General features: G+C 40.7%; 3 protein-coding genes across 5 annotated transcripts; 2 read left to right on the top strand and 1 right to left on the bottom strand.

Annotated features, from left to right (window-relative positions):
* Positions 1–5,120: 5,120 nt before the first annotated feature.
* LOC120063830 (glutamate decarboxylase 1-like) lies at positions 5,121–18,690 on the top strand. Its single transcript, XM_039014143.1, has 16 exons — positions 5,121–5,196; positions 7,024–7,086; positions 9,225–9,365; positions 10,118–10,360; positions 10,530–10,620; positions 13,145–13,257; positions 13,405–13,520; positions 13,820–13,899; positions 13,984–14,038; positions 14,515–14,631; positions 14,785–14,849; positions 14,940–15,018; positions 16,682–16,831; positions 17,000–17,107; positions 18,322–18,411; positions 18,517–18,690. The coding sequence occupies exons 1-16, from the start codon at positions 5,121–5,123 to the stop codon at positions 18,688–18,690; spliced, it is 1,761 nt and encodes a 586-aa protein (XP_038870071.1).
* An 11,390-nt stretch (positions 18,691–30,080) lies between these two features.
* LOC120063829 (Golgi reassembly-stacking protein 2-like) lies at positions 30,081–34,264 on the top strand. Of its 2 annotated transcripts, none has more exons than XM_039014142.1 (10): positions 30,081–30,266; positions 30,708–30,788; positions 31,149–31,352; positions 31,615–31,701; positions 31,812–31,942; positions 32,033–32,165; positions 32,292–32,415; positions 32,884–32,967; positions 33,069–33,185; positions 33,296–34,264. In XM_039014142.1, exons 1-10 carry the CDS (start codon positions 30,204–30,206, stop codon positions 33,559–33,561), a joined length of 1,290 nt encoding a protein of 429 aa, XP_038870070.1. In that variant the 5' UTR covers positions 30,081–30,203; the 3' UTR covers positions 33,562–34,264. The 2 variants fall into 2 exon arrangements, with proteins under 2 accessions (XP_038870070.1, XP_038870069.1); XM_039014141.1 differs by having other exon boundaries at positions 32,881–32,967.
* Positions 34,265–34,769: 505 nt separating this feature from the next.
* LOC120064394 (serine/threonine-protein kinase tousled-like 1-B) lies at positions 34,770–58,668 on the bottom strand. Of its 2 annotated transcripts, XM_039014949.1 has the most exons (22): positions 58,360–58,668; positions 43,753–43,874; positions 42,483–42,554; positions 40,969–41,007; positions 40,642–40,717; positions 40,510–40,553; positions 40,123–40,218; positions 39,826–39,912; positions 39,639–39,731; positions 39,231–39,341; positions 38,979–39,115; positions 38,555–38,743; positions 38,390–38,456; positions 37,905–38,002; positions 37,529–37,610; positions 37,345–37,436; positions 36,997–37,086; positions 36,738–36,907; positions 36,503–36,638; positions 36,282–36,393; positions 36,087–36,194; positions 34,770–35,790 (listed from the first exon to the last, which is right to left on the bottom strand). In XM_039014949.1, the coding sequence occupies exons 2-22, from the start codon at positions 43,867–43,869 to the stop codon at positions 35,620–35,622; spliced, it is 2,187 nt and encodes a 728-aa protein (XP_038870877.1). In that variant the 5' UTR covers positions 43,870–43,874; positions 58,360–58,668; the 3' UTR covers positions 34,770–35,619. The 2 variants fall into 2 exon arrangements, with proteins under 2 accessions (XP_038870877.1, XP_038870876.1); XM_039014948.1 differs by having other exon boundaries at positions 36,503–36,907.
* Positions 58,669–59,277: the final 609 nt, after the last annotated feature.

Raw genomic sequence — 59,277 nt, 5'->3', positions numbered from 1 at the left:
GGGTGTCATGATAATGCCTTATTTAGTCCCCTAAGGATCTTCTTTCAATATTTACTCCATTATCCAATTGCTTTGAACTCAATAAAGAAATGAAGATGTCTTTTTCATTGTTTGATCATAATTCCTCAGATTTTAACTAGCTTTTTGGAGTCATTTACATTTTAAAATGAAAGGATTGTGTTTTTGCATATTTTAATTGGCTTTTACAAAAAAAGGGTGCAGGGTATTTAACCGTGCAAAATTCTTAAATTGGATTTTAACATTCTAGTAGGATATAAAAAAAAAAATTATGACAGAGAGAATTTTATGCTATTTTGAGAAAAGAGATCTACTGAAAAAAAGTTGTGAATATAGAAAACTGGTCAGTACGTGACATTGTCTCATATTAATTAATTTCATGGTACATATATCGATAAAAGTATATCCTTTTTATCAAACTGACAAACTGGCAGTTGGGTTATCCTCTAGTTGGATTCAGTTGTTTTGTTCTTCACAAATACCTGCTCATTCAGAGTCCTATGAATAAAATATAACCTTGAGAATCACAAAACAACACATTTTGTGACAACGGTTTGAAAAGTTGTGTGAATGCTTGGACGTACCATTATGTCAACATCGGAGTATACGTCCAAGTTGTTTATGGCTCCTTCTCTTGTCAAAGGATGCACATTAGCAGGGAGAAGATATGAATGATTGCTGTGGCGATGATGATCCAGAATACTGTTGGGACACCAGTGACACACCCTCTGACAGCTGCTCCTTCAGAGGAAGAAGAAAGGGAGGGTGGGAGGGATGGAGGGAAGGAGGGAGGGATCCTACTTCCACATTCCGAAATAGTGAAGAACTCAAGAGGGCAGAGGTGGCATGGTGCAAAGTGTTTCAACCCACTAGACCCACATATCCAACCGTCTCTGTGACTGCGCTAGAGGTGAAAAGTGCATCATATTAATTATAAACCAGGGGATAGATGGCCATGATGGTATGAGGTTCAAGTAGGGAAAACAATTCCATTCTGTTTATTGTGGCCCTTTCGGGTAAATGTGTCTTGCATCTCATCACAAACAGGCACAGCATCACATTAGCCTTGGCCAGAGCGGGGTTAACACATCCCTGCTAGATTTAGCTATGAGGTCTTGAGTGACCATACTGAGTCAGTGTGTCTCAACTCAACCGAAAAACAGCACACTTGACAGGGAAGTGTCCCTATCCCTTGCAAAGGGCACTGTTGTAAGAGTGCCCGCTAGGCCTTCCACCAACACTTCTAGTAGCTACTATTTGGTCTTTCATCCAGGTAATGGTAGTCCTATTAACCCAGACCAGCATGATTCTGCTTTGCTTCAGATGAACGACGCATGGAAAAGGTGCAAGGTTGTGGTCTTTTGACTGTATGACTAAGATTGTCTCAGGTGATCCAACACATGACATCCGAACTCTTGAATTCTTCAACTGCACTCTAACTGGAATGGAGCATAACATTTTTGTTGTCAACATTGAGCCTCCTCTCTGATTAGTCAAGCTTTTTGAAAGTAATGACATTATCAAGAACAGAACCTCATTTATGAACAGTACTCCCTGGGTGTATTTTTCAAGTCTCACATTCTCCTTAAATGGTTTACAATAGTGTTTCCCTCTGCATTCGGGGGTAATCTCTCCGTGCTCGTGATGTAGTTTCAAAGTGTTTCACGGTTGATCTGGTTTGAATGGTAGGATGAAGCGCCATCTCCTGGAGACTGATGTTCCTCAACTCTATGCAACGCGATGAAGAGGACTTTCATCCTTCACTTTCCTATGGATGGCAATGACGATCTGACGTCTGATTTTTAACGGCTGCCACGTGGTAATTAAAAAAAATACAACTATAAAAACAGATTAATCACAAACATCATAGCCTACATTGGGCTATTCAGGATCACATTGGCAGTATCCTGTGTTGCCTATTACAATCTGAATAAGAGACACTCAAAACCTGTCAATGAAGTGAAAAAGAATGTCTTCACTGCTCTGAAAACAGGTATATGTCATTTATTTGTGAATTCGTAGTGCTGCACGTAACCGTTTGACTGTTGACTGACAGCAGTCCTATGCCATTAACAGGTCTGGCAGCGTCCACTCAACTGGAACGCGCTGGAGCTGTCCGGGTGCTGAAAATGTCAAAGACAGTCAGCATCCCTACCAAGGTCCGCTGAGGTCACGTGCGCTGAAGTAAGAGCTATGTTACATGCTAGTTACACAGTCTCACTCAGATATGTTGAATGGTCAGACGTTAAATGCTTTTGTATTATTTATTTATTGATCTTAGATCTTAATAATGCTTAGAATGGAATGCTCATTGAGTATGCAATATATTAGCCTTTGCTAAATAAATATTATCTTCAATGTGCTTAATATTCAAATGGATGGTAATTTAGGATGATGACCATGGGCCTATATTTTAATTGATTGAAAGAGTAAACCTGTAGTCTATAGCATAGTCCAGTGTTTCCCAAAATCGGCCTTCGGGACTCCAAGGGGTGCACGTTTTGGTTTTTGCCCTAGCACAACACAACTGATTCATATTATCAACTAATGATCCATCTTTGATCATTTGAATCAGCTGTGTAGTGTTAGGGCAAAAATAATTAAACGTGCACCCCTTGCGGTCCCGAGGACCGGGTTTAGGAAACGCTGGCCTAGTCTATGAATAGCTTGTTCCCTTGAATCTTATTCTTTGGCACTGGGCCTATTCTTGTTCCATTGAACCCATGTAGCTTTGGTATGGTATGATGTAGCAAATCTGATTAATGTATCGGTTTATTATTAGCTTCGTGAAGTATTTACGGAATTGCACACTTCACTTGTGTGGAGTTCTGGATTGTATGATTCCTTACTGCCACCTTGTGGATTTCATTACAACCCTTACACACTGACTTTTAATTTCTCCATTTTACTGCTAAAAGAGGAAAGATAAATATTGCGCAGTCATCTTGAAAATCCATGAATTGTGTGTAAATGTTATTATTGATAACATATTGTTTGTAGCCTATAGAGCAGGGGTATTCAACTCTTATCCTACGAGGTCCGGAGCCTGCTGGCTTTCTCTTCTACTTGATAATTAATTGCACACACCTGGTGTCCCAGGTCTAAGTCAGGCCCTGACTAGAGAGGAACAATGAAAAAACGCAGTGGAACTGGCTTTTAAGTAGAGTTGAGTTTGAGGGCTATAGAGGAACAGATGAACCCTTGCATACTGAGATTTCAACAAAACATCCTAATCCTAACGTTTCATTCATTTAGAAGACAATTAGGGTTAAATTCCTTGCTCAAGGGCATATCAACAGATTTTTCACTTAGTCGGCTCGGGTTTCGAACCAGCGACCTTTCAGTTACTGGCCCAACGCTCTTAACCGCTAGGCTCCCTGACCTGTTACAGAAGAAAATCAACAATAACCTAGAAGGAGATGGGTCTTTTGAGTATGGTTACCTACTATTCGGATTTCTCAAGAACAAGGCAACGACACCCCCCCATCCCTTATGGGCGTAATGTGTTGCTCTGCTCGTAGGATCAAACTTCCCAAGTCCATGTTCGTGACCAGGATTCCAAATCGAGATATATAGCTTCGAAGCCAATCAAGCACTTCCCAAAAGTCACGTTATAGCTGAAAGCGACACGATTCAGTGTACATTTGCAGACAAAGCAGATCTGTTCGATATTGGGTGGAAATATGCAGCACCAGAGGAGGTATTGGTGTGACTCATGCGTGCGTAGTAACGAATAAATAGGCAATGCACGCTCGAAATATCAGCAAATCAAACGTACCTCACCAAAAAGGTCACCGTGGATGGGATTTTGTAGACAATAGATATTCAAAACCCTGTGTTTCTTAGTGTCAAAAGCGCACCAGACGTTGCGTTGCCAAAGGACTTTATTTGATCTTCCTCGCATAGTTTTTATTTTGGACTCTACTTGGGTCACCTGTACCCATCCTCGGCACGGTAATATGCTTTTTAACCGGGGATTATCATTTTACAACAGCAGGCGAAATCTTATTTGTTAATTGAAGCTTTATGATAAATTGACGTTTGAGATGCTCTAACAGGTGTTTTCAATTCTTTCACATGGTTTTGTAAAGTACATACAGAGTACAATACATGCTTTTCATGTTAATGTCTGTTTGCTGATTCTAAAGTTATTCATGGTTTGAATTAAATCTGTTGTGTCTGTATTCAACTACATTAAACTACAATCGAGCTATAACGGACGGTTTATTGTATGGGCATGGATTTTTCTTGAATTGACTTTGACCTGGATTAGGGTCATCATTATTTACAAATCATCTTCTTAATTAAGGAGTCACTATCCTGTTTGTCAATCAATTCTGTTGACATAGACTATTTTTGGTCATTGTTTATCAAATGAATACTTCATTTATTGGAGGTTTGACGGTTCACCTAACTTGCCTATATGATAAATCACCAGATGAGCTGTTATGGCATTTAGTTGATCATGAATTATCAAGGCTAATTCCATTTTGAATTATTTTTAGCATAAACTTTTCATCAAGTCCTATTCATCAAAGGCAGATAAATATCAACCTCTCTGAAATCAAAGACACTTGCTGTGAGACCTCATTATCCACATTGACAGTAGACCAGGTTCTGAAATGGAATCGATTGGTGAGGATTCATTAGCATCTTTGTCGATGGCTATGGTTGATTTGATAAAGCCTAATGAAATGCATTGTGTTTATAGCCAACAAGTTATTTTGCCATAGGTTTTGACTTTCAAATCTGTATTGATTCAGGAAAAAAAATATGTGCAGCCTCAACCAACCTGTTAATTGATGCTTGAGAATAATTCTACCCTGGCTGCCAGACGACACGTGTCCTGACCCTTGCTTATTCACAGTTGTGGATTTCTGTCAGCGTTTGTATGACGGATCGATCTTAAAATATCCTATTGATACATTTCAAATATTTAAGCATGTCATTATCTATAGCCTATATTGTATGTCTCCGACATCTATTCTTTCTCATCTCCTTACAGTTCATGTGACTTTTCATCTTGGATAAAATAGGAGCGGTTTCACAGAAATTGACAGTGCGCTTTGGAGTGAGGACTTTTGTACTGTATTTTAGGAGTGATGGCGGCGTCTGCACCTTCCTCCTCTGGCGGGGAACCGGATCCCAACTCGACAAATTTACGACCACCAGGCACAAGTAGGTCCATCACAAATAAAACGCTATTTCAATTGTGCTATTTACTTTGTGAGCAATGCCATTAATCATTTCCATGGAGGAAAATAACTGTACACTACCAATCTAAATGCCACCCAACAAATCACCGCAGCATTGCATGCGCAGCGGACCTCCCGGCTTCATGCTTGATAGACGAATCTTGCTGTCAAAACTAAAAAGACGAATCTTGCTGTCAAAACTAAAAACACGAATCTTGCTGTCAAAACTTAAAACACGAACTGTCGGTATTGATAAAGACGAAAATCCCCAAAAGAATTTAGCTTTATCTTTCAAAATAATATTACAGCCTACTTTAATTATTATTATTATTATGTTATTTGCCTATTACTATTGTTATTTATTAGGTTTTTATTAGATTACTATTGCATTTCAGAAAGAAGTAGGTTCTATTTTTTTCTGTGGATTTCTTCCGCCCTGTTTGAAAAGTGAGAATGAGTGATGTTTAGGGGGTAATTATGCGCAAAGTAGGGTTAATTGTAGCCACACTAAAGCCCCGTTTATACCTGGTTCTAACTTGCTTCCTTTGCCTTGATCTTTTCCCATTCTGATTGTTGTGCCCACATTTTAAGACAGGTGTAGACAATGAAAAGACACATTGGGATCTGATCGTGATCAGATAATCCTGCCCACCTCCGGTGGTAGTCATGCACGCATTGTGTCTGAATATCTTACACGTGTAGACAGATCTGGCCATAGAAACCATTTAAATCATTATTTTGCATAATTTGCATAAAGGAAGGGACCAGGAAATCTCGTTACAATGTAGACACAGTGGGCAGATAACGGACACATTTTAATACCATGTGTAGACACATTTCTGGAAATGTGGGCACAATCAGAATGTATACAAGATCAGGACAAAGGACTCACCAGGTATAAACTGGGCTTAAATTGGCCCTAATAGCGTGTGTTCAAGCGCCTTATTGTAACCTCCATCAGCTGAGGGGGGGTGTAGCCCAGGATGTAGAGATGTACAGCAGGCAACATCTCTACCTCAACACTCTTCATTATCCAAGCGCTATTGATGAAAAACACATAATATATAGCCGACATCCCAATTAGTCATCCAAGCACATTCCAATTTTGTTGCAAAGTTTGCCATAAATGGCATATTTTCCTTAGGCCTACACACAATCATAAAGCTCTGATTTGATATTGACCACACCCCAGTGTAAATTATGCATTTGCAAAGGTAAACGATTAAGCTACGCAATTTAAAATGAAGTCAGATCAGATGTATTCAAATAGAAAAACTGCCCCTCCGTTTTTCTCAGGGGATTTAGTCAATGCTGGATTTGCTTGCCAAACTGTGCTTGCTTTGTCGCTTGTTGGTTTTCCAAAACCATTAGACTGGTATCATGCCAGTATTACATGCAGACATGTGGAACTTGCTTTTTGTCTGTGTCTCAATTGACATCGATGCATGATTTACGCGAAACCCCGAATCACGTACGTGGATCTCAAGCCTATTCCGCTCATAATTGGCCCAGTTAGGCTATTTGTCAATATACACGTCATATTTCAGATCTTTCTGTTGCCTTTGTATTTTCTTTCATGAGTGAAACCTTGACCTAGATTCTGGTCCAGAATTCTGTGAATCTGTGTGGAGCTGTCTGCCCCTTGTCCCTTTCACTGGCCTCTAACAAAATTCTTCAATTCCTAGACCTAGACTGCTGTTTCATCAACATTTCCCCATCCATCGCTTTGAGTTTGTAATTATTTTAGCAGAAATAATGCCCTTGAGGCCTAATGAAGGGCACTCTCAATAGTTTTCCAAAACTATTTTAGGCTATGACGCTTGGTGTGGAGTTGCTCATGGATGTACTAGAAAATTGGGAATGAAGATATGTGGTAAGTTTGCTATTTTCATGTCATGTATTTAATGTTCATGTTTAGGCTATATTGTTCCAAAGTTTTTCTCGAGAAAAAAACATCATAGTTTGCCTATGTTGCATATTTTAAGTGTTGTTCAACGCTGAGCAAGCAGACCTTTCTCATATCTGAGGAATATGGGCTATGTTGGTCTGAAACACAAAGACTGCAGACTGGGTGGCTGTGGTTACGGGCTTCCGCCCCTTTCTGTTTTCTCTTGTTGCATGAGTGGGTTTTCATGATGAAAGGATGATTATGTCCATAATGATTATTACCACGGAATCTGTGGTAGTGACAAACCTATTTTTTAATGAATATGAAAAGCAGTTTGAAAAACTGCAGAGACCACAGGCCTAGCTATTGGTCCAGAAATAAATATAAATGTCTACATTGGCGTCTAAAAATGGAAGATGAGCTTTCTTTAGTCTTGCATATCTTTTCAATATGAGTGTCTGTTTTCTTACCCAGCTATTACATTTTTGAATTCGTAGGTCCTAAAAAATTCGTACTCTTGCGCCCTCCCATGGCGTACTTGAAAAATACAGTCCTCCCTTTGCCGATGTGTAATGACCTTGGAATACACAATTAGCCAACTAACTAACTGTAGGTTATTCAACCCCCTTCAATTTTGGGGGTTAATTTAGAATAAACATGAACATATACAGTGGAGTTTACTACATTAATTGTAGTAGGCCTAATCAACTAGTATGGTAGGCTACTTACTGTCTTTATTTTTGCTTGGCCATACCTTTGTCTTTGTCTTAATATATCTCGGTAGCCTATAGTTTTATAAAAGGTATAGCCTATTTGGAGGAATGGTTGGTATCGGTCCTTATCATGAGAGCTCATCTGAAGAGAAAAGATGAACGAGACGCGCCTGAAATCGTAATTCGTCAAGGTTCTGTTTAACAGAGATAGCGCTGTCAGTCTGTCTTCTGCTCCACAATACGAACCGATTAAGTGGAAGCAAAATGCCTTAGCCCTATCTGATATGGCCAAGCGTTGGGTCAGTTGTTGTTCCATCAGGGCCAATCAATGCCCAAGAGTATGGGCCTAATGCAAATACATATCAAGTTTAATGTTTTAATGCGATGTTGATGCAATTGTTACGTTTTGGTTTTATCTGATTCACTCCGGTTATAGGCCTATTGGCACTTTTCATCTCTGTTTTTTAAGTGCAATGATATTGGTCTAAAAACATCATAAACTTTCCATTTTGCTTGACCAAGTGAAATGTTGGTTTTATGTTGGTTATATATGACTTCACGTGAGACAGAAGCAAGCTTGTTCAGACTATAGTCTAACATCTCCTTTTTTGAAAGTGAAATAATAAAAAAAACATTATTACATGATATAAACGAAATAAAATGATTTAAAATGAAATAAAACCAACTTTGATCTTTTGATATACTTTTATGTACTTTTATTTATTACTTCAAAGGGTGTGGGCTATGGCATATAATTGGGTTTCACATCATATAGGGCTAGATATATTATCTGAAATATTGCGTTATTTATAGTAAAATAAGATCACATTGCAGGATTTTTTATGATTAATAATCTCAGCAGGAGATTTGGAAAATGTGTTATTTTTAGAAGGGCCAATCTAGAAATCAGATTAGGTTTGGGAGAAATTGGTAGGGCTAAATAAGATTTGGGTTAATGTGGTGTTCTCCACGGGCCTATGAGCAGATAGGCTATAAAATGTCCCATATATCATCACAGCCCAGTCCAACTATTAGATCTGCCTTCGGGCTTTAATGACATCGGTTCATTGTGTGCTCTTCCCTGCTTACTGAAGTGGAATCTCTCGGAGGGACTTAATACGAATGTACATACACTAAATTACTGATATTTGTTTTTGCTTGGCTGGATTTTCCTGCTGATGTCACGGGGCTCAAGCTCCCACTGACTGTTCCTCCCATAAATAGGCTTCCATGGACAGGATGGGAATTAGGCTACCTCAAAACTAGCCTACATCACAGCATTGTCAGTTCAACCAGTGAGAGTAGTTTAGGCATGTGTTTTGTGTAAAAAGGGTGTCATCAAAATGTTTGGGATTGGGAGTGATGATAGTAATCCCTCATTTGAATCCTCTGCCCCTTGCAACAATTTAGGATTTTTGCAGAAGAACAATAACCTCGAGGAGAAGATTAGTTCCTTCAAGGAAAGATCGTCTAAGGACCTGCTTGATAACAGCGACAGGGATTCCCGTTTCAGACGCACGGAGACGGACTTTTCCAATCTGTTTGCTAGAGGTAATTGGCCGAGTTATTTCCATTATGGGAAATATAGGCCTATCAATCAAAATTATCAAAATTGTGTAGGGATCTTGTTAATGTTCGTTTGTGCAGTTGTTTTACAATAAATGGAAAATGAGTCAACTTGAAAACGTTAATTATCTTCCTGATGCGAAGATAAGCCTGATTTCATCTGATTTGAAAATACTGATTTACCAAATCTTTATCATCTGTCTAAATCTCAGTTATTTCTTTCGGTTTATTGATATTTCACGATATTAAGGACAATACACATATCACAGTTCAGGGGAAGTGTTTAAAACACATATTGAGAAAAATAATACAAAAAACTGAAATCATTAGGCTGTTGGTCATTGAAATTGAATTGATTGCTATGTCTATTTAAAAGTAATATTCACAATTTGTTTGACCATAATAACCTTCTAGATCAATTTGTAAGTGGCTGAAAAATAGCCTAGGTTACTCAGGGACACTCACTGGAGAAATAGCAAAAATAGTAATTCATTTGTCGCTAAAAAATGACTTTCTAATTGATACAATTTATACCAGCTTTAGAGAAGAAACTAAAATACATAGTTTTCTAGGAGTTGGGAAGTAGAATGAAGTCATGACAAATTCTACAGAAGATTGTGAAAGTGACCTCTTCAAACACACTTAAGTGATGACGGATGCCAACAAAAGGGATTGATTTATTTTTTCGAAAACGAGAAAAACCGAAAATATCAACATGCTTCAATTTCTCACGCTAGATTTATTACCAGCCAAAAACGGAGAGGAGCCAACCATGCAGTTCTTGTTGGAGGTGGTGGATATTCTCACAAACTACGTCCGGAAGACCTTCGACAGATCCACCAAGGTCCTGGATTTCCACCACCCCCACCAGCTACTGGAGGGCATGGAGGGCTTCAACCTGGAGCTGTCCGACCAGCCTGAGTCTCTGGAGCAGATCCTGGTGGACTGCAGGGATACCCTGAAATATGGAGTGAGAACAGGTGAGGACAGAGAAGACAGGGGAGGCATGAAGCAGAGCTAACCCTCAGCATAATTAATATCTCCCATTTGTCTACAATGTGGTTCAGTGATAACAGATAATCCCATAGTTAAATGATGAAACTTTCATGAGAAATGTATTAACGACAAATGGTGTTGTCTTCCTCCTAGGTCACCCCAGGTTTTTCAATCAGTTATCCACTGGTTTAGACATCATTGGGTTAGCAGGAGAATGGCTCACCTCCACTGCAAACACTAACATGTGAGTGGTTTTTATGTCCCCACAGTTATTACACACTTATGATACATTTAAATATGTTTATTATCAAAAGTCACAGGATCCTCAAATATTGTAAATATATGTACAGTATATCAGTTATTAAAGTCCTCTTGATTTTGTGCAAAATGTCATGTGAACAATGTGCCTAAACCAATGATCTTAGTTAGAGTGACATAACATAGCTCTCGGTTTAGGCTGGGATTGTGATAAGGGGTTGATAGATCTAATTTAGCAGTGAGTGGATTTCCTTTGGGTGAATGTAATTCTGGCACTCAAGAAAAATGACATTTCCTACCATTTTTCAAATGGCCTTGGAAGATTCTGGTCGAAGATGAAGATCAGTAGAAGTGACATAATTGGGGCCCTTGATGAGCTTCTAAATGAAGGATCCTGAGGGTGCTCTCCGAGCCGCCACTTAAGCGAGTCAAATGTGACATGGCAAGCATGAAGAGGGGAGATGGGAAGCAGTCATCTGTTGTTTGCTGTATTATTGTTGTTGACAAACAATGTGGCTGTAGTCATATAATACAGCCCTGCAGGAAAATGTAATTGCATATTGATTAGCAATTGAATGTTACATGGAGCGGTTGTTTTATGCAACACTCTTTGGATCAGAGATAATGGTAGCACAACAGAATGAGATTCTCCCTTGAGATCTGCTGCAGAAATGTGAACAACAGACATAATGATATTGCTTTTTCAGTGGGAAAGGCAATCTGGAAGAGACAGCATTATGATACACCAGGTGTCCAGGGACTTGTCCAAGATAAAAGTTGATGCTTCACTGACCATTGGCTATTGTTGACTGGTACACAGAGATTATCAGCTGAGGCTGCCGAGCCATTTTAGGCCCTGGCCAGAGTGTATCACCTGCTGTAACATGTTGATCTTGTCTGTGATGTCAGCCTAAAACCCGTCAGGGCATTGTAAAACCATCATAACAAAACAACAACAAAAAACACTGTACGGAAAATGCTGCAGCCTAAGCACTGATGAAACATAGCATTTCTGCGTGGTAAGAGCCAGAGTCTTCTGTGGTCATGGTGTTGTCATTCCTATTTAAAAACAGCACATAAATACAAGCTGACCACCAAGGCTGAGGCTCTTCATGTCAAGGATTCATTCGTTTTGCCTGGCCCCTGGCTTAATAAAAGGTTTCAACCCTCTCCTGATTTAGCTTTCTATTTATTGTAATCTCCAAAGGATTTCCCCCACTGTTTTGAAGAGTCTTTAGTTTGTCAAGCTCATTGATGTGATGCTGAAGAATGTTCTGGGGAGAGTGTTAGCCCGCGTGCTGCATGGCAACACTACTGTAGACAAATTGAATCAGAGGGCTCTGACTGCATACATATTTGTTATTTGCATGAGCTAATTACTGCATCATCATTAATTACACTTATTGATTGACACTAATTGGTTGACAATCATGTCACAGGGCTATCATCAGGATTAGTCTACACGAGTGAGCGAGCGAAAAATTAATTTGGGACATAACTCATAACTTTTTTTTTTTTTTTTTCACGTTGTTACTGGATGTGCCAGCAAGAGAAGTAAAACATATGTGCTGTGTGTATGGCACAGTGCGAATCACTGTATTGTCCCTCTGATGCATTGACTTTCATTGCATGAATAGACAGGCAGTGCAATTAGGAGAGCATTGGTCAGTACATAGTGAAGATAGATAAGCTACTGTGGTCGGGCATCCATTTTAGTTCTACATTGATATCGCACTACCCCGGAGGGAATTCTGTAACATGTTCTAATTATGTGGAAACAACCCTTTATTTTGCAATCGTGATTGCGTTGTATTAACATGACTGTAATCCTATCCTTCCTATTGTAAAGGTGAAACGACCATTCTTCCATCATTACTCTCAGAGAGATGGGCCTCGAGTGTAATATACTGTAATGTATTAAAAACACATTCAAAACAAGCTCAGTGGAAGCTGGCCTCCAGACAACCCTCAGACACGAAGACAACGGCATTCTCATTGTGCTACATCCCATTTCTAGCCTCTTCTTCTTGCTAACTCAGAGGCAAGAGCTCCCTCTTAGTGGCATATTCTTAATGGACTTCCGCCGATGTGACATGCATGTTCTTTCTCATTCCACTGCAACAAATGGTATCCCTAACACAATGTGACAGAGCTATCATTGAACCGTGGCTGCGTTAAAAGTAGTATGCGCGTTCCGTGCTTTCTCTGGCTTCAAAGTGCCACTGCTCAATATACACTATGATAAACATATGTCATGACAATTCAAGAACACAACAAACTAAAAACCAATTATGTAAAAAATAAAATAAAAAATGAGCTACAATTATTGGCTGTTATTACTATGGTGATTCATTATCTTGGGATTTTTTCCACCTGCCTTCATTGATTCTGCTTATGTCAATATAGACAATGTAAATATGAGAAACAAATGGCAATAGGAGAGTTCTAGACCAATGATAGAATGGGTTTCTATTAGTAGGGGGTAACTGGAGACAGGTGCTCTGTTTCAGGTTCACCTATGAGATCGCTCCAGTCTTTGTGCTCATGGAACAGCTGACGCTGAAGAAGATGAGGGAGATCATTGGCTGGCCTGATGGAGAGGGCGATGGGATATTCTCACCAGGTGAAGCCGATGTTGATCAACAGTTGTCAATTCATCCATGCCTTGAGAATCTGAGATGGGAATAAACCCACTGTTACAGATGAATATTCCAAAACTTCCGATAATAGAATGCAGTTTAGTGAAGGATTGTGTGCAACGTCTGTGCAGGTGGAGCGATATCCAACATGTACAGTGTGATGACCGCCCGCTACAAGTTCTTCCCTGAAGTCAAGACCAAAGGCATGACTGCTGCCCCCAGACTGGTGCTCTTCACCTCAGAGCATGTAAGCCTCCTACAGTCTCCTCATAACATCTGATTATAACATGCATTTTCACATCACAATATAGCTCCAGTCTCAGAAACAGTATTATGTGACCAAAACAAAGTCTTAGTGTTTCTTATTGTGTCACTCCTCGATTGACCCTGTCTATTCTGTGTGAAGAGTTCATGGCATGCCTGATTCAAAGCTACAAAATGGCCCTCATTGAAACAGATTAAAACAATTGGACGGTACAGCTGACTGTATCTCTGCCCTCAGCTGATAGGCTAGTAGTCTAATGCCATGGTCATGTGTTTTGACAGAGTCACTACTCTATAAAGAAAGCCAGTGCTGCTCTGGGCTTTGGAACAGAAAACCTGATCCTGTTGAGCACAGATGAGAGGTTTGTGGATGCATGTCCAATACACTGCACTGTATGAAACAACCCAATGAAAACCTGCCTTTGACTGTCTGTTTGCTTCTCTAGAGGGAGAGTCATTCCTGCTGATTTGGAAGCCAAGGTCATCGATGCCAAGGCGCGGGTGAGTTTCAAACTGTCAGACAATCAACTTCAAATTGTGGATTCGTTCTCCCTGAAGACATTAATTCACTTCTGTTTGTTTCTGCACTGAAACGGAATTCTTATGAGAACAGCTGCCTAATATGAATCCGGAATAGTCAGGTCGTTATTTGTTTACAAAACTTAAACATGTCTACTTTCATTTTAGGGTTAGTGCTTATGCCTCCTCAAATATTATCTTACCCACTGCTACTAGTTCCAAAGTACAGTCTCCTGAAGCTAATTCCGTTAGAGGAGGGAGGTGATAGCAGGCTCTCCGAATGGGTGTGCAGTTCTGCTGTGACAAAGGCTTGCCAAGAGAAATAGTCAAATGTCTGTGAATTCTGCTCTAACCAATATATGTTCAGTCAAATATGACAGAAACTGAAGAATGCAAGCATTTCAATTCACTGCAATAATGGAAGAACCCATATTCATTCTGATGGGTTATGCTTGCAGGGTTGTGTCCCAATGTTCGTGAATGCTACAGCTGGTTCCACAGTGTATGGAGCGTTCGACCCCATCCATGAGATTGCCGACATCTGCGAGAAATACAACATGTGGCTTCATGTTGATGTAAGTGCATCTTCCTACTATGAGTACAGGAAGGTTATTGTGATATTGATAATTTCAGGGTTGATTGCAATACATTTTCAGGTTTAGCTTAAACATATCAGCCATTTTCAGGTCTAATCCTTATCCTCAAAACAAACCGTTGTTTTTGTTCAGGGTGCATGGGGAGGAGGCCTACTGATGTCCAGGAAGCACAGGCACAAGCTGCGTGGCGTGGAGAGGTAGGCTACAGCCCTGACAACCTACAATGGTCTCACACACACACATTGGCGACTGTGGCCTGTCTTACAGCCTGTGTTCCATGTTTACAGGGCCAACTCAGTCACCTGGAACCCTCACAAGATGATGGGTGTGCCACTGCAGTGCTCTGCCATTCTGGTCAGAGAGAGGGTACGAGCAATTACTGACTGATGAGTTTTCACTTATGGTGTATGATTAGCAACGGTCATCGAAATTGTAGTCAATGCAACAATTGGACAATGGATAAAGATACTTCAAACCTTTTGAATTTCTATAATCCATCAGATATTAACTGAATTATAGCACATAAAACATTTTAATAGCACAGACAAATAATGGATGGAGTTCAGGGATTTTGGTGGGAATTCAAGCTATTCAATTTATTGTGAAATTATATATTTTTTCTTCTTAGAATGCACGCATACATACATTTTCTTATTGCATCAGTTATTTTTATTTTGTTTTCAAATAAAGAAAATGTTATGTGCCTCATTTGCATAAATACAGCAGGTGTTTTTGCATATATGAACACATTAACATAAAGGGGTGGAACAGGGCTGAAACCACCAAACACTTGCTCTGTCTACCCTATACCGCCACTCACCTACACTGTCTAGACTGCCTCATTTAATTACTGTTGTTGTCACGTTCTCTTGCACAATTCACTGTTTTAATAGCAAGATACCCTCTGATAAAACATCTACAGGCTTGGCTCTAGATTACACCTATCTATACATACTTCACATTGTTTGCGAGATCAGACATAATATCACTATAATCCGAGTGCTCATTTTTGGAAGTTGCGTTCATTTCAGCGCATCTCATTTCTATCAAACTGTATTAAATTATTACTTTTCTCAAATCCACAAAAATGAACACTCATCAAAATAAAGTTAGCTTTCTTCTCTTTCTAGTGATGTAAATGTCGAGATGGTGGGTTAAATCCCCGACGAAGCTTCAGCGTTCTTATAGATTCAAAGGAAAGCCAATGTACAGTGCCTTCGGAAAGTATTCAGACCCCTTGACTTTTTCCACATTTTGTTAGGCTAAAATAAAGACTCATTCTAAAATTGATTCAATCGTTTTTTCCCCTCGTCAATCTACACATAATACCCCATAATGACCAAGCAAAAACAGGTTTGTAGACATTTTTGCTAATTTATAAAAATACAAAAATAGAAATATCACATTACTCAGTACTTTGTTGAAGCACCTTTGGCAGCAATTAAATCCTAGAGTCTTTTTGGGTATGATGCTACAAGCTTGGCACATCTGTATTTGGGGAGTTTCTCCCATTCTTCTCTGCAGATTCTCTCAAGCTCTGTCAGGTTGGATGGGGAGCGTTGCTGCACAGCTATTTTCAGGTCTCTCCAGAGATGTTCGTCGGGTTCAAGTCCAGGCTCTGGCAGGGCCACTCAAGGATATTTAGAGACTTGTCCCAAAGCGACTCCTGCGTTGTCTTGGCTGTGTGCTTAGGGTCATTGTCCTGTTGGAAGGTGAACCTTCACCCTAGTCTGAGGTCCTGAGCGCTCTGGAGCAGGTTTTCATCAAGGATCTCTCTGTACTTTGCTCCGTTCAGCTTTTGGAACAAGTGGATTTTTCAACCCTCAAACACAGGAAATAGATGTCTGAAAAAGACAGATCCTTAGGTGGGCGGGGCATGCGCCCTATTAGTGTATGCCGTGAAATACTCAAGTTATGTCACAAGTCAGAGATCTGGCATACTATACATATGAAAACAGCCCAGTTTGAAGGCACCATTGAACTCTAAGTATCTGCCTCTCGCCTTTAACCACACCATTGATCTTTACAGGGAGTTTTATCAGGCTGCAACTCAATGTGTGCTGGCTACCTCTTCCAACCTGACAAACAGTACGATGTATCGTACGACACGGGGGATAAGGCCATCCAGTGTGGACGACACGTAGATATCTTCAAATTCTGGCTCATGTGGAAAGCAAAGGTATGTGCACATATCTCCCCAAGCTTTTGTTCTAATACTAAATCTGTCTATATTATGTTAAGCATGTGATAGGGATTGATCTTGGATGCTGATCTTGTACCAGGTAACAAAAAAAAAGACAAATGTTTGATATTCATTCTCTGTCTATGTATATTTCCGCTCCAACAGGGAACAATAGGGTTTGAACACCACATCGACAAGTGCTTGGACCTCTCGCATTATCTCTATACTAAAATCAGGGACCGTGAGGGCTATCAGATGGTGTTCGAGGGAGAGGTGAGATTGATCACACTGCGTTTTCTACTCTGTTTCCAAAGATAGTAATATCTTCCAATGGATTACCCTAAACACCAGAGATATCGGGAATATCTGATATCCGATGAGTCAGAAGTCATTAACTGAGGTGCCCAAAAGGGCTCTGAGCAACACAATGTAGTGAGGCAGGCCTGCCTGAGGTGGCGCTATGCTTTAGAATCCTCAGTTGAACTCCTTGTGGATTTATGAATTTACAGATGTGGGATCTTAAATTTGACTGGCTTTGTCGCGGGAGTAAAATAATCATGCAGCAGGTTATTCTCAGAAAAGTGATAATTTCTTACAGGAAATTAGTTTTGATAGGCTACAGTAGGCTGTAGTTAAGGTGTAGCCTATGGCTCCATTTTGGATACACTTGTATGTCGTTATGGAGACCAATATTGATGTTGTGTAATTTTATTATAGTTTCTTGGCTACTTCTTACCCCTTTCCCTCCACAATTTCATGATATCCAATTGGTAGTTAGAGTCTTGTCCCATCGCTGCAACTCCCGTTCATACTCGAGAGAGGCGAAGGTCGAGAGCCATGCATCTTCCGAAACACGACCCTGCCAAGCCGCACTGCTTCTTGACACACTGCTCGCTTAACCCGGAAGCCAGCCGCACCAATGTGTCGGAAGAAACACCATACAACTGGCGACCGAAGTCAGCGTGCATGCACCCGGCCCGCCACAAGGAGTCGCTAGACCGCAATGGGACATGGACATCTCGGCCGGCCAAACCCTCCCCTAACCCAGATGACGCTGGGCCAATTGTGCGCTGCCTCATGGGTCTCCCAGTCGTGGCTGGCTGCGAAACAGCCTGGGATCAAACCTGGGTCTATAGTGACGCCTCAAACACTGTGATGCAGTGCCTTAGACCGCTGTGCCACTCGGGAGGCCCCCGATCTTGTGTTATTAAGATATATAAAATGGCTGTTGTTGATGTCGGAGTAGTAGGACATTTATTCTGTCTGGTACTTTAAAGAGAACTGTGGGTTTTCAGTGAATTTATGTAAATTACGAGGCTAATTTGAATATCAGCGACAACAGACTAATCAAATTAAGAAACAACATCTGTACCTTACATAGCCTCAGGTCTTTATTTGGCCTCTTACTGAGGTTGGTACTTCTTCTTCAGACCATCCATTGAGTTAAGACACTGACAAACAATGTGGTCTCCGTTTTCTTTCCACAGCCCCAGCACACGAATGTCTGCTTCTGGTACCTTCCGCCAGGCATTCGTGACATGCCCGATGGTCAAGAGAGGCGGGACAGGTTGCATAAGGTAAGGACTCGTCAGCTTTGGTCTATAAAGACTATATTTTGTATTCACATGAGACAGCACTGACCTACTGTATATTTCTCTGATTTGTTCTTGTCTCTAAACCAGGTGGCGCCCAAGATCAAGGCGTTGATGATGGAGTCTGGAACCACCATGGTGGGCTACCAGCCTCAGGGAGACAAGGTCAACTTCTTCCGCATGGTCATCTCCAATCCTGCCGCCACCAGGTCAGATATCGACTTCTTGACCGATGAGATTGAGAGACTGGGGCATGACTTGTAAGGGCCACGCTCAGTAGGAGGATGTTGCCCTTTGACCTTTCCGTCTCAGCTTTGTCATGTCCAGCTCGAAAAGACCCTGAACTACAGCAAGCTTCATATTCCTGTTGTCTCTTGACCAATCATGTAGGACTTTGAAACTTCAGCTGCTTGTAGGACTTTTTTTAGGTAAGCTGTGATCCGTCTCATGTGTTTCCTGTCTGTTCTGTCTTTTAGCAGTGACTATGCCATTGTTAGATTTAACTATAACTATTGTACAGTATAGCCTACATAAGAGAATACATATTCACATCCTGAGTGACCTTGAGAGATCTTTTTCAGTAGGAGACAGAGCACAATGCAAAGGACCTCATGGCATGGATGTATACAGTAATGTAATATACTGTATATATATATACAGTATACCTAGATATATACAGTATATAATAATGTACTGACTATTGGTGCTGTGTGTTGTCCATGTAATTATTAGGCCAGATGCACCATATGAAACATTACATTATATCCTGGCTGCTCTTCCCCTTTCATATTAAGTAGAGGGAATATAACACAGTCATTGTAACAGGTACTGTATTCTGTTGCTGCATTTTTAGAGATAATGAATTTTGTGAAGATTGTGTATAGTATTGTTACATTGCTTTTGTGGCAAATACATATGTCCTAGTTTTTCAGTAACACATGTTCCAATGATTATAAAAACACTAAATATACATATTTAATAGACAAATCACTTTATTTATATCAAGAAAGTATATGTGTGAAATAGTTATCTATTCCATTTGTAATGTGTCCTTACTTATATTTTGAAACAGTACTGTATATTACCCGAATGTTTTGAATAATGATACTAAAGGTATTTTAGTGTATTTGTGAACCAAAGAAGGGTATACTTACAAATATATATATATAAATACAGCCCTTAATATAACTAATAGATGGATTAAGATATTTCTATAGTAATATGTAACTCAGTCACCACCCTTAACCTTAGTGCATTCTATGTTGGCATTCTATGTTGGCATTCTATGTTGTGTAAATGTAATATGTCTTTGTGAATCACACTGACTGAATGTTATAACGTCACACGACTAGCTGTGGGAGGGAAGCTGAGCTCCGTCAGCAGATTTGCTGGTGCTTTGTTTAGTGAGAAGCACAATGCTAAACTATCTGGGGAAATATTTGACCCTAGGGACAAAGGATTGTTTCTATTTTAACAGTTGCACACTGTAGAGCGTATACTCTGTTTTGAAGTATTTAACTTCACGAAGGGGGCCATTTAATGAAATATATCTTACCTTTCAAATCTATAAACTATGTCATGGATTATTTTTTATTTTTTTTTATTTTTTTTTTAACATGATCCACATGTGCACAGTTTTATCCTGTGAGAATCGACGTGTTGTAAAAGACCAATTGTTTGTCATTGAGATGTTGATTTAAACAAAACAAATGCACAGTTATGATGATGATTCTGTTGTTTCCGTGATAAGATACGTTGAATATGTTCCTCAGTGTGATGGATGTCCCCTGTCGAGGTAGACACTTTTACCTCATAACATGTGCAGCGCATTGCTGTCCTATTTACAGCAGAAACAAAAATCTCAGCTTTAAAAATGTGGGGGCATGTTTTTGCCTGTTCTTTGTTAATGAGGTCCGATGATCATCTGCTACGCATCCGCACTGTTGAAATAAATCTGTGGCTGTGAGTCTGCTCGACTTGAGTGAAATGGCTTGCTGTTTTTCATACCCTACTGTGGTCTTCCTATAGTTCCCTCTGAGGTCCTGTTTTTTGGTGGCTGAAATAAGAAAAGCCTTTAGGTGACAGACCTGCCTTTATGGACTCAGGTCAGCCATGGGGAACAGCAATGATGTGAGAGCAACTTGGAGCTGATTGACCTCAGAAGACACTCGGCCTTTGCTACCCACCATCCATCCGTCATCAGAGGCCAACTGAATGCAGTTATCTCAATGGTGCAGATGCATGTTCAAATACTCCGCATTTACAAAGTATGAATATTTCTGATTGTCCAAAAAATGGAAGTTACAATTCCACAGTACCAAAATCCAGTATGGGCAGTAAAAATGAACAATTCATGTATCGATTTTTTTCAACCATGGCCAGTGAAATGATCACCCCCCCCCCCCCACTCCCCCAGGCCAAAGATCTGTTATGAGCAAATGTGTGTGTATTTCCAGTGCCTTGTCCAAATTCTCCAAAGAGTCTATGTGATTGCCATTCTCCATTCCTCAAATGAATCACCCTGGAGGGGAGTTTTATTGGCTGATCATCTCACAGCTGAGCTTTGACGAGGCCTTGCCGTGTATTCCCCTCTCATTAATCACACACTGAAGATATTTATCATAAAAAGCATCACACTGTGCTCCCTTTACATGTTTTTTTAATCTCTCAGAGAAGCCCATTTCAAGGCTCTGCCTGGGTGCATTTTATTTGAATCCAGTCATACAGGAGCCGAGTGTTTCAGTGGTGCAAGGTGAGCTACAACCACCCCTCCCCTGCGAGACACTCCTCTCGGTTTCACCGGTCACTGCCGTGATCATTATGGACGTGATGCCATTGAATGTTTCGTAAAGCAACACAAAATACAAGATTGGAAAAAAATCACATTCATAAGTGGGTAATTGAAATCATAAACCGTTCTTATTTTCTTTGAATCAAAGTGGGATAAATAAAGTGGTTAGGTTGGTTTGCATCAGTAATGGTGATAATATTGTCTGGGCTTAATTGAACTGATGCATAATTACAGAGCTAATTTGGAAGCAGGTGTCTGAGGCTCTAGAAATAATTGAAGGTTAATGAAAACAAAGGAGCTGTATTAACTGAACCAGCATTTGTATCACCCAATAATTGTCTCCTTTAGTCGTCACAGTCCAGCGACTCAGCAGAGACGAATAGCTTCCCACAGGAAGTTACATTCTCAACCTACTCTGGAACATAAATATTAGTCCTTGGACTTCCACACAATGCAAAATGTATCATCTCCAGAGCTATATTAGCATCACCAAGATTGTTTGAACAAAATGTCAATTTTGACTGAAACATGTAAGGGGGAATAATGTTCTAATTTGCATTGTCTTGGAATCACAGCCTTTACACTCTCATTCTTTTTTTCTTTTTTTCCGTTAACCAATCACAAACGCTTTGGAACAGCTCTCTGATATGGAGCATAAAAGTCATATTGAATTGTTTTTCATATTGCTCCATCACCTTAACCAACAATCTGTAAGCCCATCAATTCCAATTACAAGCATTATTAAACTTTGATCATGTCCAAAGCAGGCCTTTGAAAATAACAAGCATGGCTGATTTCCTCTCTATTTTCTCAGTCTCTCGGGGTAGACTGTCTATGAACACCAGACTGTGAAATGCCTGCTGTCTGACTGGCCACTAGGATGACCACCCTCCATTTCACACCACAATTACAACTTCTCTGTCCACAACACACTGCCTATGAGGAGATGGTTGTCCTAAAGAGGCTTTAGTTTTCTTGTCCAGTTGAAAATGAAACAAATCCAAGGTTCAATCTGAATTCATCTAGCCGAACCTCTGGTTTTTAATTATGCTATAAATCATTTAGTGGTAGTTTGTCAGAATGTGTCCAGATATAGTATTGGTTTCATCTGCTTGTTATACAATCTTTCCATCGATTTTGTGGGATATTGATATTTATGATGATTTGTGCTTTAGAGCGGTCTTAGATGCAGCCTCTTCCTCCTCACAGCACTGGGAGTTCTCTCTCAGCGGTATCTCTGCACCTCCAGCGTCCTCATGTGGTCACTGAGGTCCCAGATGTTCTGAACACCATGGGGTTCTCCCCCTATCCCCTCTCAGATGTAGAGCTCTCCTCTCATATCTATCCATCAGTCTAGTCATTGGGTTCCTGATGCGCCAGCTCCATCTCCCACCCTGGGGAATCACTGCTTCATTATTTCCCTGATAGATACTGACATTCCCATTGTGCGCGGCTGGTCTAATGAAATGGTGATGATGATATTCACGGGGGCTCATTGCCACGCCACCCCCTTTTTGCACTCTCCCTCTTTCACGCACGCACGCACGCACACACACACACACACACCATAAATAGCCTTTTAATAATAGACCATATCTTCTTAAATGTTGCTAAACATGTTTATTTTGATCAACTAAAAAACAAAAGTATTTAACCTTTATTTAACTAGGCAAGTCAGTTAAGAATTTTAATTTTATTTTACAATGACGGCTTACCCTGGCCAAACCCTCCCCTAATAACCCGGACGATGCTGGGCCAATTGTGCGCCACCCTATGGGACTTGTGCCTGTTATTGACCTCGCTGTTCACTCCCAGCGCAAGGCTTAATTTGTCTTGGCTGAAAGCAAATGTATAAGTGCAAGATGAATAGTGCATTGATAGCAACTTGTTCATTTCTCTGGCTGTAGTGTCTGAACCCCTAATGGGGCTCTTGTTAAAGTTGAAAGACCGCTAGTAAATGTCTCTCTTGGACAGTTTCTAAAGGCAATTAACATTTGCCAAGAGCAATTACACTGCAGCCAGGCAGCCTGTATGCTGATTACCACCATGTACTTTAGAGGAACAAGAGGACTGTGATGCAGTGCTCAGCCTCACTCTAACACGGTTCAGTGTTTCTAACATGAGGAGGGCTGACACTGCCAGGGTACTTACTGTGAGCCATGAACTGGCCTGGCAGGGAACACAGCCTCAGTGGTTGAGATGAAAACAATAAACAGTGATAACTGTGTGATAAATATTTCACCAGCATATATACCTGTTCTGACCTGTCAGCTAAACACAGGCTTTTCTCCCTCTCTCTGAGGAATACTTTATCTCTGCCTCCCAGCACAGTATGTCTGTGAGATACAGCTCCTCGAACCACAGTCTCCCCTTTATTTTGACAGTCTTCTCTTCCCCGGGGTACAGAGGATTCATTAAGTTTATGTCATTAAAATACAAACCTGCCGCAGTGCACAATTCAAGTCTTTTTTTTATTTTTTACACAGGGTCTGATTATGCCTGCAATCACTAAGCTCTGTCAGAATGCGTTTGGAAGGCTCTCATTAGCTTCGCTACTGGACCACAAGCAGAGAGCCAAAGCCAGACAGGAAGGAGATCATGGCAGGCGACCACAGCTCTAGAGGATCCCATTCACCATCATGACAGGCCAGGCCAGGCGGTTGGTGTGGGCAGCCCAGAGAAGAGACAGCTCTTTGCCACACGGTGCACGCTGAAGGATCAAACATGTGGACTGCCACATTTAACCCAGAGAGGTAATGTTTTTGCTCTGCTTTAAAGAGCATTGTAACCCTTACCGTAACGTAAAATATTGGTCATCTGATCTACACACACATTTTCATGCCCAGATTGTTGCCAGTTCATAAGTAAAATATACTCATTTATTTTACGGGCTTCTGTGTTTAGTGCTAGTATTGACATTCCCAAACTTTTTGGGTCTTTCTTCAGTAATATACACCACTAAAATGTTGACTCTTACAAAACATCCAGGTCTGTGTCCTGAAAACTCCCCAGAGGTTGCAGAGTATATTTTACTGTACTGTAAGAATAGATTTTCAGGTACACTAAGAATACTATATTTCCTTGGTCCAGACTTGCAGTGTAAATTACTTGGAGGACTGAATGGGTATAAATCTGTGACAGCCACATAGAGCAGCCCTGAGAGGAATGATGATTGCAGGGACTTAAGGCGTCAGCAAGCTGCTAGTGAAATACTGAGTTTATTTATTTACTTCTAGGAGGATAGTGTCATTGTAGACACTAGACAGAGGATTGTTCACTGCTTAAAAGTAATAGGGACAAATCTGTAATGTCACAAATCTAATACTTTTGCACAATATATAAATCATATGTATAAATAAAATAGTATTACCATAGTACTGAATTCAAGAATTGTAAATGCAGTATGCCCATAAAGGCACACATATTGTATTAATTTCAGTCCAGGAATGCAGATTAAGCATTCTTTCATTCTTACAGTTTGTTATCAGAGTCAGGGCATGTAAGACGTGCAATATGATCAGCAGTAAGACATGCTGATCATATTGCTACCTAAAATACTTGTAGGACAGAATTATTGTTGTCCTCTCAGCCTTTACCCACAGAGACCATTTTCAATATAATGTGTAAAAGACGAGGGCAGATAATAACTCTTTCTAGTTTATGATGGAGTTAGTGCTTTGAATTGGGGATAACTTGGCCTCAAAATCAGAGCAATAAAGGTATCCTTCCGCTAGGGAGATTTTGTTCCCAGTATGACAAATTGTCCCCCTTATAATGGCAAAAGGCCAGTAAAATTGAACTTTTACAACCACAGAGTTTTGAGGGCTAGCCTAACATAAAGTACAGTAAGCTACTGAATCCTTTTATATATATATATATACTGTATATATATATATATATATATATATATATATATATATATATATATCCGTCTTTGTAAGATAAATAATAAGCTTCATTTAAAGTTAATGCATTCGCTTAATCAATGCATTCATGTTTTTACAATACAAATACAGGTAATTGACTAGATGTATAGGTTTAATATTGATTAGTAAGTCTAATCTCTGATGTTGAGAGATTAACTTCACTATCCACGCAACCCCCTGCATTTGGCATATGTTTATACGGTCCCCCATATTGGTTGATTAATCGCAGCTGTATTATTGTATTAACAAAATCAATGCCTTTCTGCTTTGTTTAATTTCACACCACAACAAGAGTGGAAACAGTTGTTTACCTGTTATAGAATTTCACTCCAACGTATAGGCTACTCAAGTCATTTTGTCCACTGCAAGAGGCTGCTGTGGAAAGCTACTCTAGATCAGAGTATGCCTATATCAAGTTGATCACATGGACATTCATCCTGAAGGAACTCCTCTTGATTGACGAGTGGAAGCAAAACCCTGACTAACTTTATTTCAAATGATATGATAAGACCTGCATCACAGAGATATTCAATCATGTATTCATGAATCTGTTTGTGCAACCCACATTCCTTATGATAGTGATCTTCTTCCTCTATAACACCTTATATCCTCTTACCTTAGCCTCGTCCGCTCCTGCTCTGAGATGAGAACCATATGCATGGCTCCTCCCAATGATGGTACTGGACAGCATCATCCAACACCTATGGAATCAACAACCATGTTGGTGTTTTCATTTACAAGGTTTGGGGTGCCGACCCGATGGATAAAGGCGCTGATACAGTTTGCTGAGGAAATCATGACATTTATGTCAGGTCGTTCTAAACAGTTGAACAGTTGACACATTTATGTCAACTGTTCAACATGAAATTCCTTTCTCCTTCCAAAGAAAGACCTGGAACATGATGGAACATCACGAGACACGTTGATAAGGTTCCACTTGGTATGCCTGTTTTGGGATGATTCCCCAATCATGAGATACAGTGCCTTCAGAAATGATTCATACCACTTGACTTGTTCCACATTTTGTTGTGTTACAGCCTGAATTCAAAATTGATCAAATATATTTTTTAAATGGTCACCCATCTACACACAATATCCCACGATGAAAAAGTAAAAACGTGTTTTTAGACATCATTTGCAAATGTATTGAAAATGAAATACAGAAATATCTCATTTACATAAGTACTCACACCCCCAAACCAATACATGTTAGAATCACCTTTGGTAGCGATTATGGCTGTGAGTTTTTCTGGGTAAGTCTCTCTAAGAGCTTTGCACTTATTGTACAATATTTGCACATTATTCTTTTTTTTTTATTCTTCAAACTCTGTCATGTTGGTTGATGATCAAAACTAGACAACCATTTTCAAGTCTTACCATAGATTTTCAAGCCAATTTAAGTCAAAACTGTAACTGGGCTCTTCAGGAACCTTCAATGTGGTCTTGGTAAGCAATTACAGTGTGTATTTGGCCTTGTGTTTTAGATTATTGTCTTGCTGAAAGGTGGATTTGTCTTGCAGTGTCTGTTGGAAAGCAGAGTGAACCAGGTTTTCCTCTAGGAATTTGCCTCCGCTTAGCTCTATTTCTTTTCTTTATATCCTAAAACAAACTCCCTAGTCCTTGTCGATGACAAGCATATACATAACATGATGCAGGCACCACCAGTCTTGAAAATATAAATTGTGGTACTCAGTGATGTGTTGGATTTGCCCCAAACATAATGCTTTCTATTCAAGACATAACGTTTTACTTTAGTGCCTTATTGCAAACAGAATGCATGTTTTGGAATATTTTTATTATGTACAGGCTTCTTTCTTTTCACTCTGTCACTTAGATTAGTATTGTGGAGTAACCATCCTCAGTTTTCTCCTATCAAAGCCATTAAACTCTGTAACTGTTTCAAAGTTACCATTGGCCTCATGGTGATATCCCTGAGCGGTTTCCTTCCTCTCCGGCAACTGAGTTAGGAAGGACGCCTGTATCTTTGTAGTGACTGGGTGTATTGATACATCATCCAAAGTGTAATTAATAACTTCACCATGCTCAAAGGGATGTTTTTACCCATCTACTGTTGAAGTCGGATGTTTACATACACTTAGGTTGGAGTCATTAAAACTTGTTTTTCAACCACTCCACAATTTCTTGTTAACAAACTATAGTTTTGACAAGTCGGTTAGGACATCTACTTTGTGCATGACACAAGTAATGTTTCCAACAATTGTTTACAGACAGATTATTTCATTTATAATTCACTGTATCACAATTCCAGTGGGTCAGAAGTTTACATACACTAAGTTGACTGTGCCTTTAAACAGCTTGGAAAATTCCAGAAAATGATGTCATGGCTTTAGAAGCTTATGGTAGGCTAATTTACATAATTTGAGTCAATTGAAGGTGTGCCTGTGGATGTATTTCAAGGCCTACCTTCAAACTCAGTGCCTCTTTGCTTGACATCATGGGAAAATGAAAAGAAATAAGCAAAGACCTCAGAAAAGAAATTGTAGACCTCCACAAGTCTGGTTCATCCTTGGGAGCAATTTCCAAACGCCTGAAGGTACATCTGTACAAACAATAGTACGCAAGTATAAACACCATGGGAACACGCAGGCGTCATACCGCTCAGGAAGGAGACGTGTTCTGTCTCCTAGAGATGAACGTACTTTGGTGTGAAAAGTGCAAATCAATCCCGGAACAACAGCAAAGGACCTTGTGAAGATGCTGGAGGAAACAGGTACAAAAGTATCTATAGCCACAGTAAAACGAGTCCTATATCGACATGACCTGAAAGGCCGCTCAGCAAGGAAGAAGCCACTGCTCCAAAACCGTCATAAAAAAGTATGAAGTTTGCAACTGCACATGGGGACAAAGGTCGTACTTTTTCGAGAAATGTCCTCTGGTCTGATAAAATAAAAATAGAACTGTTTGGCCATAATGATCATCATTATGTTTGGAGGAAAAAGGGGGAGGCTTGCAAGCCAAAGAACACCATCCCAGCCGTGAAGCACGGGGTGGCAGCATCATGTTGTGGGGGTGCTTTGCTGCAGGAGGGCCTGGTGCACTTCACAAAATAGATGGCATCATGAGGCAGGATAATGATGTGGATATATTGAAGCAACATCTCAAGACATCAGTCAGGAAGTTAAAGCTAGGTCGCAAATGGGTCTTCCAAATGGACAATGACCCCAAGCATACTTCCAAAGTTGTGGCAAAATGGTTTAAGGACAACAAAATCAAGGTATTGGAGTGGCCATCACAAAGCCCTGACCTCAATCCTATAGAAAATGTGTGGGCAGAACTGAAAAAGCGTGTGCGAGCAAGGAGGCCTACAACCTGACTCAGTTACACCAGCTCTGTCAGGAGGAATGGGCCAAAATTCACCCAACTTATTGTGGGAAGCTTGTGGAAGGCTACCCGAAACGTTTGACCCAATTTAAACTATTTTAAAGGCAATGCTACCAAATACTAATTGAGTGTATGTATACTTTTGACCCACTGGGAATGTGATGAAAGAAATAAAAGCTTAAATAAATCATTCTCACTACTATTATTCTGACATTTCACATTCTTAAAATAAAGTGGTGATCCTAACTGACCTAAAACAGGGAATTTTTACTAGATAACATTTCAGGAATTGTGAAACTGAGTTTACATACACCTTAGCCAAATATATTTAAAGTTCCGACTTCAACTGTACCAATAGGTACCCTTTTTTGTGAGGTACTGGAAAACCTACCTGGTCTTTGTGGTTGAATCTGCATTTGAAATTCACTGCTCAACTGAGGGACCTTACAGATAATTGTTTGTGTAGGGTACAGAGATTGGGTAGTCATTCAAAAATCATGATAAACACCATTATTGCACACAGAGTGAGTCCATGCAACTTATTAGGTCGCTTTTTACTCCTGAACGTATTTAGGCTTGCCATAACAAAGGGGTTGAATACTTATTGACTCAAGACATTTCAGCTTTTAATTTTTAATTAATTTGTAAAAATTCTAAAAACATAATTCCACTTTGACATTATGGGGTATTGTGTGTGGGACAGTGACATCAAAGCTAATTTGAATACATTTTAAATTCTGTCAATAACACAACAAAATATTGAAAAAGTCTATGGGTGTGAATAGTTTCTGAAGGCACTGTAGACATAATAGCATACACTGCTTTCTATAGCTATACTGTCCCATTCTAAAACATGGAAAATAACCAATGCAAGTTGATTTAACATTATACACAATTCACATTACATTTTTTTTTTCTTTAATAACCATCAAATAAGAGCATCAACATTTGTATAAATGCATAGCCTACTAAACTGCTGAGAAGGAGTCTTTCCTGAGTTACTTTTTTGTTTTCTTTGTAACTTTTCATAACACACACATTCGTTTGATTAACTGGATAAAAAAAGTATTTAAAAAACACAATGAACTGAACACACAAAAAAGCCACAAAGTTTTAGCACCTTGTGTTTTTGACGATGCCAGAAACCAAAGACAGTACAGTATAAAGATAAGCAGAAACTGCTTATCCAATAGAAATTCTCGATCACGCTTGTATGCGATGTCATGGCGACGTTGGCAAGCTTAGCGCATGCGCAGAATCATGTCAACGGTTGTCTTGCGCCAAAAGAGCGTGTGCAAACAGTCAAATCAAAGCCCCTCCTTCAATATAAAGTTGTTTTTGACGAAAATGAAAACATTTCAGTTTGTCAATTTCACGAGGTTGGAGTAATAACATGTTCAACTACTTAAGATTGGTTCGAATCTAAGTTGTGCTTTTAGATTTCGAGAAAATGAACAACTAAGGAACAATGTTATAGGAACAACTTATGTTATTGATCTCTCAAACCCCAAACCCCGGTCTGCTTGGCAAGCGTTCCCGGAAGACTCACGTTGTTGCGTCTCTGGGTTTAGAAACTCTCTTGCAGTGTACCGGAAGTGTTGCTATGTAGGCAATTTTGCCTATCTTTCGCATCGTTCCGGAAACAGGGAAATAAAAGCTACTGTGGCTAGCCAGCCAATCGCAGTTTCACCACAAAAATATCCAGGGTTTGAGGAGACATGGGGGGAGCACAGAGCATCGAAATACCTGGAGGAGGATCCGAAGGTTATCACGTCCTCAGAGTATGGATATTTGCTAGCACACGGGGTCATATGCTAAACCATGCTGTAACTGGGATAGCTGATAATGGGAACAACACAGAAATGCTTGTCAACAGACTGAATGATGTTGCGGCCTTCTGATTGCTGTATCCTGTCAGTGTGTATTTTAGGGGCTTCCTATGAGCAATTCACAACATGTTTGCTGTTCAGAAAACAAACTATGTGTAGTCTAACCAAGTAAACAGAGCAATGTCTGACAACTTGCTAGCTGATTTGGCTAGCTAACTAGATTGCAAGCCAGCCATGAAGCTAGGCCATCACTTGACTTGAGGAACCGGTCAGTCAATGTGCAGTGACGGGGTGTGATGTCCTTTCAATCCAGAACACAGTTGTTGTTTCATTGAATGTTTCAAGGCAATAATATGAATAAGCCATGTGCAAACTTCATGTCTCAATTTGCAGGTGCAAGAGAACTCCCCTGGTCATCTTGCAGGATTGGAACCATTCTTTGACTTTATTATTTCCATCAGTGACACAAGATTGGTAAGCTGTCATTTCTCAAATGATCTACCTCCTGTATCTGTCAGATCCCTTGCAGCTCAAATGTTTTCAAAGCCAGGGATACAAGACAACCAATAGGTGGACTAACTTTGTTTACAGGTGATGCACTTTAACATGGTTGTGACTAGACAGTTACATCCAGAAGTTACTTTTTGTAGCAGGTTAGGAGAGCATTTTACCTAACCCTTTTCCTAACCTAATAATCCTAATCCTGCTACATTCATTCTCCTAACCTGCTGTGTAAGATCTCCTAACCTGCTACGAAAAAGTCACGTCTGGTCGTAGCTTTATACCACCTAGTCAAAACCCATTCAAATCTGCTAACGTCTTCACTCTTGTCAGAACAAAGATAATGACACATTAAAAGACTTGCTGAAGGTGAACGTGGAGAAACCCATCAAGATGCTGGTATACAGCAGCAAGACACTTGAGCTGAGGGAGACAACAGTCACACCCAGCAACATGTGGGGAGGCCAGGGGCTGCTGGGTGTCAGCATCCGATTCTGCAGCTTCGAAGGAGCCAATGAGAATGTGTGGCATGTTTTGGTGAGCGACTCGCCTTGCAGTTTAGAGCTGTGGACATGAATGAATGTAAAACTGGAAACGCCATGATTGTGTAGCTTAATCATGATGTGAAGACTTCTACACATGCATTGCTTGCTGTTTGGGGTTTTAGGCTGGGTTTCTGTACAGCACTTTGAGATATCAGCTGATGTAAGAAGGGCTATATAAATACATTTGATTTGATTTCAGTAACCCGAGTGCATATATTTACAATATCGATCTGTATTCTATTTCTTGTCCTCAGGAAGTGGAGCCAAATTCTCCTGCAGCCCTGGCTGGTTTGAGACCACTCACTGACTACATCATAGGTGCAGACACTGTCATGAACGAGGTGTGTGGAATGCCTTTCTTTAGTGACAATTCAATGATGTTCTCCCTACACTAAACTGTTGATGATGATGATGATGATTGATATAGTGTTTGACTTTGTCTTCCCCGCAGTCTGAAGATCTCTTCTCCCTCATTGAAACTCATGAAGGGAAAGGGCTTAAGTTGTATGTGTATAACACTGACACGGACAACTGTCGGGAGGTGGTCATTACTCCAAACTCTGAATGGGGTGGAGAGGGCAGGTAATGGCATTGACATTTGTTGTTAATTCATTTAGCTGATGTGCCTATAGGCAGGCAGGTAGCACAGTTACTCTCTCTGCCCTTCTTCAGCCTAGGTTGTGGGATTGGCTATGGCTACCTGCACAGGATACCCACACAGCCATTTGAAGAGGGTAAGAAGATCAGTTTCCCTGGACAGATTCCAAGTGAACCTGTTTCCCCACTCAAGGATGGCTTCACAGAGGTAAGACATTTTTGTAAATGACCAACTTCTTTTCACTCATACCTGCCAGTCACATGAGGGAATTTATGTACTATGAGAATATTCTACAGCACTAGGTGTTGATCCCAGTTTTAATTTGTTCCTCAGGTTCAGCTCTCTGCTGTCAGTCCTCAACCTGCGGTGCCTTCTGCTCCTACTGGGTTGAAACAAAATCTCTCTGACCTGTCAATCAGCTCAGCTCCTCTCACTGTCCCGAACGCTCTACAAACAGGTATGCTAGGTATCATTACTCTTCATTTAGATGCATATTGCTTACTGACTTGATATCACCATGTAAGAGATTAGTATTCTAGGCGGTGTCAGAGGAAGGCCCCAAAGTCAAATGGCCACCCGGACTATTTATATTGACACCCCCATCCTTTGTTTTTACACTGCTGCTAATCGCTGTTTATTATCTATGCATAGACACTTTACCCCTACCTACATGTACAAATTACGACTAACCTGTACCCCCGCACATTGACTCGCTACCGGTACCCCCTGTATATAGCCTCGTTATTGTTATTCTGTGTTACTTTTTATTTTTTAATTATTTTCTTAACTCTATTTCTCTCGAACTGCATTGTTGGTTAAGGGTTTGTAAGTAAGCATTTCATGGTAAGGTCTACACCTGTTGTATTCGGCGCATGTGACAAATACAATTAGATTTTATTACAATGGATTGTCTTTGTCCAAGGAGTGCCTACTATGCCACTGTTGCCTAGCCAAGTCGGCCCCCTGTTAAGCACTGTACCTCCAGTCCTCCCTGCTACCACGTTACCAGGTACGCGCTAGACACGGTTCTAGTTTGGTAACAATATTATGCTGCATGTATAATTTGCATGTGGCTTTGTGTATTTAATTAAATTCATATTTCCTGCACAGGTCTAATGTCGTTACCCGGAGGACTACCTCCCCTTCCCAACCTGCCAAATTTGAATTTCACTTTGCCAGACTTCGGCACTGTATCGTTACCAGGTATTGGAGGGATGCCACCAGCAGGTAATGTCAATGTTTTGAAGATTCTTTGATGTTTTTTTAAAGCTGTTTATTTGAATACTACTTTCAGTAATATTTCTGTATTGCTGAAACATTCCACCTGTGTTCCTCAGGTTTCCCTCCATTGGCCCCTCTTCCTCCCCTAAATCTAGCCATGCTCAACTCCCAGCTGCCACTGGTCCCAGGGGTAACTCTGCCTCCATCTCAGTTCACTCTTCCACCTGCAAATGTCAAAGTCTCCTATGAGCAGAGACCTGCCCTCATCCCGGACACAAAATCCTCCAGCGCCCCAGTGGTCATTGACAAATTGACGGAAACACTCCTCCCTACACCAGTGGCCTCCTTTGAACCAACAGAAGCGACCTCTGAGTCCTCCTAACAGAGAACCATCTACCAACAAGCTCTACTATCTTTAAAACTCAACAATCTGGAAACACTTGTGGTTGTATTACTGAAACTATGGTTGTGCCCCTAATTCTCCACTTTGTTCCAAAAGTGTGTATACTTCCTGTCATGGATTTACAAGCTCTGGATTGGTGTAATCATTGGCGAGTGTTTTTCTCCCCCCCTTAAATCCATCATGGGAAGGGTGGAGAATCAGGATATAGCCATAGTTGTTGAAACAGCAAGGGTCCTCAGAAGGATGGGAGAATTGTGAGACCCACTTTAGTAAATTGATACTGCATTACAAGCTAAGGGCTCTATTCAATCCGTGTCGCAGAAGTTCGGCTTTACAGTGTGATTGAAATTGAAAGGCAATGTTCCCGTATTCACAGTAGATGCTGCATATGTGAGCTCAAATCAGCAGTAGAAACAAAGCATGCTCCCTGCCCGTTTTGGTAAAACGCTGAGGGATATGTAACCACTCAAATTCGTAGAGCTGATGCAAAAATGTGTTTACAAACACTGGTGTAAAACAAGCTTATATTTTGGGTCATGGACAGTTGAACTCAGCTCATGAACCATTTGTTATATTCTTCATAAATTCTAATTGCAGAATCTAACGCTTCAGCTTGTCCTAAAACACTTAATATGAAAAGTGTGTAATTGAACCATCCCTTGATTAAATGATGTATTTTGTCTGGGTGTGACTGACTGCTTTACTTTTGAAAACCACAGGGTGTCAGTGTAGGACCAATGAAAGGAATCTACTTGGGTGGATTGTTCATTGTTCGAAGAGTACATGTTGGGACAAACTTTACATGCAAACGAAACTCATGTTTGTAGAGCCAAACTGTGTTGCATGATTCATCACCCTGTAGGCCTAATGCACGTCTATTGAGCCCTTCAGCATTTTGTTTTTAAGATGGTCAGTGGAACGGAATATATTGGTGCAACAGCTTATCAAGAATACTGGTTGCTAGCATTAGACCCAAAGCAAGCCTGTTTTATTGGGCAGTGTAACTCCATACCTGCAAATAACCTGAAGGTCAGCATCTGGTCTCAGATGCCTGACTGCAGCGACAAGGAGTACTCATCCTACTTTGATCTTCCCCTCAGTTTCAATAATGAAGCCCTTATCCATCAAGGAACAGCAGAGTGCTTCTCCCACCAACGTCTCCAAAAGAAGTCACTCGTATGACATGCTGTGATTTCCTGGTATTTATTATCATAGTCATTTATTCTTTTTATAGAACTGTACAATTGTACCCAAAGTGGATCATACAGCCCTTTAAAAAGTAACATCAAAAAGCAGCAAAATGAAGACTCCAGGACATAAATGTACAAGGGAAATTGTTAAACCATGGTACAGCTGCAATTCAAAACCTTCTGTACAGCAAATATACATTTACTCTTGAAGGAATTATTTAAAATCATCCTGCATATTATTCTGTACATTGCCATTTGGTTATTTTGTGCATTCAACATTAGTATGCTGCCTGGGCCTAAATGACATAATGCCACTTGTATGCTAAAATTACATTCTCATAGCTAATTGTACAACTCAAATTAAAACCTAACACTTTCGCTGAAAACAAAAAACAAACAGCCAAATTGATGGTGAAAAAGGAAACTCTTCGCAGCTAAAGCATTTGCACCCTTGCAAGAGGATGTTAACGATTCTAAAACGGTCGGCTGCCAGTTATCCCTAAGGCCCTATAAGGCTTCCACCAGCAAAACAAACTCAAGTGTCCAGTCACATTTCTTCAAGGTACTTTGTAGCAGTGCTCTATTCAACCTTTACAAGGTCATTCACTTATGTTCTTTAAACATCCTTTCTTTAGAAAACACCCATTTGAAACTCAGCACAGTCCAGGTGAAGGCCAAACTCCACACCATTCAGTCTGCAGTGTCTATGGCCAACGGACCGGACCCTCTGTTGTCCTTCCATACACCGCTAGTTGGCATGTAGCTCCTCTCCCCCACGCACGGTCCTGTGGGGGATCTGCAGGCGTGGGGCAGCCATGCAGTAATTCAGTCAGTCCAGGACCAGCCCTCAGTATGAAATGATGCTGGAGGCGGCAGGGCCTGAGCCACCGGCACCCATCTGCAGGTTCCCTGAAGAGTTGGACCTCCTCATGTGAGGAAGCAGGTAGGAATCCCTTCCCAGCTGGTGAACATCAAACCGGTCCTCCTTCCTATATGCCAGGCAGCGCCTTATAAAGGCCTTGGGGAATAAAAGGTGACATCGTTCAAAACACGGGCACTGAGAACCAATTCAAATGATTAAACAGAGCAATATGTTGAGTATGCTGGTGATCATAACTGCTATGGCTGGACAGAAATGCATCTCAAAAGGGGCTGTGATGTCTGTACTTTACGGTGAATACCAGAGGTCTCGACAAAAGCAACACCAAATACAGGAATTGATCATAAAACAATGCAAAACTATTATAAAGACGATGAAGTAGAAGTGACAATTGCAGTCAGATTGTAATATTCAGAACTCAAATGATCCCTCACCTTTGCTTCATTACTGGCAACAGGCTTGACAGGAAACTGAACTTCGGTTGCATTAAGTATTGTGTTCTCCTGCAGGATATCCTGCTGAGACTGATTGTGGCCGAACGGCTGAAAGAGAAATAAGGCTCAGCATCAACTTATTTTCACAACACTCATTTTGGTAAAATCAATAAAACCAGTTCTTTAAAAACGTACTTTTCTTCCATACAAACACTGGAAAAAGATGACACCCACAGACCACACGTCCACCTTGTTGGAAATCTTTGGAGGTTCTTTGCCAACAACAAAACACTCCGGAGGCAAGTACCTTTGAGAAAACAAAAACTAAATGGTATCTGCCCACATGTCAAGCATCATATCACTCAAATCATGTGCTGGTCCCATGACACAGATGTGTATGCAGTGGCACTTCTTACCAGTAGGTCCCTGCTCCTTGTGATGTCAGGTCCATGCCATCTGCACCGTAGCTGTCATCGTCCATGATTTTGGACAAACCGAAGTCTGTGATTTTGATTTCCCCACACGCTGTGCCATCAACAAGCAGGATGTTACCTTGAAATTGGAACAGAACAAATGAGTACATTGCATCAGAAATAATTGGAGCCCTCCCAGTATGGGATATCATTCCGGTGTGTGCGAGCGTTCGTTCACCCGGCTTGAGGTCATAGTGGATGATGGGGGGCTTGATTTCGTTCAGGTATCGGAGCGCATTCACAATCTGCATGACGATGGAGCGGGCCTCCTTCTCCGACATCAGCTTGTGCTGCTTCAAGTAGAAGTCCAGGTCATTGCCTTCACAGTATTCCAAAACTGTGCAAAACCTTTGGGGGCATCGTAAAATGAGCAATGTGTAAACGGCAGTGACGAGACACATATATACAAGTCAGTACAATAAGCAAGGTTAACTTACGTGTCTGTGTCCAGTGAGAAGTAGTCATACAGCTTGACGATTCTGGGGTGGTCCAGCTGCTTGTGTATTCTGTACTCCCGACAGGCATGTCTGCAACAAGGTGAGCAGTGTTACCATGGGCAACCAACTGAATGACACCAGGCAGTAGGAGCACAGCGAGGTGGAGGTATGACTGAATAACCCAGATATTAAGCGGTTGGAGTAGAACAATAAGCTTAAAGCCGGTGCATTACAGTAAATACATTTTATTTTAAACTGTCCGTTGATTCATAAAACTGACTCGATTCCGCCACACAGTGTTGAAGAATAAGAACAGAGAAAATGGCAACGATTTAATGTGGAACATACTTGTGATAATTCTCCTTTTTCTCCTCTCTCCAGTTCTTGTTGAGCTGATGAATTTTCACAGCAGCATAGCGTTGCTCAATCAAGTCAAACGCCTATAACAGAAAGGTTCTGGACTGGTCCACTCAAACAAAGACTTGCAGATGCAAACTGACAACATGAATACGCAGGTCAAATATAAACTCACCTTGTAAACTTCACTAAAGCCTCCTCTTCCCAGAAGATGTAACAGTAGATATCTCTCGTTCAAAGTCGGATGGTCTTTGAATCTTTAAAAAAAACAAGGTCAGAATCTCATTAGGAATGAACTTGATGGTAGGACTTTCACCAACTCAAAAACAACTAATGCCTAGAAAGAGGGACCTTGTTATTGAAATGCTAGTCAGGGGCGAAATAAACAGGCTCATTTTACATCGAGTGGCTGAATGGAAAACACGGACATTGAAAATGACTTGTGACAAGCACCATGACTGCCTCTCCAGTGTCTAACTGAACAATCTTTGTCAGCAGGAGCCCCTGTGCGTATTCCCTGACGTCACAGAGACGCCAGTGATCAGACTCACTGTGAACTGTCCTCGTTATTTATTCTCTTAAGTTCCCGAATGTGAAGGTTCCGCACTCTCTCCAGACGCTCCAGCTCCACCTGGATTTCTGCTTCTTCCTATTAATGATTCACACACAAACATACAGAGGAACATCAGAGGACTCACTACAAGGAGAGGGGAGCTCATCAAAACTCACTTCTATGCCTCGGCTGACGTGCCTTGTATTAAATATTAACGGTTGACTTGGTAGCAAGTCTGTCTCTAGGGCAAACCCTCTTGATGCTTATTCACAGGGGAAACAATTGAATTAACTATAGGTTGAGGGGAAATTTTCCAGGGAAAATGTCCACAGAATCTAAGCAGAGTGAAACTGTTAGTGGTTCTACATCAGTGAACAGTGTCAGGATGTCTAATCACGATTGAATCGACTTGAACAATGCGACACATTAAACAAAAAAAAGCTCAGCTCATATTGCCTAGATCTACCAGGTTGGCACACTGACCTTTTTGAGATGCCCGAGTCGTAGTTTGTAGATCTCTTCCTGCTCGTGATACTCAGCTAGAGTCAACCTTTGGAATGAACCAACAAAAGATCATGAGAAATGAAAGCAACAGTATCTAGCATATTGGTGTGCTTAGCCAAAGGTAGAGAGGACAAGGGCACTCACAGCTGAGGTAGGCTGGGCTTCAGAAATGGATCATTCTCCGCTCCATTCACTGCCTTGGTTTTGCGTTGCTTTGGCTCAGAGTTTGTGGTTGGTGCTTGGGAGTTGCTGGACGATGGGGGTTTCCTTTTGGCTAGGAGTTTTCGCTGCTTCTCGATATCCTCCCTCTGTTGGTTTATCCACTCTTGCTGTCTGCAGATAAAGATGTTCTATGTAATCAATACAATTTCTGCCAAGCCTGCGTTTTACCCTGGATAAGCCTTTAGAATAAGAGGAAAATGACACACTCCAGTACAAATTCTACAAACGTTTCTTCCATACCTGAACTTTGTTGAAAGAGAAAGACGTGTAGCTCGATACATTTCTCAACTGTGATATGGTTAAGTTGACTTGAGACAACTTTGACACGGAGACCAAGATACTCAACTTGACTAGGTTTTGGAAGGCAAAGCCATCGGTCCACTGCTCTGTGAAAGAGGCTCCATGTCGCACAGTGGTAAAATGGCCTAACCGTAGTCTGTCCTGCATACTCTTTTCCCGGCATGCCTGCTTCTCCTGGGTGCTCTAGGCAACAAACAATGACAGACGTCACTGAGTACTCATACCACTGCACTCATACAGACTTGTCACAATGTTTAAAAAAAATATGAGATTCCGCCTTGAAACGAAAGGGAAGTACCTTTTCAATGAGCAACTTCTTGCTCATGGTGATGCATTTATTTAAGCGTTCTTTGTACTTTTCAAGTAATTTCTGTTGTTCGTCTATCTGTCTCCTGAGATCGCAGTTCGCCTATGGAGAAGAAACAAATCAGGTTCATCATATTACAACCCTAGTAAAACCAAAGCCCCCTTAACACTCCTACCGTAGAAATAAGAACGTCGCGGCCAACTTCCCAAGCATGTCAGCCTAGCATTGAATAACACATTTTTTGTACGCACTTTAAGTCTACGTGCAGCACGGCAAGCCTTTTTAATTGATCCGTGTGTTCAGCGGTGTCACAGTAATACATCACTGATACTTCAACTCAATGAGGGAGTTAGGAATGTTCTGCTGATGTGTTCTGTCCATTAGCCATATTTCCCTTACTCTAAGCAAATCATCAATTCTGCCTTCTTTTTTCTCAAGGTCCAGGTTCTTGTTCATCTCCAGAGCAGCCAACTTGAGCCCGGTCAGCTCAGTCTGCAATTAAAAACAAATAAACAATGAGTTAAGAATTTATTCGCGACACACAATCCAAAGTGCTGAACACGCATACTATAGTGGTCATTCTCACCTGCACACATTTGATTGCTAACTGCTTTGGATGCATCACGTGTTCCCCAAAAGACTGACTCGTAGGCGATGAGCTGTTTTGCCTAATCTGAAACCCAAGGGACAACAATTGTTAGCGTATCTAAATGGTACCGTCAATTTCTTGGAAACATTGACTGTTTAAAAAAAGTATATATATATATATATATATATTAATTAAATGTCCCATTCTGGCTTGGACAAGGCTACTATGCTTTCTTCATACGTTTATAAAGCCAACAAACGATAAAGGAATTGAAGTGGATATGGGGTTACTTACACTGGAACACTGCACAGAGTGGGAATGTGAGTTCTGAGGTGAGCGGATCACAGAGGGGAGACCTGTCACAGGACTGGACCCGTTCCCTCCATGGAACTGGAGAGAGAGAGACCACCAGTGTGAGTGACATCATTGCCCGCCACTTGGCAACAACATTGGCACAGAACGCTTCCTTTATGTCCGGTTTTGTTCATTTCAGAGCTGGCCTGTGTGTGAAATGGATCACATCACGGCTTCATTGATATTCTCTAAAAACAGAAAACCTCTCTGCTGAACATCAAATGTGGTGCTCCACGACACAGGGACTTAGCCCGGGTCACTCACGATAAGAGTATCATTTCAATTTTCACCCCCCCCCCCCCCCCCCCCCCAAAAAGAATAACTTACATCAAAATAATCACTAATTTTGGGTCCTCGCACAATAGACTTCCCTGTGAGAGAGAAAATACAATTAGCATTGACTTTCAGACATCGATGACTGTATCTGGAGTACAACAGAAACAGCTTGAGGGAAGTTACCTTGGCTGTTCTCCGACTGGGTGTCAGGTTTCCTCTTTCTTCCTCTGGAAGATTCAGAGTGTTTCTTTTCAGGAGTCTGTAAAGGACAAACTGTTTCACCAATGACCACTATCTGGTCGGTTGTACAAGTACAGTCATTTTGATTCCTTGAAATGTCCAGATTAGGATTTAAAATGTCTGTGTTTGAAAAACAAAAGCATAGTGAATCTACAGCCTGCTAAGGATTACTGAATGTAGGTGAACTGACCGACCAATGCTGCCTGCCGCCCAGTAGCTGAAAAGGGACGGGGAACATAGCCTAGTATTCCGAATACAATGAGCACCTACCGAGTATGCAGGAGAGCTCCCCCTTTTCACGTCTGAGCTCTGCAAACAGAAAAAAGGCAGGAGGGGTACAGAGAATGAGTTCAACGTAAAACCAAAATGCATAATTAATCGAGCTCATAATTAGCCTGTTCTGAAAAGAGATCAATTGTAATGGAAAGCTTTAATAAGGTAGTTGTGCAAACTTCCAGTGGGGAGAGGATGCTTATTTATGGCCGATGTAGTCCCCCGTTGGCAGTTTTGAGCCACAGGCTGTGAGAAAGAGGAAAAGCAACTACAGCAGGTAACTAAACTGTAGCACAGACTAACTAGCCTTTTCTAATGTCTGATTCAAATCAGTTTATGAGCTAAACATAAGAAAACAAGGTAATCGCCCAACAAAGCAAGGAATCAGCTAAAATCAACCATTTTCATTGAATCAACGACCTCTAAGATAGAGGATGAGGATTATTTCTGGACCTAAAAAAAAAAAAAAAAAGCATTACAATGGTTAAACTGCAAAAACACAAACCAAATCGAAGTCTAACATGAAGAGCCCATTTCAACAGGTCACAGGAATCCTCGTGATAATTCTACAAAACAAGATTTTGTAGGCCCCAGAACCAGGACAGAGCCTTATGCAGGGAATCTGCTGACAGGCGGTGGTCTGACAGTTTCACCAGTGCATCATTAGGGAGGGTGTGACGTATGGGGGCCGGGGGGGGGCATCTGTTTGGGTGATATCTGTGCAGATTCATCATGTCTGCGGCAGAAAAGGCCAGAGAGGTTTTATTCTGCCTCCTCCTCGATCATGCTCGCACACAGGCCTCCATCAGTGACTTATTACACCACCCGATGAACTAGACGGGAGGGGAGCAGACAATCACCCGCACAGTCAGGTTGCTAATATACGTGCAGACTCCACATTGCAGAGGTTCAGGCTTCTTAGGTTAACCCTACAGTCAGCGATGTTGGGAGTCCTCCACCCCACACAAGATTTGCGACACTGCTGCCCCTACAAATTGGAGGCCATTTGTGTTTAACCTTCATTAGCGAGCTGTGCTGCCAAAACACAGGAGAACAGCGTGGAGGGAGGCTAAGCATGCAGGATGATGACGCCCGTGATCAGGCTGCCCTGGCAGGGTCTGGCACAAACCGTGTTTGTACAGAGATGTGAGAGCGCGTGGCATTATGCGTCACAAGAACAGTTTAATTACAGCAAGATAACACACATTTTTATTCTCTCTAGCGCCATCTTAAGTTGCGTCTGACGTTCTCACCAGCGACAAGGAGGATAACAGGACCCAGCTCCTCTCCCCTTCACTCACTCTCCGTGTGATCTCCCTGCTCACACCAACCAGCCCACTTCCAATCAAAACATAGGTCTGAGCCAAACAAGATGGAACGTCAAAGACTAAAACAAATCCAGAAAAGCCGTGGACACCAGTTATACTGTCTGACAGCCCGTTCAAAACAAAATGCACATTCACATCCATTTTTCACTCAAATCTTTAAGAACATCATGTTAATAAACATACCTCTGACTCCTTGTCACTGGAGGACCCCAGGCTTCCAAAACTTTGATTTGAACATTCATTGTTTGTCAGGGCCTGAAATCAAAACAAAAGTTCATTAGAATATTCTATTTAAACGTCATTGAAGAGAATACGGCGGTACGCCCAACCGGCCTTATAACCACATATCACGTGTAACCACGCCAGCCCCGGACCTCCACATCTGGCTTCTTCACCAGCGGGATCGTCTGAGACCAGCCACCCAGGCAGCTGGTTAAACTGTGGGTTTGCACAAGCGAATCATTTCTGCACAAACTGCCAGAATCCGCCTCAGGGAAGCTCATCTGCGTGCTCGTCGTCCTCACCGGGGTCTTAACCTGACTGCAGTTCGGCATCGTAACCGACATCAGTGGGCAATTGCTCACCTTAGATGACCACTGGCACGCTGGAAAAGTGTGCTCTTTACAGATGAACGGCGATTTCAACTGTACCGGGCAGATGGCAGACAGTGTATGGGGTCGTGTGAGTGAGCGGTTTACGGATGTCAACGTTGTGAACAGAGTGCCCCATGGTGGCAGTGGGGTTATGGTATGGTAAGGCATGAGCTACGGACAACGAACACAATTGCATTTAAAATCAGTGGCAATTCTAATGCACAGACATACAGCGATGATATCCTGAGGCCCATTGTCGTTCCATTCATCCGCTGCCATCACCTCATGTTTCAGCATGATAATGCACGGCCCCATGTCACAAGGATCTGTACATGAATCCTAGAAGCTGAAAAGGTCCCTGTGCTAGAGGCATCACTACAGACCCTGGTTCGATTCCAGGTTGCATCACAACCGGCCCAGTGTCGTTAGGGTTTGGCCGGATTAAGAATTTGTTCTAAACTGACTTGCCTAGTTAAATAAAATCAACTTTATGCAAAGGAGATGTGTTGCGCTGCATGAGGCAAATCGTGTTCACACCAGACACGGACTGGTTCTGTTCCACGACCCCACTTTTTTTTTTAAGGTATCTGTTTAACAGAAGAATATCTGTATTCCCAGTTATGTGAAATCCATAGATTAGGGCCTAATGGATTTATTTCAATTGACTAATTTCCTTATATGAACTGTAACTCACTAAAATGTTGGAAATTGCTGCATTTATATTTTTGTTCAGTATGTATATATAAAAAAGTAGAATCATGTTTTGGAGTGGCGGCAACGGCTGCTAAATTAATATAGGGGAAACAGTGTATGAGGACCGGGGGGGGGGGGGGGGGGGGGGGTGACGCACGCTCACTCACTTTGGTTCCCCCGCTGGTGCTGCCAGTGCTGCCCCCGGTGCTGCCACTGACACCGCCCATGAATCGAGCCTCCAGCAGCTCTTGTCTCCGGGGGTCCAGGCTGTGCAGCTCCTCCATGGTGCCTGGAAGAGAGGAGCAACACCTCAGAACCTGCACACTATCATGTAAACCACTTATTGCCTACTCGTGTTGCATGGTTTACCGAAACGTCGGTACTTTTGTTATAAAAATTAGAGTAGCGTTTTTTGTTTTGTTTTATGTTCGGTACTTCTGTCAAAAGTGTCTCACATGATTGAGAGGATCAAGTCCATCAGCACAGCCCCTTTATAGGGTGAAGAGCAAAGATCCTGCTCTACTTATTCATTGCTAGAGCCACCTGGGCTGCTCCCCACTCATGTAGAGGTTGAAACTGTTCATTACTGTTCGCAAAACAACATCCAAAACAGGCTAGAACACTTCTGCAATGAAGATGATACCAGTAGCTTCCAGCTTTAAATTGTAGGCCAACTTACCCTGCTAGCTTCCAGCTGAATGAATTCACTACTCTAGTAGTTTGTGATATGCAAACCATAATGCTAAATATGCTGATTTCAAAGCTGACTGTCATCAAAAACATAATTCATTTACTTAGTCTCGCTTGCCTCCAAGCTGAACTCTGCCTGTGAATGACTTCATTACTTTCTTAGAGCGCACACTTTTAGAAAAGAGATTGCTTCTTTTATGCAAATGTTGTTGATCAGTACAATAAAATAATGTTCTCCTAGCAGCCAATTAAATAATTCCTAAATGGAAAGGATTGTTTGTCATCTGTAGCCCCATGAAATCAGCTAACAAGCTCAGTAACTCAACGCATGCACACACTCCTATTGAATAATATGCATTCACCTGTATTGTGAATAGACCTAGAACTGGAGATTTACCATTCAAATAAATGATAACCATCTTGTTTTGCAGTTAGATTGTTTTTACCAAAGTCAAATTGATTGTATAATTTATTCATTAACACATACATGGCTCTTATTTCTTTTTTTAAAGACGTACATATGTTCAAATGCAATGATTTTAAACTCAAAAGATGGCAAACGATTGAACAGAGCAGTAGCTGAGTTTCTGTCCGGATCAAGTGCCATTCTGTGACTTTGGCTGGTACTCCTTTTTTGTTGTTGTGGTATCGCGCATCGTGATACTAAACCTGGCATCGAAGTTAAAATTCTGGTATCGTGACAACATTAACTCATCCAACGCTGCAGATGAGATCTGACTGCATCATGATCATACATCATTACAGCTTGAACCCCCAGCCGCCACCACTCCCACCTCTGAACCAGGTCAGTTCAGTTTCATAGCTATACAACAAGACTCAGAGGAACTTGGCACCTCTCCATGACATGAGTGATATATGCCTTGAGAAAGGGCTTAGTCCTGACACAATATGTAGCTGAGTTCAGCCTGCAGTCTAACACCAGATAACAGGATTTAAATAAATAAATAAAGATGGGTATCCATTATACTAGGAGTTACAGGGTAGGTACTGTTTGGAGTAGCACAGCATTTAATCAACCTTAGCGATAGGGTCTTCGTCCTTGATTCGTGGAAGTCTCTTAAAAAAACAGGAGTCTCTTAAAAAAAATGTCTCAATCAATGAGAGAAGACTTGAAATAGACATGATGGCAGCGTACACATTGTTGGACTACTTTAATAACGGAGCAAATTCTAAATTGAAACGGACACCCTGCAACTGGACATTTTACGAGACTCCTGTTTCCATGAATCGTGGACGACGACAGTAAATTGCCAAGCTGGGTCAAAAATGTGCTACACCAAACAGTACCTAACCTGTAACTCCCAATATAATGGACACAATTATATTTCTTTAGTAAAATCACATGTTACAATCTGTAAGCGAGGCTGAATTCTATTAACATGTAGCCTACTAGTCAGTATACTTGTGTCTATCCACTGTATTCCTTTATACAAAAGGAAAACCAGACTGTCCGTCTTGTATTTATTTTTTTCATGACAAAAATGAGAAACTACTGAAAAATACACCATTATCTGAAAACTACTTCATTTGTTGAGTTTAGTAGATTTGCTCTGAAGCTCTGGCCAGAAAAACCGAGATCGGGTATACATATCATTTAACAAGGCAAGTCAGCTTCTGCCTGGCACAAAGTCTTAACTGCAAGGTAATAATGCGATTGACTTAGAACCCTGAAGGCCTTCAGAATAAGCCTGATAATTAGTCCTGGGGGATACTCTGATCATCTAAGGCAGCAGATAATCTGTTAAAACAAGGCATTACCACAGAGCTATCCATTTAGCTCAAACTAAAATAAGAGAGTGAGTGACAAAGCAAAACAAATTGGATTGTTCCCTCGTCACACAAAAGAACAGCTGAAAGCAAATTCTGAAACATTTAATAGGCTAAATGTTTGATTACTTCACATCTGAACAGAGCAGGGGAGACATTTCCTACATTTATACTCCTCAAGATAACATTATATTAACACAGAAATATTTAACATGGCTTAATCCTGGTACATGCCTGACGAGTGTTAGAGGCAAACCAAACATGGCGCTCTAAAGCTATATGGGGCTCCCTAGTTGCGCAGAGGTCTAAGGAACTGCATATCAGTGCTAGAGGCGTCACTACAAACACCCTGGCTCGAATCCAGGCTGTATCACAACCGGTTATGATTGGGAGTCCCATAGGGCGGCGCAAAATTGGCCCAGCGTTGTCCGGGTCTGGCTGTCATTGTAAATAAGAATTTGTTAACTGACTTGCCTAGTTAAATAAAAGTTACATTTAGTAGAGTTGATAATAGCCTAGACCAGTGGTTCACAAACTAAATCCACTCAGGACTCCCATCATTGGGGAACATTCTGCAGTTATAAAGCTAATTTCTTGCAATTCTACACATTTTGCCATGTCTTATGTGATATCGGAGGGACTTAAACATTCCAACAAAATCAATGGGCTACAAAACCTAGCAAAAAAAATGTTAGCTGACATTGGCTTGTTGATCTGGACATTACTGACATAAATACAGTTGAAGTCGGAAGTTTACATACACTTGTGTTGGAGCCATTAAAACTCGTTTTTCAACCACTCCACAAATTTCTTGTTAACAAACTATAGTTTTGGTAATTCTGTTTGGACATCTACTTCGTGCATGACATGTCATTTTTCCCACAATTGTTGTTTAGACAGATTATTTCACTGTATCATAATTCCAGTGGGTCAGAAGTTTACATACACTAAGTTGACTGTTCCTTTAACTTCTAGTTCCTCCCAAACCCGGATCCGGGAGCACCCCCACCAGTAAAAAAGCTGACTAGCATAGCCTAGCATAGCGTCACAAGTAAATACTAGCATCTAAATATCATTAAATCACAAGTCCAAGACACCAGATGAAAGATACACATCTTGTGAATCTAGCCACCATTTCTGATTTTTAAAATGTTTTACAGGGAAGACACAATATGTAAATCTATTAGCTAACCACGTTAGCAAAAGACACCATTTTTCTTACTCCACTATTTTTTCACTCCACCAGTAGCTATCACCAATTCGACCAAATAAAGATATAAATAGCCACTAACCAAGAAAACTTCATCAGATGACAGTCTGATAACATATTTATTGTATAGCATATGTTTTGTTAGAAAAATGTGCATATTTCAGGTATAAATCATAGTTTACAATTGCAGCCCCCATCACAACTCACTAAAATGACTAGAATAACTACAGAGACCATCGTGTATTAGCTAATTACTCATCATAAAACATTTCTTAAAAATACACAGCGTACAGCAATTGAAAGACACAGATCTTGTGAATCAAGACAATATTTCAGATTTTCTAAGTGTTTTACAGCGAAAACACAATATATCGTTATATTAGCTTACCACAATAGCAAACCAGACAACAGCATTGATTCCAGCCAAACACAGCGATAACGTATTCACCATCAAAATAAATTAATTTTTCACTAACCTTCTCAGAATTCTTCAGATGACAGTCCTGTAACATCATATTACACAATCCATATAGGTTTTGTTCGAAAATGTGAATATTTAGCAGCACAAATCGTGGTTATACAATGTGATCAGTGGCAACAGGTCATGCATTCTGGCCGGCGCCATCTTGGAAAGGCACCTAATCTAATCAATAAATAATCGTAAACTTGACTAAAAAATACAGGTTGGACATCAAATGAAAGATGCATTAGTTATTAATGCAACCGCTGAGTTAGATTTTTAAAATTAACGTTACTAGACATACAGTGTGCGTTACAGCCAGACTAGTGCCGCAATAATGGCGGACAAATCCGTTTACATTTTTCCACATAAATACGGAATAACATCATAAATAGCTCTTACTTTTGGACGAGCTTCCATCAGAATCTTGGGCAAGTGGTCCGTTGTCCAAAAGAATCGTTGCTTGGTTGTAAAACGTAGTCTTCAACTTCGGAATTAGCAGCTAACAATAGCTATGTGGCCACAGCATGCCCAAATCCTCAGGATTTGGAAATTCCGAAAATAGCAATATACTCGCATAAACTGATATAACTCGGTTTAAAATAACTTCGTTATGATGTTTCTAACACCTATATCGAATTAAATTACAGACGGATATATCTAAGGTCGATAACTGAGCGTTTCAAAATGCCATCCTGAGGTCCTGCTTTGCGCCATGACGAACGTCGAAAAGAGAGGTCCCCTCGTTCCTTGGCCTTTTATAAACTCTGAGAATTACGTAGACACTCCATTCCACTTCTCATTGGTTACTGACATCCAGGGGAAGGCGGGTGCAGTTCATGTCGACCCATAGGATACATACAGAGCTTTAAACTGATCTGAGAACAGAGCCTAATTTTCAGACCTTCGCAGTTCCTGTCATGGATTTCGCTGCAGAAAAAGTTCTGGTTCACCCACAGACATAATTCAAACGGTTTTAGAAACTAGAGATTGTTTTCTATCCAATAGTAATAATAATATGCATATTGTACGAGCAAGAATTGAGTACGAGGCAGTTTAATTTGGAGACCAATTTTTCCAAGATCGAAATAGCACCCCCCATAGGCTCAAGAGGTTAAACAGCTTGGAAAATTCCAGAAAATGATGTAATTGCGTTTGACTCAAATGATGTCAATTAGCCTATCAGAAGCTTCTAACTCAGTGCCTCCTTGCTTGACATCATGGGAAAAATCAAAAGAAATCAGCCAAGACATCAGAAAAAAATTTGTAGACCTCCACAAGTCTAATTCATCGTTGGGAGCAATTTCCAAACGCCTGAAGGTACCACGTTCATCTGTACAAACAATAGTACGCAAGTATAAACACCATGGGACCACACAGCCGTCATACCGCTCAGGAAGGAGACGCATTTGTCTCCTAGAGATGAACGTACTTTGGTGCGAAGTGCAAATCAATCCCGGTATAATAGCAAACAACCTTGTGAAGATGCTGGAGGAAACAGGTACAAAATTATCTATATCCACAGTAAAACGAGAACTATATCGACATAACCTGAAAGGCCGCTCTACAAGGAAGAAGCCACTGCTCCAAAACCGCCATAAAAAAAGCCAGACTACGGGTTGCAACTGCACATGGGGACAAATATTGTACTTTTTGGAGAAATGTCCTCTGGTCTGATGAAACAAAAATAGAACTGTTCAGCCATAATGACCATCGTTATGTTTGGAGGAAAAAGGGGGAGGCTTGCAAGCCGAAGAACACCATCCCAACCGTGAAGCACTGGGGTGGCAGCATCATGTGGGGGTGCATGCTGCAGGAGGGACTGGCGCAATTCACAAAATAGATGGCATCATGAGGCAGGAAAATGATGTGGATATATTGAAGCAACATCTCAAGACATCAGTCAGGAAGTTAAAGCTTGGTCACAAATGGGTCTTCCAAATAGACAATGACCCCAAGTATACTTCCAAAGTTGTGGCAAAATGGTTTAAGGACAACAAAGTCAAGGTATTGGAGTGGCCATCACAAAGCCCTAACCTCAATCCTATAGAAAATGTGGGCAGAACTGAAAAAGCGTGTGCGAGCAAGGAGGCCTACAAACCTGACTCAGTTACAACAGCTCTGTCAGGAGGAATGGGCCAAAATTCACCCAATTTAATGTGGGAAGCTTGTGGAAGGCTACCTGAAACATTTGACCCAAGTTAAACAATTTAAAAAGGCAATGCTACCAAATACTAATTGAGTGCATGTAAACTTCTGACCCACTGGGAATGTGATTAAAGAAATAAAAGCTGAAATTAATCATTCTCTACTATTTTTCTGACATTTCACATTCTTAAAATAAAGTGGTGATCCTAACTGACCTAAAACAGGGAATTTTTACTAGGATTAAATGTCAGGAATTGTGAAAAACTGAGTTTAAATGTATTTGGCTAAGGTGTATGTAAACTTCCGACTTCAACTGTAGCTCTAAGGTCTACAATGACTGACATTACAAAAGGAAAACTGCTGATACCCTACCCAATTTCAAAAGTTACACCTTATGCATTCTACTATTAACACTTTCAAGAATAAGTTGAAAGCCTCCGAGTTCCCCCCCAAAATATTTAAAAATAATAATAAAAAAACAGGCCTACGCAATATCTTCATTATTTCACATGTAAACAATCACACAGTATTAGGCCTACAGCCGCAAAATCAGGATTTCAACTACTAGGCTGGATCCTAAACAGTCCAATCCTCTTCTCAATCTCCCTCAAGCCTGAGGGCCTCTGGGAGACAGCTCAGCTAAGGGAATTCTCCAAGCTACAGCCTCAGAGCAGACTCCGTGGGGTCTACTTTACTGACATGGCCTTGCTCTAATATGCATCTACAAACGGCTATGAGGTCTCATAAGATCTGTTCAGTCAGTGCATCATGTCTGCCGCACCACTTCCACTGTCAAGAGTCAGACCACAGATAACGCCAGAGAGACACTGATTTTGAATAAACCTCATTGAATCCAGACATTAGAATGGAATTCAAAAATGTATTTAACTTATTAGAACGTTAATTTGCCCAAGTTAATCATAAGACATGAACAAAATGTATCAGTGGTTGTATTTTCCCTGCAACTTTCTGAAAATGCCCTTGTCGGTGTGTGCAGAATGATGTCAGGATTACTTTCATCAATCCAGTGGCAACTCCGCAATCACATGAGAGCTACAGATAAGTCACTAACCCAACAATGTCTCTTGATGGTGCGCACCTGCATTAAAGGGCAACTACACCCAAAACTTTTTTTGGCCTTTTTCCCCCCCAGACCTTAAGAGGTTTCCTGATGTGGTGTAAGCATTGTTGTGGACTAAGAAAAGCAACAAAATGTGATGTTCTATTAACAAAGTCAGATTTTGCCAGCGAAAACCTGAAAACTGGGAAAACTAAACAGAATTTTAGAAAAAACTGAATCAGGCAAAAAAAGATTTTAGGGCAATACAAATGCAATGTTTGTCAAAAGTGGGTCTACATTTCAGTTTCAAAAGGGTGCTCGGGTACTGCCATAAATGTTCTGAATTCGACTCAACTATCCAGTAAAGTTGAAGACTCAGTGGAAGAAATGCCCAAATAAAAGCCAATGCCCTGTCTTTCCTGTGTCCAGTACCAGAACATTACAAGCCACTCTACTCTGGCCAGTACGACCCATGGTGGTTTCCCACCAGCTTGTGGTTTACAGCACCCACAGACAAGACGACAGATCCTCCACCTTGTCTAACATGAGCTTGGAGAACAATGCAGGCCTGTCTCCAAGACAATTCCCACAAGCGCAGTGGGCCGAAGGGACCTGGGGCTGGCTGTTTTACTTGGCTTTCACAAACACCACCAAAGTATCAGAGCTGGAACAGAGAACAAACATGTATATCAAATTATTCTCTGGCAGTTCTCTCTTAAAATCAACACCCTTACATCAACCTAGCAATTTGACTACAACATAGGTTTGTTCTGAAAAAAATGTATTCAAGAGCTAGACTGCCTAAAATTAGACCAGATATCACTCATTACTGCTACAGTCTTCATTTGTTCCCTGTATTGGCATCACATAATCCACAAGAACAATCTGACTACTCATCGTTCAAATCTACTCTCCTGCAAAACAAATTCTAATTTCGAGAAACGGACCACTCCAGCTAATTTTTCCAAAATGTCCACAGCAAAAAAAATAAAGCTTGCCAGCCACCTTCTTATTGCAATAGCCTAATCAGCTAGATCAAGTGAAAAAGAGAAACTATACCGAACAAAAATATTAACGCAACAATGAAAGATTACTGAGTTACAGTTAATAAGGAAATCAGTCAATTTAAATGAATTCATTAGGCCCTAATCTATGGATTTCACATGATTGTGCAGGGGTGCAGCCATGGGTGGGCCTGGGAGGGCATGGGCCCACCCACTGGGGAGCCAGGCCCAGCCGTTCAGACTGAGTTTTTCTTCACAAAGGGCTACTTTTGTTCAGTGTATAAACCACGCTAACATGCTGACCAGACCGGACACGTCGCGTGCGTGAGCGCCGCAAAAGAAATTTTGAAATCCATGTTACTCAATTATTGCGCGCGCCAACGAAGGGCTAAAATAGAACTCATTCCTATTTCTGACGCAGATCGCACTGCAAGTCCTGCCTCTCCCATCTCCCATCGGTTTATAGAAGCAGGTACCCACGTGCCATCTCCTCATTGGTTATACCCACGTGGGTGATAGAAAGACAAACTGTTTTGCCGGTAGTCGTGGTAATACAATGAAAGTTTAGATGCGATCACCATATCATTTAAACGATGAAAAGACCTGGAAGGAGGAGAGATGACTAGAAACGATTCGGTTGGCCGTTTTATGTGTGGATTAATTGTCGGAGTAGAGATCCTTGTGCATTTCAAGTAAAATAACAACTCAATGTTTATATCCCAGGACAAATTAGCTAGCAACAGCAAGCTAGCTAAATAGGACAAATTAACGTTAGCTAGCAAGTGCAAGCTAACTAGCTAAATTACCATACATGTTTAATGCTTTTCAACCTGTCCCCAAATTAATGTCATTGGTTCAGAGTTTGTTTTGATATTTTAACCTGCGTGTCGTGATCGCGTTTGGTGTGGGGAGGGCAAAATAAATGTATGCACGATGGCGCACGCGCGCAGCCGGTTTGGGCAAGTTGTTAGGCATAAAATAAGCCAATTAAAAAATAATAACTAATCTATAGCCTAGTTCAAAGCCCATTTAGGCTACTATTCTATGATGTCAACTAGGGATGCAAATTTCTGTCAATTTTGCTTCTGTCTAACTGACCCTCTAACTGGTCAACAAACGGTTACTGTTTGGATTTTTATTTATTTATTGTGTGACCAACAGAAAATAGCATCAGAGACCTATATATAATGAGATGTTATGTTTCCGCCCTAACAATGCCAGTCGTCCCAAGGCGGGAAGGCAGTCGACAAGCTTAGGCCCAAAATAAGCCCATAGAAACAACTTGAGCATATTTGACAGATTTTGGCAAGAGTGAAACCTCTTGCTTTGCCTCTTCCTCTCTGATACTACAGATACTACAGATGCATACAAGGACTGGACATTTTTTATTAAGAGCTTAGTGGATACATGCAACAATAGCAAGCTTATCGTCTTACAGTTCAAAAGGCTGTAGCCTGTTATTGAACACGCAACTCCTATAATGAAGCAGCTAATAAAACGCAATTTTCAAACATTTGCCAAAATGCAATTTGCGGAAAACACCGCTCTAAACCTAATGCGAGCAGTTGTGACAGAGATTAAAATCTCCTTTAGAAATGTAGAAAGAGGGGGAATCTAATAGCAACAACTATGATGGGTCACTAATATGACTAGGATTGTGCTTCTGGACAACGAAAGAAAATTGATATGAAAACCAATAGAACAGGAGAGAAATGCTGGTTAATGGCATGAGGAAGTCTTTATAAAATAATTGCATCCACGTTTCTAGAAATGGATTTTCACAAGGCAAGACATGCCTCATTTGAAGTAAAACGTGCAGGTTTTACTGCCTCAAGCTCACATTGCAAAGCAGTGGGTGACTCGCTGATAGTCAACGGTAGACAGGCTACAGCCTATACATCTGAATGGCAAATGGGAGGCACTCTTAAATTACGAGTTGAGAAATAAAAATAGCGCCTTTTAAATCGTGGCCACCAAAGTTTAATACGAGATTGCATTTAGAATGGTTATTTGTTGCCCAATGACTGGACTTACAAAAGTAGGTTTCACTCCAGTAGCCTACAGACTTGAGCCACTCTTGCATGGTCTGACAGGTGGTAGGCTTATCCACTCCTCAAACTAGGCTATGTATGCAGTGCGCGTGTGATAAATAAGATGCATGAAGACATAACGAAAATGCACACGAGCCAATTTAATACAACACAATTATGCTAATGACCCTATAGACCAATAAGCATGACTGGTCAAATTTATTTTTGGCAGCTATCCGATTAACATCCCTAATGTCAACTAGCCTACTGTAGATTAGTTTGCTGTTCATCTGCATAGTCTGGTGAGTGCTGCAACACCAAATGGAGGTAGTCTAACTGGCAGGGAATGCAAAACAGGCGAAAGAAAGAAAAAAAGAAACACCCTGGAGACACAAAGGATCAGGTACCACAGCAGGTTCCGTGGCACCCAAGATGGATGCCACTTTAGCTCATTTGTGGAGTAGAGGTTAAATAAAATGTGGTGCTCTGGGGTCCTAGGGAATCTACGTACAAACCAAGGAAGATGCAGTGCAACACAATGCTATGCATCTCCAATTAGAAACATGCATTTGATTTAATATAAATTGTATGCAACAGCTGCCCAAGTGGAACTTGCATTATGTAGACTATGGTATTTAGCATTTTTCAGTGATAATGTAATCATAAGCAGCAGTTATGCATGGCAATAACATCATTCATCAATAACATCATTCATCAATAACATCATTCATCAAGTGGAAAAGTAGAAAGAACATAAAATGGAAAACCAGCCATGATTTACCACATTCAACCTAACAAAAACAAGCGAGTGTGGCGCGAGGAAACCTCTCCCTCAGTTCCTTGGTGTCCACATCACTAAGGACCTATCATGTTCTAAACACACCAACACAGTCATGAAGAGGGCACAACAATGCCTGTTCCCCCCCCAGGAGGCTGAAAAGATTTGGCATGGGACCTCAGATCCTGGAAAAAAAGTTCTACAGCTGCACCAGAGAGCAACCTGACTGACGCCACACAAACACATTCCTTCACACACACGCTGCTGCTGCTACTCTGTTTATTATCTAGTCACTGTTCCCCTACATACATACACACATTACCTTGACTAACCCTAACCCCGCATGAAAATCCCTGGTATATAGCTTCTTTATTCTTTTTTTGTGTTACTATTTTTCCTTTTAGGTCATTTAGCAAATTGTTCTTAAAAATAAAATAAAAAGATTTACTCTGCATTGTTGCTTAAGGGCTCATAAGTAAGTATTTCACAGCAAGGTCAACATCTGTTGTATTTGGCAAATGTGACAAAGATCATTTGATTTTGATTTGAGTGTAAAGTGAGTTTTTTTTACTTTTATTTAACTAGGCAAGTCAGTTAAGAACAAATTCTTATTTTCAATGACGGCCTAGGAACAGTGCCTTGTTCAGGGGCAGAACGACATATTTTTACCTTGTCAGCTCAGGGATTCGTGATGTAGAGTGCTGTAATTTTATAGCTTGCCAGTAGATACTTCAGTACATCATGAAGTAACTTGAGAAATGTCATGTAACAGAGTAAATAATGCTCAACTTAATAATGCTCACTGCCAAATGTCATTATCCACTTCAGATTGCTTAATGATTTTAGGATTGAAATGAAGACAGGTGCTATAGAACACTTTTTAAACTGTTCTGAACCATTGGGGACCCATTGAATGTGCAGATTTGTCAGGAAATTAGCTTTAAATTAACAGCCATTTCCCCCCTCAGCTCCATGACAAAATGTGCAGAACTGCAGGAAAAAATCTAATAAATCTTGAGAAACACTGCCATATAAAATGTCTTCCGCATTACAATACTTTGACAACCCTATCACCCGTTTCAGAATATAGTCTGTTGCACTAGACTGACTAGAGCAGGGTTTCCCAAACTCGGTCATGCCCCCCCGGGTGTGCACGTTTTGGTTTTATCCCTAGCACTACACAGCAGGTTCAAATAATAAAAGCTTCATGATGAGTTTGTTATTTGAGTCAGCTGCGTAGTGCTAGGGGAAAAAACAAAACATGCATCCGCATAAAAACAATATATACATTTTCCCACCCGAGAAGTTTTCCCATCAAATTGACCTGTTGCGGATGAAAGGCTGTTCGTGATGACCAAGTGGACATGAAAATAACTGCGGTTAAATTCTCATGAACTGAATAAAGAATACAAGTTATTAAATGGGTTTCCATTACATTTCCAACTCTACTGTTCAAAATTTGCGTTACGTCACTAATGTGCCCACTCTGGTCTTGGCACGTGCCCACTAGCCAACAGATTGCAGATACAGTGCGGTTAGGCTGGCCTACAGGAGATAACTATGGACAAAAGAGTGAGATTTTTATTTGTCAAATGCCAGCCAAGAATCGATCATGTCTCCAGAACCCCCGATATTTATTTGATTCTGCTTTCTATCACCACGTACGTGCACTTTCACCGTGAAGTTCATTTACCTTATTGTATCTGTAGCCTAACAAACTACATGGTTTCCCCGAGTGGTAGTCGAGAACCACACACCATATTGTCGCGCGACTTCAAATTTACTTCTACATGGTTATTATATCAATATGTGCACAAAAAGGCTTAATTCATTTTACCGACAAAAACATCGCACTATTTTGTTTTGTCAACATTTCTTAAGTCTGATGACCTTTTTTTATACGACATGTACTTTACTAACATAAAAATGTTGGATGAAAACCTGGCTATAGTTATAATTTGTACACCGCAGATTGACCGCAAGTATCCCAAACAGAATCATTTCAAACCTTGATAACTCTGGGATATTATTGAATATGCCTCTATTTATGCATAGAACAGCTTTCCTAAATTAAAATTACTTTGAAATAATTTCTGAGTGATTTTACAGTCATGTCCAAGATTGTATTTTTTATTTTAAAAAATTATTTTGCTCAGAAAATGTAAATATTTTAGGAATTTGACCATCACAATGTCTAGAAATCTGTGCATCACTGCTGAAACAGAACATTTGCCTTAAATATGTACTGTTACCTGGTACAAACAAAGATGGGTGGGTATAATTTGTGGAAAGTTCTAACAGGAATCTGTTCACAAAACTTGGTAAAGTAACAAGGAAACCAACAAACGCGGCATACAAAGTAGCATGATAAATTCACCTAGCTAACTAGCCACCGAATAGGCATCAACTCAGCACGTAGTTTATTCTTAATGTTTGTCCATAGGGTACCAGAGTGAGGAGATACATTTTTTGGAATAAACGTGATGAGTGAAAAACGTCATTAAATAGCCCAATCCCTACCTGGTATCTTATTCTGCTGCTTTACAACCTTGTATGCGTTGTTTGTTGGCAACCTTGTTATTTACGACGTTTTTGGAACAGATTCCTGTTGGAACGTTCCAGAAATTATACCTACTCATGCAAAGACCATCACAAAGACTTGAGTTGTCATGCAGGACATTTAGGCTGATTACTTGTCTAAAATAATACACTACCCTATTAAACTATTGCCACCGTCCTGTACACAAACAATTGAATGTGCATGCTGTACTCTCATTAGCACATGGATACTTGAGTCACTTATACAGTTGTTGATAGTCAACGAGTGCAAAACAATTGATTGCAAACACCAGTTTCTGAATCTAATATGATCCATTGCACAGTAGGTTTTCATGACAAGTGTACTTAGCTGGTTACTGCAATATAAAAATATGCCATCCCAACTTAATGTAAAAAAAGGCGAGGGTCGCCAGACACCATTATCGATAAGAGTAAATAATTCTAGTTAACTACTGTATGCATGTACATATATATATATATATATATATATATATATATATTCATGTTGTACACAGAAACCCATAAATCTCGCAATACTGAATCCATGGGTTCTCCATGTCACGTCTCTGTTTAAAATCAGACATCTTAGCTTGTTAGCTAGCAAATGCAACATTTAACAATCGATACAGGTAATAGTTAACGTTGTCCTTGTAGCCGGTAGAGACAGTTAGTTAGTAGTAGCTAGCTAACGTTAACTGGATAGCAAATTCTGTATCGGAAACTTGCTAGCCAGTAAGGCAAGTAGCTAGCACGCTCGCTACTCCACTTCAGCATGTCAATAATTGAACTTATATTGCGAACAAAGTACCAGTAGTTTAAAGTACTGTGCTTAACATTGACCAATTAGCTAGTTTGCCTCATATATTTGCAGTCAGACACCACCAGCTAGTACTGTAGTGGCTAGCTAACGTTAGCAGGCTGCTGCCCATCATGGCTTCGGTGTAACTCAAGACGCAATTCATTTCAAGACGATTCTTAGCACGTACCACGAAACGACTCACAAAACATGTAACAAATACTTTTCCTTACAATATTATTTTACAGTACCTGCCTTGGCCTTCACCACTGCCGTGATATGTTGCTGAGAAAGCAACCCCTGTGTTGTCGGGGACGTGGAGAGCTAGGACCAAGATGGCGTCCCCTCCAAACTTCCAATGTTACTTTGGACACTCATCAAGCTACTTTTTGAAACGACAAAGCAAACACCGCTGTCAGTGGCAGTACAATCTCGTGATTTTTGAAACCTTGCAATGTTTAGACATAAGCCCAGCTGCACCGGTAACCTCACAAAATGTTGGAATTTAACATTTTGGACATAACCTCCTCACACCTCTGCAGTGCGTCTGGAAGTGCCCTGTGCTGTTGTACCTTACTTCAAGCGTCACGCATCGTGTGCAAACATTATCGCGAGGTTCATGCACCCAGGAAAAATGCCACTGGTGAAAAAGCCATCAAAAATATGCGTGAAAGAGAACATCGTAACTGACATACAGTGCATGGAAGCCCGTTCCCGCCACCCACCAAAATAATTATGACTAGGAGTTAGTAAGTCGGTAATGAGAAGTCATAATCAAGATATAGTAAGTCATTATTATGAGATAGCAAGTCATATTTATGAGATAACAAGTCATTATTGTGAGATAGTAAGCCATAATTATGAGATAGTAAGTCTTAATTATGAGATAGCAAGTCATTATTGTGAGATAGCAATAGCAAGTCATATTTATGAGATAGTTAGTCATCATGGGATTGCAAATCAATTATGAAATAGTAAGTCATTATTATGAAATAGTAAGTCATTATTATGAGATATGTACTTCTTAATTATGAGAGTAAGTTTGGATCATTGAATAGTCCTGCAGTTTGACCCCTTTTAAAGAGGAAAACTGGGATTCAAACATTAACAAAGCATTTCCCCCACAATTTAATTTGGTTAACAGCTGAGGAATGGGGCAGGAGAAAGGT

Source organism: Salvelinus namaycush, chromosome 19 (genome assembly GCF_016432855.1).
Source record: "Salvelinus namaycush isolate Seneca chromosome 19, SaNama_1.0, whole genome shotgun sequence".
Taxonomy (NCBI): domain Eukaryota; kingdom Metazoa; phylum Chordata; class Actinopteri; order Salmoniformes; family Salmonidae; genus Salvelinus; species Salvelinus namaycush.
Note: the sequence above shows the minus strand (reverse complement) of the source record. Positions and strands in the feature narration are given on the sequence as shown.

What these genes read in the sequence shown, in the direction of transcription:
- LOC120063830 (XM_039014143.1), top strand. Translation starts at nt 5,121, where the DNA reads ATGGCGGCGTCTGCACCTTCCTCCTCTGGCGGGGAACCGGATCCCAAC. An exon ending in GAAATATGGAGTGAGAACAG is followed by an intron (nt 10,361 to 10,529) that starts GTGAGGACAGAG and finishes TCTTCCTCCTAG; the next exon opens with GTCACCCCAGGTTTTTCAAT. An exon ending in GGCTCATGTGGAAAGCAAAG is followed by an intron (nt 16,832 to 16,999) that starts GTATGTGCACAT and finishes CCGCTCCAACAG; the next exon opens with GGAACAATAGGGTTTGAACA.
- LOC120063829 (XM_039014141.1), top strand. Translation starts at nt 30,204, where the DNA reads ATGGGGGGAGCACAGAGCATCGAAATACCTGGAGGAGGATCCGAAGGT. An exon ending in AAGGTTATCACGTCCTCAGA is followed by an intron (nt 30,267 to 30,707) that starts GTATGGATATTT and finishes CTCAATTTGCAG; the next exon opens with GTGCAAGAGAACTCCCCTGG. An exon ending in CCCTGCTACCACGTTACCAG is followed by an intron (nt 32,968 to 33,068) that starts GTACGCGCTAGA and finishes TTTCCTGCACAG; the next exon opens with GTCTAATGTCGTTACCCGGA.
- LOC120064394 (XM_039014948.1), bottom strand. Translation starts at nt 43,869, where the DNA reads ATGGAGGAGCTGCACAGCCTGGACCCCCGGAGACAAGAGCTGCTGGAG. An exon ending in CCAGTCGGAGAACAGCCAAG is followed by an intron (nt 40,554 to 40,641) that starts GTAACTTCCCTC and finishes TCTCTCTCACAG; the next exon opens with GGAAGTCTATTGTGCGAGGA. An exon ending in AAAAAGGAGAATTATCACAA is followed by an intron (nt 37,087 to 37,344) that starts GTATGTTCCACA and finishes ACCTTGTTGCAG; the next exon opens with ACATGCCTGTCGGGAGTACA.